Source organism: Pinus tabuliformis, chromosome 3_2, assembly GCF_031772625.1.
Source record: "Pinus tabuliformis cultivar Carrire ecotype Pingquan chromosome 3_2, CPIR1, whole genome shotgun sequence".
Classification (NCBI taxonomy): domain Eukaryota; kingdom Viridiplantae; phylum Streptophyta; class Pinopsida; order Pinales; family Pinaceae; genus Pinus; species Pinus tabuliformis.
Genome location: NC_142302.1, coordinates 816,619,077 through 816,691,165, shown reverse-complemented (window position 1 = coordinate 816,691,165; position 72,089 = coordinate 816,619,077). Strand labels below are relative to the sequence as shown.

Sequence of the window (72,089 nt, the reverse complement as noted above, 5' to 3'; positions counted from 1 at the left end):
TACATACCCTGTAACTGATGCTCTTGAAGCTCGAAGCACAACAAGATCCATCAGTATATAAAAAATTCACACAATTAACTTAGCAATATGTTTTCTCGACTGAAGTACGTTGAGAATCACTAGTTTAACTCTGTTCCTTCATTCATTAATTGAGTATACACTTTACAGAGAAAACTAAAAACAATGAAACAACCAAACCAATAAGTACTCTCCTCAATACAAAAATGAATCACCCCATTGATATGATCGGTTTCTTAATTAAATAAAACCAAGTGACTCAAGCAACACTTAATTAGAACGCACACTTGTGCGTAGCTGTTGTTGGGAAAAGTATCCAATACGGAATGCCCCTATCCCACTCTAAGAGGTGATAGTGCCTTAGCAACAAACAGGTAAACTTATTCAAGTATTCTTCTTTATGGAATGCAAGTGAGGAAGAAGGATCTAACTAACCTGTATCTTCCGCTAGTTTGTCGATCCAAATTACTCCTCTCTTCGGTAGCTCACAGCTTCTTGCTCCTTCACCGACCCAGCTTCACTGGATTCCTGCAAGATCACAAGAAAGAGAAACTACACAAAGATACAGATATACATTCATAAAAAGCTCAAGATTAGATTAAGCTAAACATGTAAGCATAACAAAACATCATTGGTATACAACATGTAGGAGAAACTCAAATAGTTTATTGATAAGATAATAAAGTCTGAGAGGAGATACAACCAAGTGAGTTCCAGCATCTACCTCCCAGCAAAGGAGTCCCTTCCTCTCCTCCAACAAAGCATAAATCACCCGATGTGCTAATGTCAATCTCAAACCAACAGCAATTCTCTGCAAAGTAAAAAATTCCAGCCTTCTGAACCTCTGGGTGAGAGATCCATATATAGATGTGAGCAGAGAGGATGAGTCAGCTCATGTTTTGACTTGTGGCTTCTCTCTATCATTTCTTGCTTCCACTTGGAGGTTGAGAACCTCTTACTCATCACTAGTCGAATTCATTGAGGCAAGTGTCATTAGAGAAGATTCTGGAAGCTTCCAGGGTCTTTCCACCTCGTTGAATGAACTTGCCATTTGTCATTTCCCGCTCAATGCACCCTGGTAGTGCTTCTACCTGCGTTGCAGTGCACCTAGCCAGTGTAATCTCTGCATTTCAGCGCAGACAGCTAGTGGAGCCTCTGAATTGATCCTGAATTGACTGTTTCTGAGTGGTTTTTGGTGGAGAACTTCTGGGAGAAGCTGTCATTGGTTGACCTTGTTCCTCTAGGGGTAGGAACAACTCATTTAGGGACTTTGGATCCCTTGGATTATGGACATTTCATGCTCAATGTTGTAAGGCACAAAAATGTCTATAACAGTTGCCCCCTAAAGTATGAGGTCGTTTATCGGGTGAAATGCTTTATTAGGAGGATCCGAAGTTCTTCCAATGCTGGGAGGAGACCTGTAATAAGATACAATACAATACATTATTTTTCATACTGCTTTCATGATCTAGCTGAGGCGCGCATTCCCATGCTCAGCTTTATAAATTCATTTTTCTGTACATAGAACAGACAATCGTCTGATGGTAGACTGATAATTTTGATGAAATTATCATCCTTTGGATAGGATGATTATCTGCTGCAATGGTGTACATGTCAATGTCTTTATCTTTCCTGAATATATATCGCAGCCTGGATGGATGAAACTAGATCTGGGGTCTTCAATCTCGTTCGATCTTCACTCTAAGTACAAGTCGATCCATGTGAGAAATGTTCTGAAGTCGAACATGGAAAGACATCGCTTGATTACCGGTCAATGAGGTAAACCGTTAACAAGCGCGAGAGGAATCACCGATAATGATAATGACCCTCAAGGTACCGCAGTACAATTCACGTGGTGTGAATAAAGGACTTGGCGTCGAACACCACGCAAAATCTTTCGGTCGAAGGTCATTGATGTATACATGTCGCCGGAAGTGAGAAACTTGCCATTGAGGCATGCAAGCTTCAAAGTACTGAAGGGGTTGTTCCTAGATCAACTTCTTGGGTAATGAGCTGATGTCGACAAGAAGCGATCCGCTAAAGGAGGGCCTTAATGTATCCCACATCAGTGACACGGAATGGAGCAAATGATTTTGATGGAGGTGAAAACGATCTGACGATATATGATTCAGGGTGGCGGTCATGAAAGGATGAAGGATGATGTATGGTAGTGGATGGGACACGGTTGACTTCTTTGGATGACTTCTCTTGAACATATCGGCGACACTTGTGTGATGGATTGGTAGCATTTACCCCAAAGATGGATGGTATTGGCGAGACCATGGTGATGTGACCGGTGAATGAAACAACCCAACCCGACTCAGGCACGGAGTGGAAGTGTCATGTTCAAGAGCGACTTGCTACCAATAAAGTTCTTTGAGTTTCTTCCCAATTTTTCCCCAGTCATTGCTGACCAGTACCTCTTTATTTTTTTCAAGCTTGAGGAGGATAACATATTCTTGTTCTATAATTTGCCCTTCGGGCAAACCCATCGCTATGTTTTAACGAGCCTAGCGATAGTGAAACTCGTTCTCGTCTAAAGACAAGTTTGTCGCTATTTAATGCTTTTAACGAGTCTAACGACAAAGATAACTCGGTCCTTTTCATTTTTAGAGAGTCTAAAAAGGTACGTAAAGTCAACTCCGAAAGTCCTTTTTCGTCATCTAATCCCTTAAGTCCGAAAAAGTATAAAACAATACAGAAGGGATGAGTTTTCGATAGTTTTAGCGAGCCGAACAAAACAAGCGCTCGATCTTTTTGTGCAATAATCCCTCAGGTCCAAAAAGATTAAAATCTAGAGGAGGGATAGCACTTCCGGTCGCTTTAACGAGCTGGAAGGCCAAAACTCGGCAATATTTTCATATTTTACGAGTCAGATGAAAAGAGCTTAAAGAAGACTCGTCTTTTGAGGAACGAGTGATAAAACGGGTTAGCAGATGATTCCAGGTAAGGGTTGGAATTTTCCAAGCACGGCAGTGTCACAAGGATGGCTAGTGAAATCACTCTTCGCAGCTGTTCCTCAAAATGGGTAAAAAATCGTATGGAGGTGAACGATCGGCCAATGGAAAAGTGGAGGTGACGGTGCAAACACGACCAAGGCTTTAATGGTTGATAATGTTACATTCACGGTGGTTATTTACCGGAAGATAGTTCATTTTTTAACGAGCTTAAACGCGGAAAAACACTGCTCAGATCTTATGTTTATTTTTTAACGAGCATGAACTATGTGCTAAAACTGCTCGATCTTATGTTTATTTTTTAACGAGCATGAACTATGCGCTAAAACTGCTCGATGCGGATTTATTTTTTAACGAGCTTGAACCCTATGGTAACATTGCTTATGATAAGTTTGCATGCCCCCAGCATAACAACGAAAATCGAGGTGCATGCCCCCCAAGCTTCATTTCATTCAACTCGGTGGTTGGAATGAAGGTTTACCTTTGAGATTTGGAAAGGGGATTGTTTCATATTTTAATGAGGTTGACACAATAAAAGAACTATCCTCATGACTCCTTGTTTCATTTTTTAACGAGGTTGACACGAGATAAGAACCGTCCTCAGTGTCCAAATCCATTAGATATAGAAGGTTTCATATTCCACTGTGGCCACTTCCGCCAGATTACTCGGAGGGGGTAGGGCAAAAGTACCCATTAAGGCAGGGTCTTTTAGGAGACCTACTCCGATATTTTGGAGCGAATGATTGCTTCCATGGATCATTGGAATGCTTCCCGTAACTTGTGAACTATTGGGGAGAAATGTTTGTTGGTCAACGATTGTAATTCCTCCTTGGAAGGGAAATGCAATCTTCCTGAAGTAGGTCGACACAACTGCGGCCATGGCATATATCCAGGGTCTTCCCAATAGGATGTTGTAATCAAGGTTTCCGTCGATTACTTCAACATCAATTTCCACTGTTTTCCCTCCTAGTTCAACTTTCAAGTTATTTAGAATACCATATGGGGTATATGTCCGTCCATCAAATGCTTTTAATGTCGTCGAAGATTGTGACAAGGTTGGAGATCCTAAAGTTTTCCAGCAACTCATCGACATAATGCATGTAGGTGCCCCCTCATCAATAATTGTTCGATGAACAGTTTTGTTGAGGGCTTTCACTTGAATAAGGAAAGCTAGTTGAGCTGGTAACTGAGGGTCATATCCTTTATGATTAAAGGCCACAAGATTGGAATCCATTGGGTCAATCCCACCTATTGCTGATAATAAAGCTTGCTCTTGGGAGAGGCAATTTTGTGGTACCTCAAGCGTCGACATAGCGGACGGCGATTGGGCCAGGTCCTCTATTATATTATAATTTTGTGCTATTTTTGCACGAGGATTAAATGTCGACTTGTGTACTACTCCCTTTGGCGACTTTATCATTTGTTCAGGAATGATGGGTGGCACAACTTTGGTCAAAGTTGTTGTCGAACTACTAGGTTTTTCATTAGCCTTGTTATTCGACACCTGTGGATTCCCGTAATCTTTATTCCTTGTCAAAGCATCATTTTGCTGCTTTGAGATAGACAACATAAGCACTTGGGATCGGGAAGCATTTTGATTAGCAACCAGTTTGGTACCCGGGCTTGGAAACGGATCAGTCAATACTGCTAAGGTTTTTGAACTCTTAAAGAGTTTCTTAACTTCAGCTATATGTGGACAATCTCTCGTCCAATGATCCTCATCGCATATATGACACCCCGCAGGGGGTTTCCTTTTTCTCCCTTTCTTTTTCTTCTTGCCCCCTGGTTGCTTCAGTTGTTTGCCCTTGTCGGTCGACATGGCATTTACTTCCGAGGCAAGAAGTTCCTCATTTGCATTTTGACTGGAAATCTTACGGGCCTTTTTAGATGTAGCCTTTGTCGATTTCATGTCTGTCGCGCCAATCACGCCATCGATGGCATGAGAGTCATTGTTTGATTTAGGAGGAGGAGGAATTGAGAATTCCGGTCTAGGGGCGTCAGGTATTTTGTCGTAGAGCGTGCCAGACTGAGTATAGACCAAGTCCAGATATTGCGCACGAGCGATGACTTGCTCTTCCGTTACGACTCCCCCTTTGCCACATCTTCCGTGATTGTAGGAAGTAAGGATTTGATAAACCATTCAGCTAATAGTTGATCGGGAACGTACGTTTTTACCATCCTACGACGACGTCGCCACTCATGTATATGATCAGATATGTGAGTGGCCGTTGTATGTTTGAAGTTGGTTAGGAGTTTCGTTCTCGTTTCATACCTTATCGGTAATTGAAAATGGGTTAAGAAAGTCGTGGCTAAGGTACTGAAGTTGTCGAATGAAGCTCTAGGCAATTCAATATACCATTTTTTTGCTGGACCAGTTAACGTCCTCTGAAAAAGGCGAAGCCTAATCGAATCATTGTTTAGGGTGTTTGATGAACACCACAGATGAAATGTCATCACATGATTCGACGGATCTTCACCTGGATTTCCATTAAATTTAGGAATATCTGACGGAATTTTATGCGGAATCGCTGGCCACCAAGGGGCATAAGCAATTGGATCATTCGTCAGCCGGTTTAGATCTGGTAATTCTAGAGTTGCTACAAAGGGCAACTATTGATTCAGGTTAGGCGAAGCATACCTAGGATAAGATGGAATCGCATGAGTAGTGGGTCTTTGCATACCAGCATAATGTATTTGATGCTGGCAACTTTGACAAGGTTGATGGGCATAACCATTATAATATGGTTGTTGATAACCGCTTTGGAAATGCGATTGCCCATTACTTACAAAGACTTGTTGCTCAGGTCCTTGATATGATTGCTGGAATGGGGGTGGTTGAGTTTGAACCAGCTCTGGTTGTTGAACCATTTGCTGTTGACCAATACTGGATGATTGACCAAGATGAGGAGTCACAGTACTTGTTTGATCCTGAGTCGCTCCAGATAAGGAGGCACTAACCTGAGGTTGTGATTGAGTCGTTGAGACAAGAGGCTGTTGTATCACAACCTGAGGCTGTTGGGGTTGACATACAACAGGTAGCGCTTGTACTTGCGACGCAGTCACCATAGCAGGTATAGTGGGAATATTCGACACGGGGTGGACTGGTTGCATTGAATATACAACCCTTGGTTGCTGAGGCAGTATTGGTACCCAACTGCTGGATGTAATTCCAGTTTGACCTGAAGTTTGTTGTAAACTCGCATATGGTTGTTCTCTGGGAGGGAACAATGAAAAGGCATACTGCCCTCCATATGGTGGATATCCAGTGCTTAAAGGGTAGATTGGCCTTTGAAGACACATTGGATCAATTTGTTGAGTTTCAACATAAGAAATACCAGATGATAATTCGGATGAAGAAATAGGAACTAACCATGTCGTCGAAGCAGTCCCTGATGGGACCCCAGCTTGTTGTTGATAACATGCCGGGACAGATGGTATACCATTGAACATCGTTGGAGTAGCAGTAGGAGGCTGTGCCACTGCTGTGTCGGATGACACAGTCCTAGATGTTGACGGTTGTTCAGACATATCTAGTCTATCCAAAAGATTTCTTAGCGATTCTACAAGAACTTGTGATGAAGGGAGACTAACTTCGAAGATCAACGAGGAAAAGGTGATGATTATTCCATTTAAAATAAATTTTAACGATGCTTAGACACAACTTGCTTTTTCAATTTTAAAGAGTCGAGAAAGAGCAAAAGATGACTCTAGTCTCCTTCGATGTTTTAACGAGCCCGAAGTGACAAATGCTCGGATGGACTTTTTCCGTTATAGAGTCTGAAAAAGGCCAAAAGGAACTGCTCTGGAGTTCTAGGTAGAGGGTGTGCCAAACTTTTCGCAAAACCACAGAATACTTTTTAAGGTACGGGCGGTCAATCTTCCTGAATGCTGTGTTCAGTGCATTGCGATCAGTAGGGCGGCCGACACAGCTTCCTAAGGATAAAGGTTTTATGCCTATAGGGGTCTCCCAATATATACTCGACGGTACGTGGGAGCACAATCCGTAATGGCGCTATCGTCCCTCAGGAGGAATCACCCAACCATCAGCGAGATCGACAGTCACCAGGTTTTACGACGCCGGAACAAGTCTCTAGCATAGACTTCTATGTTGTGCGTTAAGTTACAAAGCGTTGTTAAGTTCATTCAATTTATTTTAGGTTGATCTTTCTTAGAAGTTTGCCTTTTTGGATCACCACGAGATGTATGATACAATTCCTAAATGCAGTCTAAAGATGATAAGCAAGCTTTTATATCTTTTCAACAATGAAAATCCTAGCTACAAGGGGAAAAGGAAGATACAACTTTTCTCAAAGAGCATAGAGCACACTGTAATGCACTTTTCCCTAAATCAAAGCATGCAAACTATCAAAATGCAAATGCACAAATGCATGTATTTGTTTTCTCTTCCTTAATATTGATGCCTAAAAAGAAAGTTGTTGTACAAATTTGAATTTGATTTCAAGTGAAAACATAAACAAGTTCCTTTTTCAAAATCAAAAAGACGATTACGACACCTTATTATTTACTTGTTTCGACACTAGAAATACATAAATTCAAACCAAACGACAAAAGTAAAAGCTCAATCAACTGTGAACAACAAACAAACTCACTCCTAAGATCAAAACGACACTTATGACAGGTCTAGATCTAAGGGCGACATTATGACTAGTTTACCTTTGTAATGGGAAACTGCAAATGATGTAACAAATACACAAAGAACAAATACAGTTTCTTTATACAACTGAGGCGGAATTGAGGCAAAGAAAAGGGGTTTCAGATAGGTACACTGACTGATAACAAGCTGCAAAAAACAGAGATGAAACTGAGCAAAAGGAAGCAGGGAACCACAGCTGCACAAGGCAAAGACTGATCAACGCACTCCCAACACAGAGGTTTTGACATTCAGCACAGGTAGCCTTCACGGGACCTATGTTGAAATGCAGAACCTATTCACAGAGTCTGTGCTGAAGCAGAAATGAGAGTTGTTTCTGGGTTCTGGGTTACGGTTTGCAGTTAAATCAATAGTTTTTTGCCAGATCAAAGCTATCAATTAGGTACGATTAGGAGGATGATTTATAGGAGGACTAAGATCTATCACAAAGGGCTGTTAGAGCACTTGTGGATCACTTTGTTCAGATCATAAAAACAGGCCCAGTGAGTGGACTAGAGAGGCGGATCTCTACTTTGCACTTGAAAATGGCAAGTGCATTTCGATTCGGCACTCCTGAGTTTATGAGAAGAACAACAATAGAAACACAAATAAACTAACAAGATACTTTCCCCAGCGGAGTCGCCAATTTGTTGTTGCGAAAAGTATCCAATACGGAATGCCCCTATCCCACTCTAAGAGGTGATAGTGCCTTAGCAACAAACAGGTAAACTTATTCAAGTATTCTTCTTTATGGAATGCAAGTGAGGAAGAAGGATCTAACTAACTTGTATCTTCCGCTAGTTTGTCGATCCAAATTACTCCTCTCTTCGGTAGCTCACAGCTTCTTGCTCCTTCATCGGCCCAGCTTCACTGAATTCCTGCAAGATCACAAGAAAGAGAAACTACACAAAGATACAGATATACATTCATAAAAAGCTCAAGATCAGATTAAGCTAAACATGTAAGCATAAAAAAACATCATTGGTATACAACATGTAGGAGAAACTCAAATAGTTTATTGATAAGATAATAAAGTCTGAGAGGAGATACAACCAAGTGAGTTCCGATCCAGCATCTACCTCCCAGCAAAGGAGTCCCTTCCTCTCCTCCAACAAAGCATAAATCACCTGATGTGCTAATGTCAATCTCAAACCAACAGCAATTCTCTGCAAAGTACAAAATTCCAGCCTTTTGAACCTTTGGGTGAGAGATCCATATATAGATGTGAGCAGAGAGGATGAGTCAGCTCATGTTTTGACTTGTGGCTTCTCTCTGTCAGTTATTGCTTCCACTTGGAGGTTGAGAACCTCTTACTCATCACTAGTCGAATTCATTGAGGCAAGTGTCATTGGAGAAGATTCTGGAAGCTTCCAGGGTCTTTCCACCTCGTTGAATGAACTTGCCATTTGTCATTTCCCGCTCAGCGCACCCTGGTAGTGCTTCTACCTGCGTTGCAGTGCACCTAGCCAGTGTAATCTCTGCATTTCAGCGCAGACAGCTAGTGGAGCCTCTGAATTGATCCTGAATTGACTGTTTCTGAGTGGTTTTTGGTGGAGAACTTCTGGGAGAAGCTGTCATTGGTTGACCTTGTTCCTCTAGGGGTAGGAACAACTCATTTAGGGACTTTGGATCCCTTGTATTATGGACATTTCATGCTCAATGCTGTAAGGCACAAAAATGTCTATAACAGTAGCCTTGGCAGTCGCACCTGAACTCGCCCAAATTTATAATTATAATGCAAATAATTACACCGAAGGTGTCCCTATATGGAATTGGCTGGAAAATACTACTCTAGCAAATGAGAACCTTTAATTTTCGTCCTCCTAGCTAATAATAACCCTTCAAGACTTCATCCAAACCATTTTGAACACATGGCGATAGCGATGGATTCGGCTTCGCTGCAATGAATTTTCTCAGGTTCTTTTCATTAATGGCCACCAGCCACCGGCAAGGACAAGAATTTTTCGTTTGTCAGTGACCTAAACGAGACTTCCGCGTCTGTTAGTGGCCCGAAGCAAGCACGGTGAAAATGGTAGAGGTATTTCAACGGTGAAAATGGTAGAGGTATTTCAATCGCGCTGAAGCAAAGAGGGTTTCGATTGTTCACTAGGAGCAGCCTCGATCGCTAGGTGCAGCGCCCAAGACTGACAATGCCAAGTTAATTAATGGAGATAGCACATGTTTTTTCTTTAGCAATTCGAGCAACAACGATATGACTTTTTCTTCACTGTTTTGGTTTTTGGTGGTGCACAATGACCGCTTATTCTATTGGTGGATGACCGGAACCATGGACAACACGAAGCCCTCTTGGCTGTGATCAACAAGGCCTTCAGCAATGCAACCTCGGAGGCATTGAGATTCATCTCGAAGGAGGAAATTACCTCATCAATGAACCTCTGCACCGTCCAAGTGAGGGGACAAAATTCTCTGCACCGTCTTTGCATCTCCCGTCCCCAAATGCGCATGAATGCAGTGTAGTGTGGTGCCTATTTCAAGAATGATTGAATATCAAGACAAGAAAAGGGGAACAAAACCGGAATATAAAGAAATCAATTCCATGATGAAATTACTTTACTTCATTACTGGATATGAATGAAATAAATCACGAAAAACCCATGGTACTGGGAACTGTGTTATAATATGGATAGAAACAGAAGAATTTCAACTATCAAGGTGTGTTGGCTGAGGGGGTGTTGTCAAGGTGTTCTTATTGTGAGGGTGCATTCTTTTGGCGTGTCTTGCTTCTTTCATTCAGCGTTCTTCCATGGGGAACCTTGCTGATAAAATCAATAAGGACATGTTTATCGCCGCTTGGCTCCCTTAACCATGGCCACTACTAGCACCAGAATCAAGAAACAATTCAAAAGTTGCCTTGGATTCCCCATATGTGACCAATACATCATAGCAAACCAACATAGAGACACACTTACTGCTATTCTTCTCTACCAGTCATGCTTATGTAAAATTCCCAACAAACCTACATTGCAGAAAAAAATTGCCACGGAGAAAAAATTGTTGTCATGGAGAAGATTCAATTAGAAATGTTGCAACTGTATAACACCCTTACTTGAGAAGATATTTGGCTTCAACAGACATACCAATCTGATCAATTAAAAAAGATTTTGCATTAATATAAGATGTACTTTGAGGGAAGAGGAGGTGCAGACCTTACAAGCCACAACAAAAACATGGTTGCTCGAGTTACATTTGAACTCTGAACTAACCAAACTCAAATTCCAAAACAAGATCTTTTAAATGTAAAAAACTTATGATTCACTCTTGACATTCTTAAATTGTTCCACTGATGATGTCATCCAGAACAAGTATAAGAAATAGATGAAGAGAATGTACAACTTGATAGTGAGCTCGAGGAAAGCTATCATTCTCACATGTAATGTAGGCTAATCTTTCACCCATAGACATATTTGATGAATGATATTGCATACCTCTGTTAAAATGTTGTAAATACGCTTCTCAAAACTGTTCAACTCAACGAAATCTTTCATTTGATTGTTGCCCCTTGGAAATCAGAGACAACCACTACTGTTATTCGAGATACTCCTGAGCATTTACACTTGGTTTACAAATGGATTGCAGCAGATATAGCTACTTTGCTTGAGCATACCTGATTATCTATTTTCAAGACATACAACTAGAAACCTACTATAAAATCATTTTTTATTACTGATTAGGTATATTTTCAAAAGCAGGGGCACTTTGGGATCGACTGTTGACACTGCGACATTGTGAAGTACGTGATCTTGATTTTCTGGTAGATGTCAGAGAAAGACTTCTCCTCGAGAAGCATTCAGATTGTAATGACGTCTCATTAAGAATATGTTTACCAAACATATGCAATTTTAAACATGTACCATTCAAGTATCATGATTTAAACTGTGTTGCTTCCCTTTGTCAAGAGGCAAAACTACTGAATTTTTGTCATCAACCCCATTTTCATCTAAACTACCTACAACTTGTTGACCATCTGAATTCTCTGACCAATAGTCACCATCTTGTTCATCAAAAGGAGCCAAATCTTCATATCCTTCATCAGACCTTGCAGATTCCTCATCAACAGAGCCTTCTAGCTGAGACAACAAAATTAGATTTAAGAGTGAATTCAAGCATAGAACCCACCAACGACATACACGTAATTTTTGTGTGATAAATACAAGGAAACTACCAATGACAGAGAATGACTTTGGAATAAAATTGAATAACTATGCCAGGCCCAGCTTTGAGTTTTATATAGACAACTTGACAACATATATGCATAACATTTCCTACAAAAAGTTTGAAAAACAAGTACTTACATCTTCTTGCTTAATGCTTGAGTCACTGAGTTCATCCTCAGAATCAACAGCAGGCACTTCATCTGGTTCTTCATCACTGCTTGGTATTGGCAATTCTTTAGTGAGCTGCAACCACAGTAAAATATACTATATCAGATCGATATAAAGCTATAAAAAAACCAATATATCGCAAGCAAAGGATGATATCGCTTGATAAATTGATTCAAGCCTTTAAGAAGTTCGCTCAACAAGGAGAATAAAGGGCGCGTACCTACATCATATAAAATGCAGGATTTTCCATAATATGAACTCTTCCTTTTGAAGAATTCTTTTACTAGAGTTGTCTTACCTTCTCCACCTGACCCAACGACCCCCACGACTTGAGAACCTTTACTCTGCTGCTGCAATGAAACCTTTTTTTCCAAACCTCTTACTTTTCTATGCAAACCACACCAATATCTGGCCTTTTCGATGTTATAGCGAAGACTTGTTTTTTTAAGTTCTTCCAATATGTTCTCCCAGTGAGATTTGTCAAGCTTCCCACTGAGATCTCTCCCATAGCTTTCTAATTCAGAAGGAAAACCATTTAAGGCTATTACAAACTCATCTACAATATCTTCAAATTATGGGAGTGGATCGACCTGGTTGAAGGCATTACGGTAGAAAATCTCTTGGGATTGTTGCCAATTAAGGTTGGTCAGGTTATAAATTGATGACTGTTCAACTCTGAAGTCTGTAAGAACATCTTTGGACCGAGTTGTAATCAATATTAAGCTCTTGTGAGGGAGAAAATTTTGAACTGGCAAAAGTGCCTTTAACTGATGAACATCATCTACATTATCTAAAATTACAAAGGCAGAGTAATCATATGAGACAGCTCTATGCCTTGAGTAACGCTCTCTATTTGAATATTCATGTTTGTCAAGTCCTCAAGAAGCTTACTCTGCAAGAAATGTAAAGAGCTACCAGCTACAGTTTCACTCACATCAAATAGAAAGCAGGTTCTATCGAAAGATAAACTCTTCCTGTTGATGAGTTCCTTTGCTAGCGTTGTCTTTCCGACTCTGCTACCTAATTGTGTTCCTTTGATGAGTTCCTTTGCTACCTAATTGCGTCTCAGCAAAGCTCCGATCTGCTCCATGACAGGCACCAACGATAGTTGGGAGTTTGACTTCATGGAACATCGAATTTCCACGTGTTATGACAGTTGCCTCGTGGGGCCGCAGATATGGATCCACAAATACGAGAAAGAATATAATAAAGTGCAAACCAGGGCCCACTTAGACTCCCTTGCCAATAACACCCTTACGCTGATGACACTATGAGATGGACTGTTAGCCCGCCAGTTTATATTTAGCTTTTTTTTAGAGTAACGTTGCCAACTATCTCTACTAAGGTTCGACGTGTAGAGATTAAATCCCTGGAGTAGTTAGAAAGTAGATTCTATTCACAAATTCCCTAAGAACCAATATCGATAATTGCTATATCTAGCATTTCATGTCTTTTGGCATTATGATCAGGAACTAAGTAAATTATAGACATTTTAGCTATAGAGTTAATTGAATCTTCAAAATCTTGTAATCCCAATTCTTTCAACCATAAAGGTAATTGAATTTACATTCTAAAGTTGTTTTCTCAATATATATTGTTGTATAACCACATTGGTACTAGTTTGGTCTGGGACTTAACTATTGTTGGGTGGGAAGTAAGTTACAAGGAAGAGTTCATCCCCAAGGCCAAGTGTAAGGTCCTCGGGTGCACGGACGAACCGGGCACGGGCGCACGGTCGTGCACGGCGAGTTGGGCTACACGACCTGGGCGCGCGCGGGCAGAACATACATGCGAGTTCAGACTTGTGCGAAGGCGTTGGAGAACAATGCGAAGGCATGAAGGAGGACGAGCTAATGTTTATATGCGTTGGAACATGGCTTAAACGTTATGGAGGCTGACCTATGTTTGAGAGGAGTCAACGATATGTTTGGGCGCGTTTACAATGGCGTTTGGGGCGTTGGGTGAGTCGGCTGAGCAGCCAGACTTCACCCACGCTTGGGTATATATTATTGGAGCATTCGCTCTCATTCATCATCAAACAACTTCGCTCATCTTATGAGGAAAAGGTCGCAGAAAAGAGTGTGTGGTGCAGATTGAAAAGGAGAAGGCGCAGACTTAGAGATGTGCCCATTCTTGGGCAAGGCACACGGCACAAGTTTGGTTATCAGTTGAGAAGGGCGTGCACGGGTGTGTGGCGCCCGCATTGTGCGACGACTTGGTGTGGGTGTCTTGGCGACTCGGGTGAGCACCCGCCCATCGTGCAAGTGTGCACGAAGGTTTGTTGGCGTGTTGGGTTGTGAACGGAAGTGTATCTCGGGTAGAGGCGCCCGTGTGTGGCGACTTGGAGGCGCGCCCAAGTTGGGAAAACGACACGACCGTGAGACGAAGGTTGGAACCGGAGGTCGTAGAGTTGGGCAAGGGGTACTACGTGTTGTTCACACAATTTGGGAATTTGTCAAGGGTTGGAAAGTGGGACTGCGTGTGGGCAGGTGTACACGGTTTGGGCGTTCGCGACCAAACGAAGAGAGAACCGGCGAAGACGTGCGACGAGGTGAATGACGGGTTGGAGAGTCATGCAGTGACTGTGCGGAGGTGCCGACGAGCTGGGCAACTGAGTTTGCCGTAGTTGGAAATTTGGCTAAGTATAAATTTGGGGTTTCCCAAGGACTTAGCCTATACTTTGTAAAAGTGGAAAATTATACATATATTGATATTCGGGCAGACTCATATTGCAGGGAGTTGCCCCTCCCTTTATACTGTTGTGCATTTCTCTTGTATAATGCTGTTGATAATGAATGTGTATGGGTGTTCATTGGTATAAAGGTACATTAATAATACTTGGTAACGAAAATAAAACTAAGTATGGAATGTTAAGGCGTAGTCTACAATCGTAAGTATTGGTGAAAAGAAAATGATTGGTAGTGCCGCACCTCGCTATAAGCGGTTGAAAGACTACCGCAGGTGTAGGGGCGTGACAGGTGGTATCAGAGCTAGTGTCGGGGAGCTGGTGCTGGTGTTGAAGCGTTGACGCTGATACACACCTGCAGTTCGTGACAGGTGGTATCAGAGTTGGTGAACTGAATCAAGGAGCTGATTCTACGAAGACCGAAGACTTGACAGGAAGTTCAAGATTTGCAGGTAGCAGGTGGAATATCAGGGTGATTCAGGTGAATGGTCAAACAGGTTTAGCAGAGGTGAAGCTTAGTGCTTGGACCAAGCTAAACGACAAGACATGGCAGGTTTGGAAGAATGCGAAGGGAAGCTCTTGCTTACCTTATATAGGTTGAAGCGGATGAAAGAAGAGAATCCCCGGATTCGAGATAAGCTTGAAGTCTTGGAAAAGAATGTTGAAGACGAACTTCTTCAACTTGGTTGGGCAATGGAGCAAGATGAAGTTGCAAATTGTGCTGACAAGGAAGAGGAAGCTGTGATGATTGAAGATGTTGCAGACATGACAATGATGGAGGATGAACTTGAGATTGATCAAGTTGGACCAGGATCGTGCAGTTTGCAAACATGGATGGATGAGGATACTCATATGGAGGAACCTCATGATGATGATGTAAGTACTATTGATACTTTTGTTTCATTTAAGCATTTGGTAGATGGACCGTATGCAGGGAAGAGCAAAATCAGTTTGCTAATGTTAGGGAGAATCTTACCATGGATGTCTATGATGAAACCTTGTATGGAGAAGCAAGGATTGTTGATTGTTGCAGGACTTGTTGGGATTGTTTGTGACCTTGTGATAGAAGGTACAAAGGCCCGTGACAAAGGAGGAACATGATGATTGTTGCGGAGGATTGGGTCATGCTTTAGCCACATGGAGAATTGGCTAAGTGCCCGGCATGACTCATGGACAGATTGAAGGGCACACACTTGAGGTACGATAATACTTGGGTGGACTTCTCATGGCCGAGACCAAGAGATAGTCTTGGTGGAACCTTTAGTGGGGGAGCTATGATGGAGAGACTCATGTGATGATGATATGGTTGGGTGACCGAGTTCACTAGACCGAAGATTGCAGACTTGGATGAGGATGACCGATTGTTGTGATGGGTTTACTTGGTTGGACTACATGGGCAACTTGAGTCATGGACATCAGATTGGAGACATGGAGCATGACAGTCTTATGCAGGGACATTGTGCAAGAGCACTTGAAGAGGTGTCACTTATGGGAATCCAATGAGGAGTGCCAAGGCAGAGGTGTTGTGAACGTGAATTTGCTTATGTGACATGGAGATGTTTTACTTATGAGCCAATGGAGAGGTTGTGCACTTATGTACAACAAGGCCATGGACTTGGATGGAGTTGTGAGCAGACTATGGAGCATTCTTACTACATGGGGAGCTGAGGCATCTTGCAGAGACCTTTGGGCCAAGACTTGTATGCTTGTTGATATGTTGATTGGAGATGACTCATGGAGCTCATGATGACATGAGGTTGTGACTTCTGGAAACTTCATATATGGTGGACTTAGAGGATTTGATGTATTGAGGAGCTGAGGTTAGAGACTTTGATGCAGGATGGGGTGCATACTTTCAAGTACATGTATGGGAATGGCTTGAAAGAGTGACTTGATGTGGAGGATCGATATGAGACACTTTGGAGTGATGGAGTTATGATGATGATGATGCCTTGGTGGCAACACTTGGGCATTGATCTGAAAATGGAATTTACTTGTTTAAGGGTGCAAGGTATCCATTTCCCATAATTACAAATGTGAGCTATACACTCCAAGTGACCTCTAAAAATGTGAAAACTTATTATTTCTTATACAGAGATAGATTGTAGGGGCATTCACCGGACATGTCACCTCTAAAGAGAGGATGAGTTCCAAAGGCTACCTGGCCCTCTACAGGTTCTGCCTAAAGAAATAATGAAGCAAACACTTAGAATTCTTTGACATACACATTCTTGAAATTTGATGTCTTGCGGAATAAGACAAATAACTTTCTACAGTTGAATAGGTGATTATGTGTGTATGCAAGTTATGTATATTTGTTGTTTAATACTTTATATCAGTTTTGTTTAGCATATCATCTTCAGCAAATAAAGACATCAAAATGATAAATCAGTTCACCCCCTCCTAGGCTACATCTGCTGGACCAAGCCTCTCAAATTAGGCTTGTCCTCTTGTATTAAAAATGATACAAAGGCTAATACAAGAATATGAGTGTCTCGAAAGACAGATCTGATTGTAAATACAGAATCAGAAGATAGGAATTGGCTAAACATGCTCTTTCCCAAACAATAAACAATGTAATTGTACCTTATACAGTACTTTCCCCAATTGGCCCTAGTGGCCCTTTAAACTTGCCTGGAGAATTTCGAGGTGAAGATGACCTCAATTGGTTCTGAAACCTCTTCCATTAAACTCAGAAGGTCGAAAATAGCAGACATAGGCTTTTGAATCACCAAAAATGGATGAACATAGCCCCCAAACAGCTCAAGCACTGAAATGGACCTAGTGGCCCTGAAAGCTTCCCTGAAGCTAAACAGTGAAAAGAATGCCTCAACAAGAAAAACGAGCTATGGAAATGGATTCAGAATGCTGAAAACCTTCAGGAATGACCTTCGTTCCACATTCACTGGCTGCACAATTCCCAATGCAGCTCCTAAACTGATTTGGCCCTAGTGGCTCCTGGAACTTCCACGAAGCAAAAACACCTGCAAATGACCTCAGATGGCTGTGAAACCTATGCCAATGGCTTCAGAAGGTCGAAGATACCCAAAATCAAAAAAACAAAATCGTCCAAAACTGCCTTTCCTAGCCAAAGTTATGGCCATTTAAAGTTTCTCCACTCTACCCCTAGAAAAACTCCAGCTAACTGTAGTTGGAGGCCAGATAGGCCTGCCAAATATGGCGGGACCGCCCAAATTTGGCGCTCCGCCAACTTGACTGCAGCTATAAATGCGCATGTGACCAAAAATTCTGGCTGGCAGTTTGCATCGGATTGCGCGCCGACGGTTTAGGGGGATGAGCCCACGGTTATGGGCCGAGGGTCACATGAAATGGGGGCTGGCCCTTAGGGGCTGGGCCCCTTCGGGCCCCGCCCAACAATAAATCAAACTTTAAAAAAGGTTTATGCGGCTCATATAACAACAACCGTTTGTTTGGCCCAATGGTAAGGCGTATGGCTAATATCTCGAAGGTCGCGGGATCAAACCTCACCGGCACCAAAAGCTTTAACATGCGCCCATTGTTGCTGACGTCACCCCAGCCACGTGGCGGTCTCCGGGCTTGCCATGTGGCAGCCGTTGATTCGCTGTCCAAAAGGAATATTCCATGGAATATTTTTTTTATTTTTTTTTTTAAATTCAAAAATTAAGGGTTATTGGGCGATTTTGTTTTTGGCATAACTTTCTCATACAGCAACCGTTTTTCGAACCGTTTGCGGTGCCAAAATCAAGAAGACGAGCTCTATTCATTCGTTCAAGTTTGAACTTGTTCTGAGTACTTTCATTTTTTACCATTTTACGACACTTGGTCCTGAGCTCCTGATCACACCTCCCAAATGAGAAGGCTTTTGGTCCCCAAAAGCTTACTGAATCTCTGAACTGAACTATACAACACTTGAGGAATAGAAATATCCTCTTCCATTCAGCCAAAAGAGCATACTGATGCCAAAATTTCATGCCTTGCCAACGGTCGTCATGGCGACTTTTTGTTGCATACGCCAAGTACTCGTCGAATTCCGACCAAGTTTGTTCGCCAAACAAACTGAAAGTTTGCAGAAACCAGCAATGAAACTTGCTGATATATGAGCTGAAATATTCCCCTGAACATGTGGGCTTGCCAGCTGTCACGATGCCCATCCATGCACCTCCGCTCCAAAAGAAAAGCTGCCTCCCAAATGAAAAGGCTTTTACAAAGATGCAACACTTCATCATTTCTCCTCTTTACAATCTTGGAGATCAAATTAACTTTTTCCAAGTCAATATTACATTACAAGCATGGTTAAAAACAAAGTAATCAACCCTTCAAGCTAATCACACATACATGTTTAAAATACAAGGAAATCATCATGATCCCTGTTCTCATGCATATCATTCTCATGCATGCAGTTTATCCTTCAACTTTCTCTTAAGTACAATCATAAGTACAAGATCCTCGATCACATGTACATGTACTTTCAAAGTTGAAATGAATATAACTTTTGCTGTGATAGAGTGAGTCTCATACTCAGCTTTTCCATCCTGCAACTTGCATTCCCTTAACAAAGAAATGCATTCAATCAAAAGACATGCAACTTCAACTGGATAAGAATTCTAACCATTTCTTACCAATCCATTTCAAAGGCGCTTCCTTTAACTGCACATCAATATCAACATGTGTATCATCCTGACACATATCAATGATGGAAACTTCCTTCCCATTCTTGCCATACTCTTTATCCAATTTCTTCAATTTTCGTGGAAGCATTGTTGGATTCAGAGTCCAACACCTTTCAGCGGTATGTCCATGCTTATGGAAATAAGTGCAACACATGTTCATCTTCTTGACAGCATGATTTGCATTGTTCAATGGAACTTTGGCTTCTTGCCTCCTTTCCTTCAAAAGTTTCTTGTATGTTGCCATTCTTTTCCAACATCTAGAAACACTATGGTTAACCAAACCATAAAAAGAACATGCAATTCTTTTCCAATGCTTGTGTGGAAATTTTCCATGCTTTACATGATCAAAGGAAATATGATTGAAATCAGATTTATACCTTTCTCTTTCACCTTCATTACCTTCATGCGGAGGTGAATCAAATGAAGAAGAAGCTCCCTTTGGAACACTATCAGTCCCTTCAATGGTTTTAGAGCTTTCACAATTCTCTTGTTCAAGTGCATGCTTATGCACACTTTCTTCTTGCAAGGTATGTTTCAAACTATTGCATTCTTCAAGGATACAACCTTTACAACCTTGAGATATAGAACCTGAAATGAAACTCCTTCTAGGAACTGTTTCAATTGCCTTCATGGCTGCTTTGGAACTTTCTCCACAAGATTGTCCATAGCCAAGACCCAAATTCTTAGGCCTTACCTCAACCATTATTGGCTCAACTATTCCTTGTGCATGTTTGCCCAATCCTTTTCCTTCATATCCCATTTTGGACATCAACTTGGACCCTATGCCTCTGGTATGTTTCTCAAAAGAATCAACATAAACATTCTTATAATAATTTGAAGACAAACTAGAATTGTTTACCTCTTCTTCAAGCTGATACTTGGCTAAGGCTTCTTTGGCAACAAGGAGTTGTGTCTCCAACTCATGCATCCTTTCCAGCTTCATGTTTGCAATATGAAGTTGGCCTTCCATTTCCTGCAATTGGTCAGAAAGCAACTGCTTCTCTTCCCTCATAGAATTCAATTGCTCTTGAAGTCTAGAGCTCTTTCTTTCATCCTCATACATTTCTCTCACCATATTCATCATGATGAAAAATTCTTGTTTCAAGCCTTCATCAAAAAATCTTGTGAAGGAGGACGATTTCGAGAACTCGCTTATGGAAGTTGTCATTATAAAAATGAACAAAAGAGCTTCAGCAAACTCAAACAACAAGTAATTTGCAGAATAATAAAGCAGTCAATCTTCAACACTGCTTAAGACACCTTTCAAGCAATCAAGCAAACCTATGCTCTGATACCATCTGATCTGAAAATGGAATGTACTTGTTTAAGGGTGCAAGGTATCCATTTCCCATAATTGCAAATGTGAGCTATACACTCGAAGTGACCTCTAAAAATGTGAAAACTTATTATTTCTTATTCAAAGATAGACTGTAGGGGCATTCATCAGACATGTCACCTCTAAAGAGAGGATGAGTTCCAGAGGCTACCTGGCCCTCTACAGACTCTGCCTAAAGAAATAACGAAGTAAACACTTAGAAGTCTTTGACATACACATACTTGAAATTTGATGTCTTGCGGAATAAGACAAATAACTTTCTACAACTGAATAGGTGATTATGTGTGTATGCAAGTTATCTATATTTGTTGTTTAATACATTATATCAGTTTTGTTTAGCATATCATCTTCAGCAAATAAAGACATCAAAATGGTAAAGCAGTTCACCCCCTCCTGGGCTACATCTGCTGGACCAAGCCTCTCAAATTAGGCTTGTCCTCTTGTATTAAAAATGCTACAAAGGCTAATACAAGAATATGAGTGTCTCGAAAGACAGATCTGATTGTAAATACAAAATCAAAAGATAGGAATTAGCTAAACATGCTCTTTCCCAAACACTAAACAGTGTAATTGTACCTTATACAATATTTTCCTCAATTGGCCCTAGTGGCCCTTTAAACTTGCCTGGAGAATTTCGAGGTGAAGATGACCTCAATTGGTTCTGAAACCTCTTCCATTAAACTCAGAAGGTCGAAAATAACAGATATAGGCTTTTGAATCACCAAAAATGGATGAACATAGCCCCCAAACAGCTCAAGCACTGAAATGGCCCTGGTGGCCCTAAAAGCTTCCCTGAAGCTAAACAATGAAAAGAATGCCTCAACAGGAAAAACGAGCTATGGAAATGGATTCAGAATGCTGAAAACCTTCAGGAATGACCTTCGTTCCACATTCAATGGCTGCATAATTCCCAATGTAGCTCCTAAACTGATTTGGCCCTAGTGGCTCCTGGAACTTCCACGAAGCAAAAACACCTGAAAATGACCTCAGATGGTTGTGAAACCTATGCCAATGGCTTCAGAAGGTCGAAGAGACCCAAAATAAATAAAAAATCCGTCCAAAACTGCCTTTCCTAGCCAAATTTATGGCCATTTAAAGTTTCTCCAGTCTGCCCCTAGAAAAACTCCAGTTAACTGTAGTTGGAGGCCAGATAGGCCCGCCAAATATGGCGAGACCGCCCAAATTTGGCGCTCCACCAAAATTTCTGCCAACTTGACTGCAGTTATAAATGCACATGTGACCAAAAATTCCGACTGGCAGTTTGCATCGGATTGCGCGCCGGCAGTTTAGGGGGTTGAACCCACGGTTATGGGCCGAGGGTCACATGAAATGGGGGCTGGCCTTTAGGGGTTGGGCCCCTTCGGGCCCCGCCCAACACTAAATCAAACTTTAAATAAGGTTTATGCGGCTCATATAACAACAACCGCTTGTTTGGCCCAACGGTAAGGCGTATGGCTAATATCCCGGAGGTCGCGGGATCAAACCTCACCGCCACCAAAAGTTTTAACATGCGCCCATTGTTGCTGACGTCACCCCAGCCACGTGGCGGCCTCCGAGCTTGCCACGTGGCAACCGTTGATTCTCTGTCCAAAAAGAATATTCCATGGAATATTTTTTTTAAATTCAAAAATTAAGGGTTATTGGGCGACTTTGTTTTTGGCATAACTTTCTCATACGGCGACTGTTTTTCGAACCGTTTGTGGCGCCAGAATCAGGAAGATGAGCTCTATCCAGTCGTTCAAGTTCGAACCTATTCTAAGCACTTTCATTTTTGACCATTTTACGACACTTGGTCCTGAGCTCCTGATCAGGCATGGGTTGAACCGAGACTCAACTACCTTTTGACATGGGAGCTTACTGATCTATGATCATGGGCAGCACATGGATAGATGAGACAGGTGTATGCTTGTTTCTATGGCAAACTTGAGGGATGGCACATTGCAGATATGATGGAGGTTGCTTCATGGACCTGAATGTGGCACACCGAGAGTTGGAGATTGATGAGATGGTCTCTTCACATTGAGGAGATACACATGTAGATGATGTTGGGATAGATGTGGCTGATTTCATGTAGCACATTGACACCAAACATCATGGACAGTATGTTGCAGATGAGATGATGACTACTTCATGGACCTGAGCATGGCTTACACTTGTAGGGAAGTGGATTCTTGATCGAGTTGAGGATGTGGCAGGATGTTATGAGAGACGACTGATGGTGACATGAGGATGTGCATTCTCATGGTTTGGGCGTGACAGTTGGACTGATCACCCAACTAGTTCAAACATGGGGACTAGTAGTGTACAAAGATGTGTTAGCATTATGTTGGAGTATCATGGCAGCAGTTCACATGATGACACATGATGAAGTCGACACGAGAGGTTGCAGTGGGCATGTGGCTTGAGATGGAGGGACCAGCCTTCCATGATGGGAGCAGCATGTGGAGATTGTGACAGGGTGGTTGATGATCATGGATTGAGATGATCTCTGATGTATGACATACCGATGAGGTGTATACCTTGGTATGGTGATCTTGGTGACAGATGGTTGCCGAGGCGAGACATGGTGGAGACGATGGTTCTACATGTGATGTAGGGATATTTGCAGTATGTGGAGGAGTTGACATCATGGATATTGATGATCTTGGTGGATGGCTACCAGGATGATATGTTGTCGAGGGCGACAACGATTTCAGGTGGAGGAGGATGTAAGGTCCTCGGGTGCACGGATGAACCGGGCACGGGCACATGGGCGTGCATGGCGAGTTGGGCTGCACGACCCGGGCATGCGCGGGCAGAACATACATGCGAGTTCAGACTTGTGCGAAGGCATTGGAGAACAATGCGAAGGCATGAAGGAGGACGAGCTAATGTTTATATGCGTTGGAACATGGCTTAAAGGTTATGGAGGCCGACCTATGTTTGAGAGGACCCGACGATATGTTTGGGCGTGTTTACAATGGCGTTTGGGGCGTTGGGTGAGTCGGCTGGGCAGCCAGACTTCACCCACGCTTGGGTATATATTAGTGGAGCGTTCGCTCTCATTCATCATCAAACAACTTCACTCATCTTATGAGGAAAAGGGCGCAAAAAAGAGTGTGTGGTGCAGATTGAAAAGGAGAAGGCGCAGACTTAGAGATGCGCCCATTCTTGGGCAAGGTACGCGGCACAAGTTCGGTTATCAGTTGAGAAGGGCGTGCACGGGTGTGTGGCGCCCGCATTGTGCGACGACTTGGTGTGGGTGTCTTGGCGACTCGGGTGAGCGCCCGCCCATTGTGCAAGTGTGCACGGAGGCTTGTTGGCGTGTTGGGTTGTGAATGGAAGTGTGTCTCGGGTAGAAGTGCCCGTGTTTGGCGACTTGGAGGCGCGCCCAAGTTGGGCAAACGACACGACCGTGAGACGAAGGTTGGAACCGGAGGTCGTAGAGTTGGGCAGGCGGTACTACGTGCTGTTCACACAATTTGGGCATTTGTCAAGGGTTGACAAGTGGGACTGCGTGTGGGCAGGTGTACACGGTTTGGGCGTTTGCGACCAAATGAAGAGCGAACTGACGAAGACGTGCGACGAGGTGAACGACAGGTTGGAGAGTCGTGCAGCGACCGTGCGGAGGTGTTGACGAGCTGGGCAACCGAGTTTGCCGTAGTTGGAAATTTGGTTAAGTATAAATTTGGGGTTTCCCAAGGACTTAGCCTATACTTTGTAAAAGTGGAAAATTATACATATATTGATATTCGAGCAGACTCATACTGTTGTGCATTTCTCTTGTATAATGTTGTTGATAATGAATGTGTATGGGTGTTCATTGGTATAAAGGTACATTAATAATACTTGGTAACGAAAATAAAACTAAGTATGGAATGTTAAGGCGTAGTCTACAATCGTAAGTATTGGTGAAAAGAAAACGATTGGTAGTGGTGCACCTCGCTATAAGCGGTTGAAAGACTACCACAGGTGTAGGGGCGTGACACCAAGGGTTGTTACATTGTCATCATTCAAAAGGAGAAGAAAATGGTAGCTCATGAAGAAGTTGTTCGTAATTTCTTCAAAATTAGAGAGGCGGGACTTATGACTAGTAAAATCTCGCAGGAGGACTCATTGTGTGGCCTAGGAATGGGTAGCTAAGCTCTAGGACCTTGAAGGAGATCACTCTCGCACCTTGGCAGAAATCTGGCCCTAGCGGCACCTTGTGGCGGAAAAAAATTAAATAATGAGGCATGAAGAGGGCCTCATGGGACTTGCATTGGAAAGTTTGGCAGACCTTATGGGTATCCATTGAACAATGGGCTCTATTGGTGGTGAGATGGTCTTCCCAAATCTTTCCTCTAAATCTTATATTCCTTCTATGTATCTTTGCACCTTTAAAATTAATTGCTAATATTACTATCTCTGGAATCTAACAGCGCCCCGCTACACATTAATACATCCACTACAATGTTAACACAGTTACACATCACAAATTAAAACAACCATATTCCAATGCATGCTTCCGCTACGCCAGAGTGGAATATTAGCGGGTTTGAAGGACATTCGTAGAATCCAGTGCTGAGGTCTCTACAAAATATAAGTTCTGAGCCTCTGTCAATGCTTCTTCTTCTTCTGTAGAAACTTTTCTGGCATTCATAAGGTCGGTTTTGTTGTAACCACATTCATATCAGAATGCGTGTGCAGTTCATCGAGCCATCTAGAAATATTGTCGAATGTCTGGCGCCGACTAATGACAAGCGCTCCCACAGCTTCTCTGTAATATGCCGAGGTCATGGCCCTGAAGCGCTCCTGGTCGGCCGTGTCCAAGATCTGTGCTTTGATCTTTGCCATCGATTTCCATGGTCTGAGTCTGAAATTCCACTACGATCGTGGATTTGGAATTGGGATAGAACCCGTTCCGGGCATATCTTGCAAGTAGATTGGATTTTCCCACAGCAAAGTCGCCTATTAAAATGATTTTGAAGAGGTAATCTTCTGGTTGTTCTTCACCCGCGCATGAGTTCGTTCGCCTACCCATTCTATTTTTGCAGCAGAAAGAAAGTGCTGTCTTGGAGTTCCAATGTTTCTACGCGCATGCCATTATTGCGGCTCTAATCAGACTCGATATTCATGACGGTAGCATCTCTGGGGCCATGGGAAGCCTCAGCTCCACAGACAATAGATCTGCCCACAAAATAAAGATAAAACTTACTGACACAAACACTCTACACAACACAATCTATTTATAGGGATCAATTTTCTCTTTCTTTCTTTTTCTTCCACGCTTTTAAGAAATTAAGTTCATACCTACTTTGATACTAGGAAAAAAAAAATTGTGCATAAATTTATCCACAAATTAATTGTATTCATTCTCAAAAACTAAAATACAAACTATATCTATATCTATAATATTCCAAACAAAAAATAAATAGCCCTCATGAAATCCAACATATTCCAAACAAATTTTTTTCCAACAAAACTGACAGACTAAAACTAAAACTAATCTACTTGTGTATATTACTAATCTACTTATTTATTAATAGTAACAGTATTCCAAGTTTTTTGAAGTTACTAAATATTACATTTTGATAGGTTATGATCCTATGCAAAACCGTCCTCTCCCAACCATATACCTGATTTTAGATATGATGTCATTTGAATTTCAAGAATATTATACATGCTAGAATTAAATTGTGATAGTTTAACAGAATTGGAATAACGAGAGCATGTATTTCAAACTCGAACACACACTATACGTTCCTGTGTCAAAAATTAATTTCAGTCACAGTAAGAAATTGGGTTATATAATAAAGAACCGCCGCCCTCTGTTACACTAGCGAGGAAGTAAAGAGACGGTGATAGATCCACGAGATCCCTGAGATGAAACAGCACCGGAGGCAGTGGCATCTATGAACGCTGGTTGGGTAGGACGAACAGGAATCTCTAAATTGTTGGTTAACATGGACGCAACTTCAGACATGGCCGGCCGCAGCGCCGAAGAGCCTTGAGTGCACAAAAGTGCAATTGTGATCACTCTTAACACCTGCTCTCTTGGATACTGCTCCTTTAATGTGGGATCAACAATATCCAAAACTTGTTCATGTTCGAATTCATTCCAAACCTGTACCATAATCAAAATCTTTAGGTTTATACCTTCAATTTTATGCTGCAGCAAGTATTTTTAGCCAACTATTGAGACTAATAGTCAGAATTCAAGAATTTTCAGGGTGTCCTGACATATGTGTTTCTTCATAACAATTTAGTAAAGATAAAAAGATTAGAAAACAAGTATATTTAGAAGTCTATGTAGAAAAGATAAGGGTCACTATTATAAATTTCGGGGGATATTTTGAAGTTTGCGATCACTCCTATTCATCATATTCTAAAATCTTTTAGAAATTTACAATCAGGGAAAAAAACTATTCTGCTTGAAGCTCCTATGTTATAGAAAATGAAACTGATTATGGTAAAGAGAGTTTAGTTCTTTCATGTGGAATGTTGATCTCCTTATTAGCATATTATTCTTCTCCCTCCAAGCAATTTCAAGCCAAGTGGATATAATCCAGATGGTTCGTCCGGTACTCTGGCAGAGATTCCATTGGCGGGTGAGTCGGTGATTATCATTATGCGTAAAACACACTTGTCACGTACAAATATTAATAAGCTGCTTAGTTAAACAACCCAAATGACCAATATGAATTACCACTTTATCATTATGCGTATTTGTAGATCTTATACTTTAGTTTGCAAAAATATGAATTACCAATTTGTCATAAATTTTATAATCATTTCAATCACCCTTAAAGTTAATGGTAACTTTTAGAATCTGTGCAAATCTATATATATTTTTTGAATTTTCTTTATGAAAATATGATTTCAAATTAAATATAACTCTTTTTTATAAATTTTATGAATATTAATAATATGTATACTTTATTATTATATAAATATGATAAAATATTAGTAATTTTAGTTTTTATTAATTATAAATTCGAGACTGAATTCAAACGTATATTAAAAATTGATCTCAAATAATAATATACACAATATACATATAAATATATAAAGAATTGATCTCAGAGAATAATGTACACGATGTACATATAAATACATAAAGAAACTGTTGATTCAGTTACCTTGTTTTCTTGAACTCTAATAACCACTCACTATAACATAAATTAACCCAACCTTAATCTTGAGAATTAGCTATGAGATTTGACGTTCAAATCTTCTTTAAGAACCATGAAAATAAATTGTGACGTATCAAGAAATTCGAAATTCAAATCCCCTTTGAAAATAACCTTTTGGAAAGTTGACATTTGCCGAAAACTTTAGTAAAATGGATTATAACTACTTTCCCTAAACATAACAAATAGCAATTACTCCTTAATTGAGATATAAAATTATAACTTATCTTAATCCCATTTTGATTGTAGATATTATAGTATTGCAATTACTATTTGAATTATCCCCTAGGGCTCATATAGTTTAAAAGGCATTATTTGTATTGATAAAATATAAAAGATTCAGAGAGTAACCATTTAATAAAAAAAAAAAAAATATTGGTTTTATGAATAAATATGTAATTTATAATTTTTTTTATGTGTTTTTCTAATGTATTTAATAATTAAGAAATACATTTTTTAATTAAATTTTTAATAATTTACGCAGAAAAATCTCATAAAATAAATTTTTTATTAATTTAAATTAAAATAAATAAATAAAATATATACAATTTTATATATTTTAATAATTAAAATGTTGGCTAAAGTAAATCGCTATCCATTAATAAAATGTATAAATTATAACTATTATTATTAACTAACTTTCTTCAAATCATTTTAAAAAATTAATTGCATATTTTATCTTTCAAAATTATTAAAAAATCAACTCAATTTTATCTCAAACTTAAACATAAAAATTTTAATAATATAATCAACTTTATTAATTAATAATAAAATAGGAAACAAGCAATACTTGAAAATTAAAAAACCTAATGTATCTTTACACCTTTTCTAAAATATCTTATTAAAAGCATTTATATTTCAAATTACTTGAATCACAAATATAAATAAATTATTAAAAAAAAACTTTAAAACAAACCTTACACCCAACCAGAAATGTAAGACTTCATTTAAAGAAGTAATAATTTGCTAAATCGACTAGTTCATATGATGTCCAGTAATTTAAATACTATTTATATTAAATATGGTGATTCTTAGTTTAACACATTTATAACTTAAAGAAGTAATAATAAACAGTGATAATTTGCTAGATCAAGTAATCCATATGATGTCCAGTAATTTAAATACTATTTATATTAAATATGGTGATTCTTATTTTGATACATGTATAATTCTTTATACAGGATGTCTTTGTTTGAGTTGTTATGAACGAAAAAAAAAACAATTAATACAAAATTATTACCTCTTAAACTTTTCCCTGAAGTTGAAATTTGTTATTGTTAAACATTTTTTTTAATAAATATTCATTAAATTTACTTTAATTATTGAATTTAAATATAAAGATAGAAGCTATCATAATTACAATTACAATTTTATTTTAAATATTAAGAAATTATAATTATTTTTTATTTTAAATATATAATTTTTTTATATAGTTGAGAAATTATTTCTATATTAAAATTATTTTTTTTTAATCTTTTTATATTAATATTTTAATTATAATATATTAAAATTTAACTATATTTTTTTATAGTTTTGGTTGAGTATATGATTTATGTATTAGAATTTGCATAAATTTGAGAAGTTGAATAGTTAAGTTTTAATTTTGATAAAAAATGTGGTAAGTGTTGTAGCATTTTTTGGTTTTCATAAGTTAAAATAAATTAACTCAAAAAATGAAAATATTTTCCAAAAAAATGTTAAGCTAGGATATGGACAAAAAGAATACTGAATAAAAATGTCAGGAAATATTTTGATATATATGTCCATATCAAAGAAAATGTTAGAATAGGTGCCCTAAAAAATGAAGGCAAAAATAAAATGTTAGTTTAGAGAGAAAAGCAAAAAACAATAAACTCTGAAAGTGTTGCAAATCTAAATGCCACTACTTTTACTCTAATTCACTTTTGAAAATAATGGTTGTGTTCAGTTTGTTTAGATGTCACACTAGTTTATTTAATCCAATTATACAGTTTAATCATAAGTAAGGTATAGAGGTAGATTATTCATGAAAAGAAATATCGGGTTGCTAGCTTAAATGCAGTCTCAAAAATAAGTAAAAAATGTTAGGATAAGTAAAGGGTAGGTAGAAGAAAGGTTGCAAAAATACAAGGTTGTTAAAGCATAAGCACATTTATCATGCTTGATCCAATGTTTCAGTGTGCAGGAGCAGTTATGAAAGTGAAAAGATGTTCACTAGCTGATTTGATTAACTTCCCCTCATTTCATTTCACCCCCCCACTACATACTTACTAATTTCCCATTATCCCATCATTTCTTATGAAAATACCATTTTCCCTTCATTTTCACCCTTGCCCTTTGGTTTCACACATTTTCTTAGCAAATTACCCTCCAAACTCATTCCCCTACCCAAAAACCCCTTTTCCCTAGTGTAAAACCCTTTCCCCTTTGAACAAATACCCTTTCCCCTCATTTTAACATTTTTTCCTTAATTTTAACCCTTTTCCCTAGACATTTCCCTTTGAAAATCATCCCCCACATTACATAATTAACTCTACCATACACCTAAAAAACCCATAAAATCCCTATATTTTAAGTTTTATATCTCCCCCGCATTACTTAACAAACCTCCGCTATATTCACATTTTCCTGATATATAAAACCTTTTAACCCACCCCCTTGGTGCGGTTAACAAACCCTACCGCATTTAACCCTGGTCCCACTCCATAAACCCGTTCATTATATTTTTAACCCGCTTTATTCATTAATTAATTACAAATCCATTGTAATTATCCCCCGGGCCTCGCTAATCTCCGCCCGATTTCCCTTCATGCATTTCCACCGCGTGACAGCTGTTAGATCTTACACCCCCAGATCTGACGGCGCGCATCCATATCGCATTGATTTTTTTTCCAAGCTTTCCCACCCCAAGAGCACATGAGATTCGTGGTTTTTCTCGGGCCCCTTTCGGTTATGTGCCAGTTTTATGTGAACTCGTGTGCTCTCATGGAAAAACCGCCTGACTGCCAAAAGCGGTGCGATGAACCTTAATACCGCCTCCCCGCGTGGGCCGAAACCATCCACTGTTCATTATGAAATTCCGCGCCAATTCTAGTCGTTACCCATTAAAACGCCAAAGACCCTCATTTTCACTCTTTTCGCTCGTTTTTCACTGAAAGCTACCTAAGCCTTCCTACGCTGCCCTGAGCATCTGCAACCCAATTTCACCGCTGTTTACCTCCCGAACACGCTCCAAACTCCGTCCACAGACTTTCCTGTTCCCTGAAACCATTATCACCTCCCTGCCAACCTGTGTTTTTATTAATAAATTGTTTTATTTTGCAGGTGATTAGAAGGCCAAAAGCTTGGATAAACAGTTTTGATACTAGTTCCAAAACCTGTTTACTCCAAGATTCACAAAGAAATCTACTCAAAAGGCTTTATTCAGAAGGAAAAGACAATTATACACAGAGCAGAAGAAATCATTTACACAGAGGCAGTAACTGTTAAAACAGAGATAAATCAGCAACAACATATCACATTTTCACATGAAGTCAAACAGGTCTTTAGTGAAATTCACTTTTACTAAAGACATAAATGCAGGATAAGAGTAAAAGATACCAGATGATGTGATTTACTGTGACTGGTAAAAGTAAAAGCAGGTGACAGAGCATTCATGGTAAAAGACTAAACAGAGGAGACAGATAAAGAAATACAAGTCAAAGTGTATCAGATGAAAGGTCATCAGTAAATATGACATCCAGCGTGAAAATCGAACAACATTCAGCTTTTGGAGGAACAGTCAGCCAGCTTCAACAATTTTCAGTTTTTTCAACGATAGTCACCAACAACGCAACATCAAAATAGTGCCAGATCAACTAGCAGTCTTTATTTTGATTTTATAATAATCTATTTTTGTAAAAACAGTTTAGGATATTTTCTTAGTTCTACTGTTGTATAAATAACTCTCTTCACGAGTTATTAAGGGTTGCACCCTTGAAGAAGCATTTCTAAACATTTGATGTACTTGACTTTTCTGGATCATTAATACAAAGCAAAGGATTCTGAATTCTGTTTTACACAGTTTGTGTTTCCTGTAAGTTTTTCTAGTATTACTCATTATGTTTTTCTTCATATTCTTATGTCTTACAGAGATAACTAGGTAGGAATAATTGGGTTTCAATCTATTCCTATAAGCTTCTGAAGTGATAATCTATAAAGAGAATGAATTAATGGACTGTTTGTTTAATTAATTCCCTTTGAATCAATAAATCATCAATAAACTTAAGCATATTCTCGTAAACCTTCTGAACATAGTTTAAATGTTTTCATACTTATGATTATTTAATTTTCAATTTGAAAACTGTGATAATCATATTATTTCTTTGTTTCTGCTCGCCACCATACAAGCTATATCACTGTGTGAAATTTTATAGCAGCCCTTTGCTTTGATATTAATATTATTCACAAGGTTAGGCATTATAGTGTTACATCTGTTTCATACATTGGTCCTCCAAATTAAAACAAAACCCCCAAAACAATTATCTTAGATGCTCTAGCATGATAGCTGACCATTATCATCTCAGAGATACAACATCAATCTGGCGCCGTTGTCAGGGATTCGAATTTCATTAAGTTTTCCTGGGGCAACGATATTCATTCTATTCCTTTAAGGTGATTAAAGGTCTAGAAAGGTTAAAATCCTTCACCTAGCGACTCCACTAGCCCAAATTGGCACCTTTTAAGCACACCAGATCTCATTCAAAATCTGACTTAGTTAATCCTCTATCAGATCCTGAAAAAATTCTGAGAAAAGCCAATTCTAAAAGGAGACATCAACCATCTTCTTCTTCCTCTTCAGCCTTGCAGTCTGAAGATTTAGTATCATTTGATCCTTTTAGTAATATTCCATCCGATCCTGATTGGACACAAATACCTCCTAGGGTTTCTGAACTATTAGATAGGGGAGTTGATTTAGATTTAGCTTTCCTCATTCATTCTTTTGAAACGCATCAAGAACCCCCACTACCACCAGGATCACCTAAAACTGAGTCTGACTTGGGTGTTCATTTACCTGAATACAAACCCACAGATTTCATATCCCCTACCACTTATTCATTTCCTTCCACTTCTAAACAACTTGAAGCTTCTACTTCTGAACAACCTGAAGAGACCCTCTCTATATATTCAAATCCACTCTTTGAAACAAAAGAGGATATTTATTCACGGGTCCCAAAGTTAGTTCTTAAGACTCCTTTAAAGTTATTCAGGAGATCTCCTCCTTCTTCACCTCCACATAGTCACACACCCCCTCAATCACCTTCTTCTACCCCTTCTTCTTCTTCTTCTTCATCCACACAAACACCTCATACACCACCTTCTACTATGGCATTCCGACCTATTGTACAGGCTAGAAATGAAACTTTAGTCTCACCTGCTAACCTCGATGCATTTCCAGTTGGGTACTTGAAATACCTTCCCAGGTATAATGGAGAAACTAGTCCCTTAGCTGAGGACCATCTTCAAACTTTTCTAGACTTTGCAGACAACATGAATATCGAACAAGAAAATGTTTACATGAGATTGTTTGTACAGTCACTTGAAGGAAATGTAAGAATCCGGTTTAGGCAGTTACCTGTAAATTCCATTAGAAATTGGGAAGAGCTTACAAACATATTTAAAAATCAATGGGGTGTAAAGAAAGATCCTCTTTACTTTCTGACTGATTTTGAAGAACTTAAAAGAAACTTTGGTGAACCTATATCAGATTTTATCAAAAGGTTAAATAAACTTTATCATAAGATGCCCCCTGGTTGTAAACACCCTGTAGCGGCAACTAAGTCTAGGTTTTCTAAAGCCTTTGACAATGATTTTGTTGTAATGCTAAGAGAGAGAACTTCAAGAACTCTTGAAGATATGCAAACAAATGCTATAGAGGTGGAAGCAAATAGGGATGCTTCAACTTCCTTGAAAGCTAAAGAGGAAAAGGCCCAAAGAAAACTCAAATCTATTCAAGAGGCCTCTAGTTCCTCTAGTTCTTCTAGGACTAAAACAGAAGATTCTAAAATAGATGAAATAACTTCTCTCTTAGAAATCTATCTAATAGAATTTCCAAGAGTGAGACTCAACCTAGGACAATTAAAAAAACAGTTACTAGACCCCAAAATCAAAATCAAGGTCAGTATAAAAGGAATCCACAATTACAAATTCTTCAGAGACCTAGTAATGATCACCAGGTTCCCACCCCTTTACTGATCTTCTAGGACTAAAACAGAAGATTCTAAAATAGATGAAATAACTTCTCTTCTTAGAAATCTATCTAATAGAATTTCCAAGAGTGAGACTCAACCTAGGACAATTAAAAAAACAGTTACTAGACCCCAAAATCAAAATCAAGGTCAGTATAAAAGGAATCCACAATTACAAATTCTTCAGAGACCTAGTAATGATCACCAGGTTCCCACTCCTTTACTGAAAATACTATGACTATTACTGAAGATATCAATAACATGGATACTTCTTCTAATCAAACAGTTATTATTCCTCTCTCACAACAAAATTAGGTTCAAGAAGATCAAGAATCCTCACAGGTTTCTAAATACCATGCCTTCTTTGAATTTTTAATTGCAGATTTGAACAAGAGATATGATCTTAGGCCTAGACCCAGCCCTGGAAGACCTCCTAAGGAAACTCCAATAATTGAACCTCATACCAAAGCTGCTGAAACTCAAACAATTGTTATTCGACCATTAAATCAATCAACTGATACTGCTCAAAATGATAAAAATGCTTTGATTACATTTAATGTTGAAAAAGAGTTGGAAAGAGTTAAAATCCCAATTCCACTTTCAGAACTTTCCAAAAACCCTGGGTATAAAAATCAAGTCTCCAAATGGATACAAAACAGCTCGGTTGATGCTGAAAGTGATATCATTAGTCTGCAAGATGAAAAACTAGCAGTTGTCTTTGGTCCTAGCTCAGATATGATAGATGAAATAGTGCAGCCTTTCTATGTAACTCTTAAGACAAATGATTCCATGTTATATAATTGTATGCTTCATTCTGGAGAATCACATAACCTCATGCCAAAACTATCATGGACCATTTGAAACTTGACATAACTAGATCCTATCATGACTTGTACACCTTTGATTCTAAAAGGGTGCCTTGCTTAGAATTGATTAAGGATTTAGTAGTCACCCTTGTCCAAATTCCAGTGAAAAGTGTAGTGCTTGATATAGTTGTCACAGATATTCCTCCCAAATTTGGAATGCTCCTTTCTAGGTCTTTCTGTGCCAAATTAGGGGGAACTCTTGAGATGGATATGTCTTATGCCACTATTCCAGTTTATGGGGGAGAACATCTAAGGTTATATAGAGAGAGGTAAGATTTGTGCACACTGTTTGCAAAACAGACCAGCCAAGGAACCATACCATTTATGCAGTTGATGAGGATTTTGGTTGCTTTCAACTCTCTTCAAACCAAATACATGAAACTCAAGTTAAAATAGAAGATGTAATTGAAAGTCCTGTACCAAATCAAACTGATGTATGGAAACTATTTTTTGATGGTTCTTGTACAAAAGATGGAGTAGGAGCTGGGGTAGTTTTAATTTCACCAGAAAAAGAAAATATCACCCAATCATGCAAACTCGACTTTGAAGTTACAAATAATGTGGTTGAATATGAAGCTTTCCTTTTGGGACTGCAATTAGCCAAAAGCTTAAAGGTTCAAAACTTAAGTGTTTTTACTGATTCAGAACTTATTGTCAAACAAGTGAGAAATATTTTCCAGACTAAGCATCCTAGACTTAGGTCTTATCGAAATGAAGTTTGGGATTTAGTCGAAAACTTCTTTGATGCTTTTAATTTGACTTATATTCCAAGAAATCAGAATATTCATGCAGATGCCTTAGCTATTTCTGCTAGTTCATTTAAAATTCCTGATCAGACCAATGTACTCTATCAAATACAAGTCAAGTACAGACCATCCATCCCAGACAATCTAAAACATTGGCAGATATTTGAAGATGATGAACATTTGAAATCTTTCTGCAGGTTATAGATGAATTTTCATTTCTACAAATTGATGAAGATAGAACAGAAATAAATGAAAATACAAATGGAAATGATACTTCAAATTTCAATTCAAAAATTGCTGATCATGACATTATTCAATTGTCTAACAATTTTATTCCCAAAGGCCTCATTCCTTTAGAAAAATTGTTTGATCAAAATGATGTCCTTCGAAACCCTCAGTCCATTTCTTCACAAGATGACATAGAAGAAATTAATATTGGAACAAATGATGATATTAAAAACATCAAAATTTGTGCATCTCTAGATCCTGAGATCAAAGCTCAATATCTTAAGTTACTTCAAAATTATAAGGATGTTTTTGCATGGACCTATGCTGATCTAAAAACCTATGATACTTCATTAATACAACATAAGATTCCTTTAAATCCAGAAGCAATTCCTTATCAACAGAAACTTAGGAGGATCAATCCAGCTCTTCTACCAACTATAGAGAAGGAAATTAAAAAAATGCAAGATGCCCAGATCATTCTCCCTCGTAGATATTCTAATTGGGTTGCAAATTTAGTTCCTGTTAGAAAGAAGAATGGAGAAATCAGACTCTGTGTGGACTTTAGAAATTTGAACAAAGCATCATTAAAGGATAACTATCCTTTGCCCAAAATGGATTAGTTACTTCAAATGGTTTCAGGAGCACAAAGACTTTCTATGCTTGATGGTTTTTCAGGCTATAATCAGGTAAATGTTGATTCAGTAGACAGAGAGAAGACAACCTTTACTACACCCTGGGGTACATTCATGTATGCTAGAATTCCATTTGGCTTATCCAATGCTGGAGCAACATTTTAGAGAGCTATGGACGTAGCTTTTGTGGGTCAGGTAAATAAATTTGTGGTCATTTATCTTGATGAAATAACTATTTTTTCTAAATCTGATTAGAAACATCTAAAGCACTTGATGAATGTTTTTGACAGGTGTAGAAAATTTAGAATATCATTGAATCCTAAAATTCTCTATTTTCTATCAAAGAAGGAAAACTGTTGGGCCATACAATTTCAAAAAAGGGAGTGGTGATTGATCCCAAGCATGTATCTTCCATTAAAACATTGACCTTACCTAGAAACAACAAGGAGATTCAAGCTTTTCTAGGCAAGATTAATTTTTTAAGGAGATTCATCCCAAATTATGTTGAGATTGTAAAAGATATAACTAACATGCTTCAAAAATATCATGAAGTTAAATGGACTGTCTCTTCCAGGCATGCATTTGATCAGATCAAGAAATCTATCTCTGAAGCTCCCACCTTGGCCAACCCTGATTACACTAAACCATTTAGTATCTTTTCCTTTGCCTCAGAAACAACCCTTATTGTTGTTCTACTACAAAAGAATGAAGATTCCCATGACCAACCCATAGCCTTTTTCAGTAAGGTTATGAGATATGTTGAGCTTAAGTATGACATAATTGAGAAGCAAGCCTATGCCCTTATTCAAGCCCTGAAATCATTCAGGATGTATGTCCTACATTCTCCTATTACTGCTTATGTTCCTAACAGTGCTGTGAAAATCGTTTTAACTCAACCAGACACTGATGGAAAGAGAGGTAGATGGATCACTCAAATACTGGAGTTTGATCTAACTATCAAAACTACAAAGCTAGTAAAAGGCCAAGGATTAGCTAAGCTTCTAGCTGAATCCAACTGTAAAGTGCTTGAAATCAATTATGTTTTAGAGATACAAGGGAAGAATCCACAAGAACCTTCTCAAGCTTTAGATAAGAAGAATACACAAGAACTTTTTGTCCTTGCAGAAGGGGAGAATCCGCAAGAACCTTCCCTTCAACATGAAGAAAAGAATCGACAAGAACCTTCCCTTCAACCTGAAGAAAAGAATCCATAAGAACCTTTACCTTCAGATCAGATCCGCCCTTTATACATTGATGACAAATTTCTGTTGTTAGATTGGTACCAAGACATTGTAAATTTCTTGATCCATTTTGAATGTCCAGCATCATTCTCCAAAAGCCAATGTAAAACTCTCAAACTAAAAGCAATCAAGTACTGTATCATAAATGCAAATTTGTACTGGAAAGACCCACTAAATATTTTGTTATTATGTTTAACAAAATCAGAAACTGAAGGAATCATTGACCAGTTTCATACAGGATTTTGTGGAGGACATTATGCTTGGAGAGCAACAACATATAAGATATTAAGGGGAGGATTTTATTGGCCAACATTGTTCTTACAAGTAGGAGCAAAGGTCAGAGGTTGTGTTCTTTGTCAAATGTTTGCTGGTAAACAAAAAGTAGCAACTCTTCCACTAGTTCTATCAATAGTCTCATAACATTTTCTCCAATGGGGATTACATTTTGTTGGAGAGATTCATCCCACTTCAAGTAATCAACATAGATGGATCCTCACTGAAATAGACTACTTCACTAAATGGGTGGAAGCAATTCCAGTGAGAAATGCTACTGATTTAGTGGTAATCAAATTTATTGAAGAGAACATCTTATCTAGATTTGGTTGCCCAACTCAATTTGTCACTGATAATAAAACAACTTTTTCTAGTGTTAAAATGATTGAGTTTTGCCAAAAATATCAGATTTTGTTACATCATTCAACTCCATATTACCCACAAGGTAATGACCTTGCAGAATCCTCAAATAAAAGTTTGGTAAAGTTAATCAAAAAGACTCTAGCAGATCATAAAAAGAGCTGGGACTCTCATTTAATTTATGCAATATGGGCAAACAAAATTAATCCAAAGATATCTACTGGAAAATCTCCTTTCCAGTTAGTTTATGGGAAAGATGTAATCTTCCCTACCAATTTGGCCTTCCCTGTTTTAAAATTCCTACAGGATTCAACAAATGAACTTGATGATTTTTCAAGGAGAATAAATCAGATTATTGAACTAAATGAAAACAGAGATGAAGTTCAATACAAATTGAAAAAGTATCAGAATAAGATGAAGAGCCTGTTTGACAGAAGAGCCAAGGAAAGGGACTTCAAGGAAGGTGATCTAGTTCTAAGATGGGATTCCAGGAGAGAAGAAAAGGGAAAACATGGCAAGTTTGACAACCTGTGGTTTGGACCTTTAGCAATTTCTGAAGTGAAAGGAAACAACACTTTTGTGCTACAAAATCTTGAGGGGCTATATTCCACTTATCCTGTAAATGGAAGGTTTCTCAAACATTACATTCAGTACTGAGAAGTTGAAGTAGATTTCATTACTACCATTGTAAAAACTCCGATTTCTTTTACTTTTCAAGCTGTCAGTGTGATTTTTTACAGCAAAAGACTCCATAGACCGAGGAGAAGGCACATGGATCTGCAGGTTCTCTGCATTCTATAGGAGAAAGCAGTCCCTAGATGGAGCCGATGTTGTAGCATTTTTTGGTTTTGGTAAGTTAAAATAAATTAGTCCAAAAAATGAAAATATTTTTCAAAAAAATGTTAAGCTAGGATATGGACAAAAAGAATACTGAATAAAAATGTTAGGAAATATTTTGATAAATATGTCCATATCAAAGAAAATGTTAGAATAGATGCCCTAAAAAATAAAGGAAAAAATAAAATGTTAGGTTAAAGAAAAAAGCAAAAAACAATAAACTCTGAAAGTGTTGCAAATCTAAATGCCACTACTTTTACTCTAATTCACTTTTGAAAATAATAGTTGTGTGCAGTTTGTTTAGATGCCACACTAGTTTATTTAATCCAATTATACAATTTAATCATAATTGGATTTGTTTTAAATTGATTGTCATAGGTAGAAAATAAAATTGGCTCAACAGTTTAATCTGAGCCAATGGAGAGAATAAGGTATAGAGGTAGATTATTCATGAAAAGAAATATTGGGTTGCTAGCTTAAATGCACTCTGAAAAATAAGTAAAAAATGTTAGGATAAGTAAAAGGAAGGTAGAAGAAAGGTTGCAAAAGTACAAGGTTGTTAAAGCATAAGTACATTTATCATGCTTGATCCAATGTTTCAGTGTGCAGGAGTAGTTATGAAAGTGAAAAGATGTTCACTAGCTGATTTGATTAACTTCCCCTCATTTCATTTCACCCCCCCCACTACATACTTACTAATTTCTCATTATCTCATCATTTCTTATGAAAATACCCTTTTCCCTTCATTTTCACCCTTTTCCTTTGGTTTCAAACATTTTCCTAGCAAATTACCCTACAAATTCATTCCCCTACCCAAAAACCCCTTTTCCCTAGTGTGAAACCCTTTCCCCTTTGAAAAAATACCCTTTCCCCTCATTTTAACCTTTTTTCCTTAATTTTAACCCTTTTCCCTTTGAAAATCATCCCCCGCATTACTTAATTAACTCCGCCATACGCCTAAAAAAAACATAAAACCCCTATATTCTAAGTTTTGTGTCCCCCCCGCATTACTTAACAAACCTCCATTATATTCACATTTTCCCAATATATAAAACCTTTTAACCCACCCCCTTGGTGTGGTTAACAAACCCCGCCGCATTTAACCCTGGTCCCACTCCATAAACCCATTCATTATATTTTTAACCCACTTTATTCATTAATTAATTACAAATCCATTGTAATTATCCCCCGGGCCCCACTAATCTCTGCCCGATTTCCCTTCGTGCATTTCCACTGTGCGACAGCCGTTAGATCTTGCACCCCTAGATCTGACGATGCACATCCATATCGCGTTGATTTCTTTCCGAGCTTTACCCACCCGAGAGCACGCGAGATTCGTGGTTTTGCTCAGGCCCTTTTCAGTTACGTGGCAGCTTTACGTGAACTCGCGTGCTCTCATGGAAAAACAGCCCGAGAGCACCCGTGATTCGTGGTTTTTCTCGGGCCCCTTTCAGTTACGTGGCAACTTTACATGAACTCGCGTGCTCTCATGGAAAAATCGCCTGACTGCCAAAAGCGGTGCGATGAACCTTAATACTGCCTCCCCGCGTGGGCCGAAACCATCCACTGTTCATTATGAAATTCTGCGCCAATTCTAGTCGTTACCCATTAAAATGCCAAAGACCCTCGTTTTCACTCTTTTCGCTCATTTTTTCACTGAAAGTTGCCTAAGCCTTCCTGCGCCACCTTGAGCATCTGCAACCCAATTTCACCATTGTTTACCTCCCGAACATGCTCCGGACTCCGTCCATAGACTTTCCTGTTCCCTGAAACCATTATCACCTCCCTGCCAACCTGTGTTTTTATTAATAAATTGTTTTATTTTGCAAGTGATTAGAAGGCCAAAAGCTTGGATAAACAGTTTTGATACTAGTTCCAAAACCTATTTACTCCAAGATTTGCAAAGAAATCTACTCAAAAGGCTTTATTCAGAAGGAAAAGACAATTATACACAGAGCATAAAAAATCATTTACATAGAGGCAATAACTATTAAAACAAAGATAAATGAACAGCAACATATCACATTTTCACATGAAGTCAAACAGGTCTTTAGTGAAATTCACTTTTACTAAAGACATAAATGTAGGATAAGAGTAAAAGATACCAGATGATGTGATTTACTGTGACTGGTAAAAGTAAAAGCAGGTGACAAAGCATTCATGGTAAAAGACTAAACAGAGGAGACAGATAAAGAAATACAAGTAAAATTGTATCAGATGAAAGGGCTTCAGTAAATATGACATCCAGCGTTAAAATCGAACAACAGTTAGCTTTTGGAGGAATAGTCAGCTAGCTTCAACAATTTTCAGTTTTTTCAACGATAGTCACCAACAGCGCAGCATCAAAATAGTGCCAAATCAACTAGTAGTCTTTATTTTGATTTTATAATAATCTATTTTTGTAAAAACAGTTTAGGATATTTTCTTAGTTCTACTGTTGTATAAATAACTCTCTTCACGAGTTATTAAGGGTTGCACCCTTGAAGAAGCATTTCTAAACATTTGATGTACTTGACTTTTTTGGATCATTAATACAAAGCAAAGGATTCTGAATTCTGTTTTACACAATTTGTGTTTCCTGTAAGTTTTTCCAGTATTACTCATTATGTTTTTCTTCATATTCTTATGTCTTACAGAGATAACTAGGTAGGAATAATTGGGTTTCAATCTATTCCTATAAGCTTCTGAAGTGATAATCTATAAAGAGAATGAATTAATGGACTGTTTGTTTAATTAATTCCCTCTGAATCAATAAATCATTAGCATCTTTTGTAAGCTTAAGCATATTCTCTTAAACCTTCTGAACATAGTTTAAAGGTTTTCATACTTATGATTATTTAATTTTCAATTTGAAAACTGTGATAATCATATTATTTCTCTGTTTCTTCTCGCCACCATACAAGCTATATCACTGTGTGAAATTTTATAGCAGCCCTCTGCTTTGATATTAATATTATTCACAAGGTTAGGCATTACAATGTTACATCTATTTCATACATTGGTCCTCCAAATTAAAACAAAACCCCCAAAACAATTATCTTAGATGCTCTGGCATGATAGCTGACCATTATCATCTCAGAGATAAAACAATAGGCATCACCTTTACTCTAGTCAATAAAGATAAGGACCTACAACCACTGAATTAATTCAGGTAGACTCTCCTTCTAGATAACATAATGAGACAAGTTTGCATTTTTATTGTAGTTTTTTACTTTAAATGTTGGCAATATACAACGTTAATCTTTTGAGACTATGCTACTGGTTTGGTTTCCCATCTTCTGCAAATTAATATAAAGTGATTTTCTAACCGTACAAAATATACATATACATTTTACCTAGAGTTTGAGTAGCGCGTTTGTTATTCTCCTTGTCCATATTCAATTCCCACAAATAACATGCTGGTAGTGTAATGAGACTAAAAAAATAGACTTCCCTAGGGATAGATGTCCACTTTAGTGTGTCTCACAATACTTTCTATGTTGCTAAGTGACAATTTATTGATTATCTAACTTATAAATCCCAAATATCAACCAAATTACTATAACAAGTAATTTTGTATATGTAATTCATAATTTTATTTTATATTATTATTCTAAAATATTTAATTATATATTTTAGTTTTAAATTTAAAACCTTAATATATTTTGTATTGAATTTAGGTATTGTAGTGGAAAGCAATTAGGGTTGAATTAACAAAGTCTGCAGTTTCAATTTAGCAAATTAGGGAGGGTTTGTCACTTTGAATAATGCACATCCCCATAAGGTCAAAGATAAAGTTACTAAGAAGGAAGAAGAACCCAAGAGAGAACATGTTATGATTAAGCTGAGACTTCATAAGGATTTCATTGCAGGATCATATACGAAGCATTCAAGAACACCTAGTTTTTTTGTAAAGCTAAGAAAAGATAGAGAAACAAATTACTAAAATTGAGAGAGTATAAAGTAGATGGCTATAATAGATATCCTCATCCAATTTACTCTCTCCCATATTTATCAAAAGATGAATGTAAAACTTACAAATGCCTCCATCATTTCAATATATAACTAAATGTGACATGCATGTTCCTCCCAATTCAACAACAAATTTGTAAACACCCTCTTCTTACTTGCTCCATTTAGTTATAAGGGAATACAATACATTCCTTAAGCTACAAAACTTGGAACCATTAGGTGAGATTAAATACAAATGGTGTATTTAAAGCCTTTCCAAAGAGAAGAGTCATCTTCTGCAATTAAATACATAGGCCTAACAACTAGGTTTTCATGACTATTGAAAGTCGGCATTATTCCTTATTATTATGAATCTATGTGTAACCAAGTGAGTTAATTTAAATATGGGGATGTGGGTGATACATAAATAACTTACAAGGAGATGTAGAAAACATGAAACCTCGAATAAACCATATGTAGTGCTAGTTTTGAAAAACAATTGGACAATAATGAATGGGGCCTTAGAAAAATATGAAAATGTAATTAGACTTTCAACAACAACAACAACTCTACTAAATACAAAGTGCAACACATAATAATGTAAATTTTCTAATAATTCGACACTCCATTCTCGTAAAAAAAAACCTTGTTTCATAATATCTCTCATCAATATGATATTCTATTAACATTTCATAAATGACTACAAATTATTAAAATAATGATCCTTCAACTATAAATTTAATTTGAGTTAATGGGCGCTTAGCTGGAATGGTAGGGATGGTGGTTTGTCATCCCATCCACCTGGGTTCAAGTCGCTTAGCTAGAACGGTAGGGATGGTGGTTTTCCATCCCATCCACTTGTGTTCAAGTCCATAGAGACATGGCTCATCATAGTAAGGCTAGAAGGATAGTCTAGGATCTTGGCTCTAGTTCCAGTGGTCTCCGGATGTCTAAGTTCTAAGTTGAACTATGAATATATGATATATGTGTCTCGCAAGTTGTTGCCTATAACAAATACCCATATATACTATTTCATCTTCATTAACAATGACTCAAGGACCAAGAATTTTTTTTTATAGATCTCATCCCTATGAGCAATAGAGGACTTTGTGGCAAAAAGGACTCGCATACGCAAAAAAGCCCATGAACTGAAATTGCTAGTAGAGAAGAGGGTAAGAGCAGAAGTACCTAAGTACCTCCCGCCCACCTTTCATACCCCATAGTATCCCATATATGCTATTTGAGCTTCATTAACAATGACTCAATGATCAAGAAACATTTTCTATAGTTCTCACCCCGATGACCAACAAAGGACTTTGTGGCAAAAAGGACTTGCATATGCAGAACCGAAATCGCCAGTTGAGAAGAGGGTAAGAGCAGAAGTACCTCCCCCCACCTTACAAGGCGTTGGGATCGAAACGTTGTGGTCTAACCAACTTTCAAATTTGCTTAAAATATTATGGAAATCTCAACAAGTTTTTAATAAAATTCGGCAATTTGGCAGGATTTTTTGTAAATTCAGGTTAGAGTTATCAAACTTCAAAATTTTGGGGTTTCAGAGGTTTTATGGTGTTGAATCCATTTCCACCCTCAAAACACAATTCAAAAACACAATTCAGATACTCCTACTGCGAGATTTTTTGAATTTTTTTAAGGTGTTTAAGAGGTTTTTATGGTGTTAAAGCCATTTCCACCCTCAAAACACAATTCAAATACTCCTCCCGTGAGATTTTTTGAATTTTTTTTCCCAACCTTTTTTGGTTGTCGAGGCAAATTTGCTGCCAATACTAATAGAAACTAAAACAGAAACTAGAAAAATGTGTGATATATTGAGAGATGTTAGATCTAAGACTTTTATCCTTATCTTGTCCTGAGGATGAACCACATTAGTTGGTTTGAAAAGTCAACCCAATCCTTGCAATGTAATTAATTCAGAGGATTATTCTCTAAATCTTGAAAAATAACAAACACCTTTCATTTCTTTTTATTCAATTTATCCTCAAAAAAACTAAGAACACCAATAAATTTAAAATTTAAAATTGATCCAGTGATAAAAAGAATAGGGGAGGGTCGCCAATACATGTGCGCCCTCCCCGCCACGTCAGTTTACCACGCGTCAACCCACATGGCTCCGGTACGACACCTGTCCACCGTGGAGCTGGCCGTGTGGGCTATCACCTCGCGTCTTAAAAATCGTCCTTCGCGCCATTTGAAAGGTTGTTCTGGGCTCATTTCTGCGATGTTCCATTTTCCCTTTGTCTTTCTGCTCGGGGCCGGTTGTTGGGCGAAGCCCCCCGCCGAAGATGGCGCGGGACGACCCTATAACCTGCGCGCATGGTGGTTAGAACGTGTGTTGGGGGAATGCTGTGTTCGGTTGACAGGGTTTGTATTGTTGCGCGCAGAGTCGTTTATTCGTGTGCTGGTGCGAAGGTTTGATGGAGTTTCAGGGTTTCTGGCTGGGACAGCGGTTCTGCTTTTCTTGTGCTTTTCCGCCTGGATTTCTTGGTCGTTCTGGAATGCAAGTTGTTTAACATGGAATGTCGGTTGTTTAGCATTTCTCTGGTGGTGGTATTATTCGGCGATTTTGTTGTTTGGGGAGGAGTCGGTCGCCATTCTACTGAGCTTGAGGTAACATAGGATTTTTCTGTTTTTCTCTGCTGTTTTTGTTGTTTTTCTGATCTCTAATGGCTTTTTTCTTCCTGTTGCAGGTGTGGAAAAGGACGTTGCAGGTGTGGAGAAGGTCTGGCGAGCTGTGGGGAAGGTGGCGAGCTGTGGGGAAGGTGGGGGAGGTCGGCGACCATCCATGGCCTGTAACCGGTAGGATTTTTAATCCTACCAGCTTTACTCTGTGTTTTTCAACACAAGCATCTCTAACAGGATATTTTGTGAACTTTCTATGGCATTTTATGGCATTATTTTGAGCATTTTTTTGAGGGTTTAGGGTTTTAGGCATTCTATGGCATTTTTGTTGTTTTAGGGTTTAGGGTTTTAGGCATTCTATGGCATTCTGTTTTTGTTGTTTTGTTGTTTTAGCCCTCAAAACGCTCTGTAGCTGCTCTCCCCTGACTTGCATAGCCGGCCCCGAGTAGAAAGACAAAGGGAAAATGGAACATCGCAGAAATGAGCCCAGACCAACTTTCGAAACTCTCTGTAGCTGCTCTCAATTGCCTTGTTACTGTGTTTGCTTTATAGATAAAAACGCTGCATTTTTATTGTCCCTGCTATTGTATCTTTTTCATTTGGCATATGAGGGTTTCTCTTTTCTTTCATAGAGTTCTGAGTGCTCTGCTTCGTGCTATTGTTTGTTTTATATTCGACTGCTCGGAGGGGAAGGCTCTTCTAAAGCCTCACTAAACCCTTACGAAGCTTCTTCGCAGACTTGCTACTCAGGTTGCTCTCTGGGCTACAGTGTTGTAGTTATGTATTTCTAGCCAAGAGCCTGGTAATTTCCTTGTCGGTAAATTATTGGTATTTTTAATCTCCTTTCTAGAAGTGAGACTTGTCAAGCGGCCTCGGCCTTTGTAGACATTCTGTATAAGTTATATGTTACGACCTTAATCACAGTTATACTGCTAATTTATTTATGGTTTCTTGAAGTCATAACTGTTATCTTGTTTCCTTCTATGAAAGTCTTATTCCGAATTTTACACACAAGTTGCATTCTCTATTATTTAAATTGACTTATAAGCATTTCTCTGGATACTGTTTGAACGCTACTATTCTTGATTTACTCATTGTAGAATATTATGATTTCCTTATGCTGTAAAACCTTGCATAGTGCTAAGTTATTAAGATCGTTTTCACTTGTGACGGTGCATCTCTATTTGAAGGTTATTTTGTTTTTACAGCTGATGAGTTTATAAGTTAAGAAATGGGTAGGGTTTACTGTTTTATGAACAAAGCTTCTACTCTTTTATTTCCTTTTAATATCGCTCAGCTTTTACTAGCAAACTTTATAGGATTAAATCCTTGTCAGGGTTTTGTTAGAGTTTTGTCAGGGTTCTGTTAGAGTTTCCTTGTCAGGGTTTTGTTAGAGTTGAAATGCCCGATAATGCATGCAGAGAGATTGACCGTTCTTCATGAAGAAATAGGTTCGATATCTGCTTGAGTTGGAGTGTTGGTGTTTTCAACCTGTAACTCCAGTGTCTCTCAGTAGTTATGTCTTCGGTCAGGTCTTGAGTGGGCATATCAATTTGGAACAATTTCTGTTTTTTACACCTATGACCTGGAGCATATTTTTCATCACAATTATAGGAGAGTCCATTTCTTTGGTGGTCTGCCATTTGTGTTGGAGACAACCTTTGTACTTCGAAGGGATGTGTAGGAATTGTGCTAAGTTGGAATATTTGATTCTGCAAACAGATTTCTATGCACTTTTGAAACTTTTCTTCCTAGTTGCTTGGGGAACAGGGATATAAGGAGTGGAGAGCTATCGGGAGAGGAGAATGTGTTGATAATAGTGATATATTTGTAGGGTGCTGGTGTCCATTGTAGCTGTTGAATTGTCTAGATTGTGTACCTCTGAATGTAAATTTCTTGTAATATGTGAAAAGAATATTGAATCAAAACCCTCCTTGACCCGTATATAGCACATGACCTACTGAAATTTTAAATTAATGGAGTCGGTATAATCTCTATTCCAAAAAACATAATTATTGTTGCTTAGTTGCCATGCATTAGATATTGTGAACACTCTTATCAAGAGCCAATTCAATCCCTTTAAGAATGGCATGTGCTTCTGCTTGATTGTTGATCTTTCCTAAGGTTCATTCAAATTTTAAACTTTATTTATCTCCAGCGTTGATGACAAGACCCACAATTGCAGTTACCCTGGATTTCCTTTCGGTACACCGATTTCCTTTGAATCTCTCTTATTTTTGCAATGCCTAGTTTTGTGCAGGGAAGTTTAAATTACAGGAAAGCTTAACATGCTGTAGATTTTGAGCTCTGAAGCAATTTTGTGGGATTTTTGTATACCTACTGCTTTGGAATTTCCTTCTTACATGTATTAGAGGCAATTCATAATTTTTCTGTACCGTAATACACTGTTATAGATCAATATTAACTCCAGAACTCATAAGTGTAAAAAGGGATCTAAAGAAACAGAGACATGATTCTCTTGATGCTTAAAAGATCCCATCTTAAGATGGGTCTACGCTGGTTTATATTTTGTAGATTTATAAATTATTGTAATTTTATTTTTATTTAGTTTTTATAATAATTTAGCTATTTTTAATTTTCCATTTTTACTCCAATTCTTTTTTCCCCCTCTAAGAAGGCTGTTGTAACTTTGCGTCAATTATAACAATTCATTAGTTAACCAAACAATTTTCATATGTGAATCACTCATATTGTCAAACAATTGATCTACTCATGAAGGAAAATGAAAAAGGTGAATAGGTGCTTAGAAAAGAATTAATGACTAAGCCACAATTCGTCATATAGCTGATTAGGTTACTGTGCACCCAAATTTCTCTATCTTTTGGAAAGTTGATGTAACAAGATGGAACAATATGATTCTCATAGTTGTTCATCAACTGATTTGATTAATTTAGATACTTCCATCATTTTTACTGACACATATAAAAACACATGCTCTCTATAAGTTGGGCATACTCCACGGTGGACAGGTGTCGTACCGGAGCCATGTGGGTTGACGCGTGGTAAACTGACGTGGCGGGGAGGGCGCACATGTATTGGCGACCCTCCCCTAGGTGATTGATAAAAATCATAACTATGTTCTTTATTGTATTTCTAGTTTCCAGCAATGTAAAGTTCTTATTCATTCTAATTCAATCAATAACATGCTAAGTATAGAGTTCATTACTACTAGTGCCTCGTACATTAGAAGCGAGCAGGAGGTGTTTCTAATTATGAGTGTAGACTTCTATTCAGTGTTAAGTGATTGTAAACTTGCCCAGCACTGTCATCACATTATAACGGTCCACTTATTGGAGCCATAAGTGAGTTTATAGCTTTGTACAGTGCGCACAGAATAACTTATAGAAATAGTTTTATCATAATTAATATTTTACAGAAAGACATATTCCATTGAAAATTTCTTATCAACGCACAGTTAGGTTGCCACAAGAAATCACTACTAGGTTGTAAGCCAAAATGTTGCTGTGCCAAGAAAAAGATACAATCCATCCAAAATCCACATCATAATGTGGTTAGAACCGAAAACATATGACACCCCTATTCTTTATGGCCCTGAGAATCTTGAGTGCCAAAACTCCCCGAGTTACCTTCTTCAGCCAGGTAGGTTGGCCTACCAGTCAAGGGCTGATTAGGAAATGGTTGATTGTTGCCATATGATTGATTCCAATTTGCAGCTTCCAACCATGGAGGTATTGAGTACCCATACCTCACATTTGCACTACTGACCCCTGCATTAAGTGGAGGTGTGTAATGAGCATACAGAGAATTGACACCAGCTCTGGTAGGAACAAGGCAAGTGGGTAAACCCTCGGTTCGATAGTGGGGCACTTGAATGTTTATGAGATCTTGGAATAATGGTGTATTATCTGCAATGGAGTCCAATGAGTTTGAAATAATCCTAGTTTCATCAGCTATTCTTGTATCGTTGATCATCCCTTGTTCCTTTTCAAGCATTTGGTGTGCCTTTCGTTTTTCCTTTTCCTGTCTTGCCATTTGCTTTTGTCGGTCCTTAACTTGCCTTGCTTTATCTCTTTCAATCCTTTCTTCTACTCGCTGTTGTGCTGCAACAATCCTTGCTTCCTTCTTCTCCTTGACCATATCCTTCTTTTTCTGTTTTAATTCTTGCATTTCAAGTTTCTTTTTTTCTGACTCAACTAACAGGTTTATATACTCCTCTGAGGTGAGTAGCTGTGAGCTTCGGCCCAGACGAAGACTACCCGGTGCACCTTGCTTTTTTCTCATTGATACTCTCTCTACTGGTAGCTTTAGGAACTGTCCAAGTGTCTTATCCACCCCTCCCACCTGCATGTCATTGCTTGGTACTTCCCTTTCAGTATCTGTTGGAACTGATTGAACCATATCATTATCTTCATTTGATGCCTCATTATGTCCTTCATCTTCTTCCATTGATCTATTGTCCACAAAAAAATGAACAATTTCACTGTTCAATTCTGCTGGTTGTGAGGGCATGTTCATGCTTTCTTCATTGGTTGCTGAGACACTATGTGCATTCATATTGATCATTGCTTCTGCTAGCCATGAAGGTGGGGTTACTTGGCTTGGCAATGTCAATTGGTCATTGTCAACTGCATGTTCAACAATATCATTAGCAATATCAGCAACAGGAATTTGATGTTCTTGAGTTGGTGGAATAATATCCATGTTACTAGGAATTTGTTCATTGTTATATTGTGTTTCACATACAGTTTCATCATCTTCAGCATATAACTGTCCTTGAGACAGGGAAATCATATTACCAGCTGCAACAACATCATCTTGGTCATCTACTTCTTGCACTTCAACACATGTTTGGACATTCCCTTCTTCCTGACCATCCACATGAAACGCTTGGCTACAACCAGTATCATGCATAAGAGCATCATAGTTCAGTGGCCAGATTCCTGTCCTCCTAAAGCCAGCCTTGATATTTGATGGTGTCAAAGCCCTTTTAAAATCTTTACTTGCAACCTCTGCTAGCTCAAACCTTTTCACCTCAACCCCTGGATTCTTTGCCATCCATGCAGCACGCTCCGACCTGAAATAGTTCTTGAAAGGGCCAAACACACTAACATCAAGGGGTTGCAGCCTATGAGTGGTATGAGCGGGCAATGTCAACAGGTCGATGCCTAAATTGTTTGCTTCCTCAATTGTTTGTACAGCCATGTGGCTCCCATGGCCATCTAATATCAAAAGGTGTCTGTTATTAGGCGAGACGCCACCTGGTACCGATGCAGCAAAGTGAAAAAGCCAACTTAGAAACAGTTCTTTAGTCATCCATGCATGGGGATGTACAGCCATGCATGCACCTGGTTCACAGTTCTGTATATAGTTTTTCAGTTGATTTTTACCTTTGAATAGATAAAATCCTGGGATTGAAGTACCAATTGCATTAACACAACATAAAATAGTTATCCACTCCCTGCTCTTGGGCAAAATCTTTGGCACATTTCGGCTCCCTCTCTTGGCAATTACCCGCATGCCACAATTCCTCCCTGCCTGTAAACCTGTTTCATCATAGTTCCATATATGGTCTGCTCCATAAGAATGTTTATCATAAGCACTAGAAAGTGTGTCATAGAATTTTTGCACAACTGCAGGGCGCAAATTTAATGCTCTGTCTCTGTCAAGGCCCTCAGCAGTACGCAATACAAGTTCTGGATGCCTTTTTTTAAACCCAAACCACCATGATTTACCAGGAAACCCATCTTTGAATGGGTTTGGCCTCCCTTGACAGATTTGAGCAACTGTTGATTTGAGTTGTATCAACTCTAGCCCATGTCCCAGTTGGGCCATCTCTTTACACCACTCAACCACCTCGGCCTCCTCATCCTCAGTCATAACTGTAAGAGGCCCTCTACGTTTTGTATGAGTCAGTCCATTTATCCAATAATGTATTGACGAGGGAGGAATACCATGTTTTTTTGCAGATGCCCGAACTGAGTATCCATTAAACTCTATGTCGTCAATTGCAACTAACATTTGTTCTTTTGTCCATCCTCTTATAGCACTGATCTTTTTAGTTGAGCTTTCCCCTTGGACTGTTGTTGATGGTGGTTCTGTGGCTGATGGTGTGTTAACATCAGCGGCTGTCACATGGTCATCTTCAACAATGTTCCCTGGTGCATTGCTGGCATCGACATCAGCTGGCCTGTCATCATCAGACGATGTGCATCGCAGCTGCGCACCCCTTGTCACTCTCCTGCCACTTCTCCTTGTACGAGCAGAGTAACTTCCTTTTGCCATAGATGCAACAACCTGTAAAATTATTGCATGCATTTAGACATTAGAATATATGTTAAATTATGCTTTATTACTTCTGCAAAAATTACTTTTCCTCTATTACAGGAAATTATCAACATGTATGTTGCATTTAGACATTTGAATATATGTCAAATTATGCGTTATTAATTCTGCAAAAATACTTTACCTCTATTACAGGAAATTGTCAACATGTATGTCACTGTTTTCATAATGAGAGCAAATGTTTCACTTTCATAGGGCAGTGTCAGGATATGCGTATACATTAGGATACAGAGCTTGTTACATTAGGATATGCGTATACAGTGGCTACAGTCTATCCATATGTATTACCTTAGGATATGCGTGTAGAGTGAGAACCCCGGGATATTATGTTGTATATTGATTAACTTGTCACCTTTGTATCTTATCTAAGCTTATGAAAAGCTTTGCAATTAGAACACAGTAGTTACACATGACTCTTTCTAACCATGCTTGTTTACCTAATCACTTGCTTGTCTCATTCTCATTACACTCGGCATAAGTAATAGCACAGATATTTTACAAGTAACATCATCTAAAGGTTGAACTATTAGTGCTAACCTAAGAAATACATGTATAGATATGATAAAGTACCTGTATCACAGGTTGGTTATGTCCCTAATAGACTGGATTTAGCTTTAATATACATATAACATATGTAACTATACAGAGCTTTGTTCTAGCTCACTCATAGATAAGGGTGAACTGAAACCATGCTCAGATACTAATACGAGCTTTTTAGTGTATAGAGCTTACTAGTGATAAGATGAATGAGATGTATTCAATAGCTTCAATTCCTGTAAGCTAAGGTTCAATTCCTGTAAGCTAAACAAGCTATGACTACAGTACTAACACGACATACGTAGCCTCTGTGATATGTAAGCTGTAATCACTATCACATTTGATTCTATGGTCTCCTAGGTGTCATAGACAATTGGTTTTACTTCAGTTTAATTGAGTTTCATTGCAGTCATTTAATTTTTATATTTTTTCATATAATTTATTTACTTATTTTGAATATTGTGAAGAACAATCTCTGCTCCAAGATTTCTCTCCATTATCTGTGACTTAATTTACAGTGCTGAATTATGTAAATCCCCATTCCTTTGGTCCAACTTTTACAACTCCGTATGGCTCGGGCTCTCCATACCCTAAGGTCTCGAGCTCAACAAGGTGAAAAGATATGAAGGCCAATAAGACTGTCATCTGCTATGTTACTTATAATTGTGTTTTCTCATTATCTAAAATCTTACAGTCATCTAATCCAATAAAGAGAAATGGTCATCTGCTCGGGCTTCCATTCTAAGAAACCATTCCCCAGTTCTATGGTCCATTCATCAGTAGTATAAATTCACTTATTTGCAGTCTTTCGACTCAATATCAAAATGTTTGCTTTCTCAATAGCTTCATGCTTCTGAAAATATGTGAAAAATATGTGAAAAATTACTAAGTTTATCAGAGTCATTAAAGTTACAATTCGTTTTTGTTCTATGTTTTAACTCATCCATGTTCACTCGGATCTTGTCACTTCTGAATTGCCCAAAATCGGATGGTTCACACTAGGAGTACAGTTTGACATCGGCTGGCATTCTTTCTTTTACAATAACCTTTCCTTCTTTCTGACAGGAGGTCTTATAATAATATAGTTGTCGACCAGTAAAGTAAGTCAAGCAAGCCAGTTCGGTAGCTGTCCAACGGGCAAAGGCTTCTTTCTTTAGAGTGCTGCCCGCCCCCTTCTTCATTCATTCATTTAGGCCCGACTAGGAGTGGATCCAGGGAACCTGGCTCGGGAACAGCTTCTTACTAGTAGGGGCTAATCACAGTAAGAGAGTCCAATCTCTGAAATAGAGCTTAGTCTCTCCCCATCGTAGTATACTAGTAAAAGGTGTAGATTATGACTTGATCCAATAGAGTCAGAACACCTTTATATCTAAAAGAAACGGTGCTCGATGAAACGATCCAGATTCCACACTATGCTGTGGGCTGGGGGGAGAGCTGCTCTGCGAAGCTAGGGGTTCAGTGTTCTTATGGAGGAACCATAGAACCCAAGCCATAATAATCGCTCAATTCCTGTAAGCTAAGGTTCAAGGTTCAATTCCTGTTAGGTAAACAAGCTATCGCTCAATTCCTGTAAGCTAAGGTTCAAGGTTCAATTCCTGTAAGCTAAGGTTCAAGGTTCAATTCCTGTTAGGTAAACAAGCTATGACTACAGTACTAGCACGACATACGTAACATTTGGACATACGTAACATTTGTGATATGTAAGTTGTAATCCCTATGAAGTTGATGATCGAATAATTCGTGTAAGCTAACCTTCAATTCCTGTAAGGTAAGCAACCTGTGACGTTGATTAGATGGATACGACTGTATTCGATAGCTTAACTGTATAAGTTAGAACACATACATAAACTCTGTATAAAAAAGGTTAACTGTAACTGTATAGGTTAACTGTCACCACCCTATGGACAGAACTGTAATGTAAGAAATCTGATAAATGAATGGAAAGAACTGTAATGTAAGAAATCTGATAAATGAAAACAATGAAAACAGAACTGTAAGAAGAATGAGTTGTAATTCATATAACTGACTTGAATATATTGGCTACTGTTTTGTGATGTTGTCTTCAAGTTTGCTGAATAGTTTGAAAGCATAAGATGCAACTTCAACAGTGGGTGGACTTCTTTTATAGTTTTGGGGACTTGATTTTAATTGGTGGACATGGATGCACATGGATTGCAATGGCTTCATTTTGAATGTGTGGTATGGATTTAATTTGCTGTGATCTAATGGTTGGGAATTGTTTATTTGTTGATCCATGTGCTTTGATCTGTTTTAATGAGAAATAGAGTGAGTTGGGTGTCATTTATTGCAGTTATTGGGTCTGGGTGTCATTTATTGAACAAAGTGGATTTAATTGTTATTGGGTTGGGTGTCATTTATTGAACAAATTGGATTTAATTGTTATTGGGTTGGGTGTCATTTATTGAACATAGGGTGTTTAGTTGTTGAACAACACAGCAGTTATGGCTGACATACATTCCTTTTGTTATGTGCAGGTAGGCATATTTATTTGGGATGCAAAGTTGCAGTTCTGATGAGTGGGGGTTGAAGTGACTGCTGTTTTGTACTTCTGGAATAGACCAGTTTGGAAGCCTTTATGGCTCTAGCTGTTTTCTACTTGGGTCAATATGTTTTGCAATATTAAGTAGTAAAATACTATTTATGGACAGTTGTGGGCCCAGTCAATATATGGGTGATTTTTGGACATAATTTAAAACTTATTTATACATAATGTTATTTATTTCTGTTTAAATTTTGGTTGCAAAAGTCTTAATCACTGGTGGTTTGGTGGGACCAGTATTATATCAACTACTGGTCCCTGCACAATATTAGGAATCTCTCCCCTATTTCACATTTTACGCCTTGTAAAATTATATCCTCACTCACGCTTAATCTTACTTAACTTTTTTAAATTAATATTTTTAATCCAAAAATAAAATTCCATATTTTTTAATCAGATGAGGACCCTAATTCACCTCGACCTTTCCTTCATCCAACTCGGGGGTTTGCTAATTGTAAAAGGGGGTTTGCTGATTATTAAATCATAGGGGTTTTACTCTTTGAAATTTAGCTTCAATCGCGGAGCAACATACGGCACAAGCGGCTCAGTAGCCACGCGGAGTAGGGGGAATTTTGGGCTTTCTAGGTGCTGGGGATATGCGGGCGGTATGGAAGGAAACTGATGGGCAAGCCACGAAGAGCAAGGGAAAGGAAGGATGGTTTCTTTCTTTCGTTGATTTTTGAAGAAAATATGGTTGGCTTTTGGGGGTTTTCTCTATAGATCGAATTTTAATGGCGCTGGCCATGGAGAGTTTCATGCCAGTAAAGGGAGCAATGGGGGCCAGTTCATGTAGACAAAGTGACTCTGGAAGCTTGGACGTGGAGTGTCCGCCGGACCTCAGATAGAACATACAATGATCTTCTTAAATCTCTTTAACCTTAGAAGCAATGTTCTGCCTTATCAGAATCCTGTATTATCCTGTAGTAGAAGCAAAGGTTTCATCGTTATGAATGCAAGTAAAAAATTAGGCTTTCATCGTTATGAAATGTATGAGAAAGTCAGTATTGATATCAAAAATTTGGAGCTGAATTTGGAGCTGCCAGGAATGTTGGGAAGGTGAATCACAGTGCAATCTCCGGATTTCAGAAAAATGGCAAAGCTTAGGCTAATCTCCAATTATTTTCAGGGAGGATTTTGCCGTAAATCAGGTCAATGAAATTTCAGTACTTCCCATCTGCAATTTCATCATTTCAACCAACCAAGAGGTTGCCAATCATCGGCTCTGAATCAGTAGGGACAGGTCCGAACCGTGCAGAATTTTCAGAAATCCTGTAAGGTTCCGACCTAACCCTCACGCTTCCGCGAGGTTACCGGCTGTGGCAACCTGTTGAGCAGGTAATTTTTGCCATAGTCCTCGTAAAGATCCGCAGTGATAGATATACGCACATTTTGTTATTGTGTTACATATGTTAATAATTTTTGTCTTTCTAGGCGTCTTCTTAGAGTTGGCATGATAGAATGACACTTCTAAACATGCTTAGATAAACTACCCGTTATTTATTTCAACAATTTGAGGAATCTTTGTCCCTTCATAACTGTACAGTGACTCATGGCCTTTGTTTTAAAGTTGGAATGCTTATTAGCAGATAAAGATCCAAGCTTTCAAGGTGGATTCTGTTTGTTGGTTTGGTTCAGGGGATTTGAATTATTTGTCATAGTTTTTTTGGGATAAGTTATGTTGAATGAACAAATCTGCAATATTTATAGTTTTTGTCTAAGTTTCTCTGTAACAGATCTAATGCAAAGAGTTGCAATTGTTTTAACAGATCTATTATAGGGTGGAAGTGCTTTTGACATAGTGTTTTTATGCTGAATGAAGAGTCAGCAACATTTATTGCTTTTGTCAAAGTTTCTGTATAGAAGTTATAGTGTAAAGAGTTGTAACAATTTTAACAACTCCGTTATGTTAGCAAGGATTACTATAATGTCTACAGAAGCTATTGATGCCACTTGAATGCATGCAGAGGTAACTGCCGATTTCAGATTCTCAACTTTACATTTCTGGGTGGCATGAATGCATATTTTTGGCACTCGAAAGGATTAGATAGTGTTTAAATTTTTTTCTGTTTGAAAAAAAAGGAAAGAGATTGAAGAGCTTTCCATCCTCTAAAACTCTGTGACTGGTTTTAGTTTGTGGGAGCTCTGTTTTTACTTGTTCTAATTCCACTGTACACTGTTTTTACTTGTTCTTCTAATTCCAATGTGCATCTGTCTATCTGCTAAAGAGTAACTATGTTTATAACATGTCATAACTATGTTTATAACATGTCATGGCTGGAGTTAATTAATGTATCTGATATGCTTTTCTTTTACCAAGTGGCAAGTCATGGTCAAATTCTTTTACCAAGTGGCAAGTCATGGTTAAATTATTGAAACGTTGTCAGTTAATTCAGCGGAGAAACCATCAGATTGAAATCTGTGTAGTATTCTGTCAAGTTCATCGGCTTGAATAATATCATATACAAATTTGGAATAAGTTTGCCTATGTATTGCACCTGGAACCCGGTCACTGTATCCTGATAGAAACCAGGGAACAATATTGAGTAAGCTTGGGCTCACTAAATCTTAACATAGGCAAAACAGGCTACGCTTGGATATAACTTCCCCAAGCCACTAAATCCTATGGTATGATCAAACTAGAAATAAAACATACACATTGAGGCCTTAGAGATAGAGGGGAATGTGGGCTTCTACCTAGGTTCATCTTCTTGTGCAACGAAATGGGGGGCTGGGAGTTCTCTCCAATGAGGTGGAGCATGCTCTTAGCTCCGGACGGCTAGAAGTAATAAGTGGCATTTGTGGTTGAGTTGGGGCAGCGCTTCCTCAATGCTATTCAATGAGGGATGGGGTATTGCTTCTAAGGAAGAAGTGGTACATGTCGTTGAGTTGTGATAACGCTTCTTCCATGCCTTTCAATGCAGGATTGTTTTTCTCTAGGTAAAATCCATATGATAAGCTAATATTTCCTTGGTATGTCAGTATAGATCTAGGGTCAAAGACTACATGATGGTTCTGCTTCTTGAAAACCCTGTATTCAGGGAGATGTAAGCGGAATCTTCATCTATTTGTATCTTTAGTGGCATCTCTGCGTGCATGAATTTTTTCCAGTTTACCCAGCTTGTGAATTGTAGCGGTCTTATGCCAGCCCTGTGCTATATATTGAGCCTCCACATTTCTACCTCTGGTTTGAGTTCCTCTGGGGTGGTTCATTGATGGCCCTTGCATGAAGGGGTTTTTCCTTTGCCTATGTGCCTAGGTGGTGTTGGATTGACTTCTCTACCTTTTTCCTTCCCCTGTTGTTTCGTTGTCTCTGCTTGCTCTTTCTTCTTCGTGGGGATGCTTTGCTGCATAGTCTAGAACAGGCAATCTGTAATCCATTGTTCCTTAGCATTTGGAGCTCCTTTGTCTGGTTCTCTGTCTACCCCTCCTGAAATTGCTATGCTCCGAGCCGCTTTCAGTCGACGTCAACCGCCTACACCATTCACCTCCAGGCCTTAACAAGCCAATCTCAAGGTATTTAAGAGTAAGAAGTGGTATTTGTAGTTGAGCTGGGACAGCACTTCTTCTATGCTATTCAATGAGGGATGGGGGATTGTTTTTGAAGCACGAAGTGGTACTTCTTGTTGAGTTATGGTAACGCTTCCTCTATGTCATTCAATGAAGGATTGTTTTCGTCTAAGGTCGAATCTATAGGATAGGCTAATATTTCCTTCGTATGCCAGTATAGATCTAGTCTCAAAGACTACCTGGTGGTCCTGCTTCCTCAAAATATTTGTATCTTCTAGTGACAGCTGTGCGTGCATGAATTTCCTCCAGTTTACCTGCCTTGTGAATTGCGGTGGCCTTATGTCAGCCCTTGAAGCCTTGTGCTATTTCTACCTCTGGTTTGAGTTCCTCTGGGGGTGGTTCATTTATGGCCCTTGCATGAGGGTGTTTTTCCTTTGCCTATGTGCCTAGGCGGTGTTGGGTTGACATCTCTACCCTTTTCTTTTCCCTGGTGTTTCGTTGGCTCTGCTTCCTCTGTCTTTTTCGTCGGTTGCTTCACTGCATAAGCTAGAACAGGTACCCTGTAATCCATTGTTCCCCTAACATTTACAACTCTTTTGTCTGGTTCTCTGTCTACACCTCCAGATATTGCTATGCTCTGCTACCCATCACATATATAAAAGGCAATGGGAGAGGCCATTTTATGCTAAGTCGGAATCATCATGAGGAGGATGCTGGGCTGGAGTTGGATGTCTATAAACCCCGTGACCATGGACGTAGCGTCATGCCTTAACAAGTACTTGTTCCAAAAATCCCAAACCCCTTCGCCTTCTCATATGGAGCTTTAATTAACGAGGGGCGAGTGGTGAATGCCCATCTCTCTAACAAGCTGAACCATTAACAAGCTACATGTATTGGTACATTCTCTACTGCTCGGTGGCTGGTTCCCACGGCAACCAACTAGTGGTGTGAAATGTAACAATGCGGTTAATCAACTTTCATGGTTGTAATTAATTAATGTTATTGATATCGGTGCGATTGTCTAAATGAGGCCCTTTATTTATTTCATACGAATTGTCATAAAACAATGGATAGCGTAGCCAAACCATATGTGGAGAGATGAGCCTAACCCTTTTACTTGACCAAGTAAAATGCAATATTGCTTGTAGTTGATTTGCAAGATGACTAAGGGAGACGGTTTCAAGTACGAGAACGTTGGAAGAGTCGACACATGCTCCCTGCATTTCAATATTCAATGATTTGCAAGATGACTAAGGGAGACGGTTTCAAGTACGAGAACGTTGGAAGAGTCGACACATGCTCCCTGCATTTCAATATCCAATGGTCTCACAGGCATTTGCAATTCTATACTCTGTACTCTGGTAAGCTTTGTCCTATAAGTGTACCCATATTTTTTATTTGATAATACAATATTTTATAGCAAATCACTGCTTAGTGTTTATCTATGACTGGAGCCTTTGATTCTAAAGCCCATAACCTGGATATTTAAATGTGGTCAGAGTTTAAACGAATGCATTTTTCATTTTTAGTTGGTAAGTTTGGATGGAATACAAAATAACTTCTAGCAAGTCTCCTATATTCGAGCATAGAGAACAAATTAGACGTAATACGCCTATGTTAGAATAGGAAGATCTATTTCAGGGTGCTAATTTTGGATGTTGTAATTACACCACTTCAAATATCATTAAGATTACTATTCGGAAGCATCTGAGATGAGATTGACATAGTCTAACTTATTAATCAATTTACGTGGTCTTTAACTCAGTGATAAACATCGCATAATGCATTTGCACGAGAAAGGAGGTGGAATGGATTATCTGGTTCAAGTCTTACAATTTAAATCGTGTAACACATGCTTTAAGTTTTTCTCGCACTAAGAATTTGAACAATGAATTTTTTTCTAACAAACTTCTCTTCTTGCCAAGGATAAGAAATAGATTGAAAGTAAATTAGAGATACACTGGTCTCACTTACTGATCATTTGGTTTTTAAGCAGTTATAACCTTGTCATAAAGCATTGGTAAAAAATGATGCAGAAGACTAAAACTTATTTTCGCTTCTAGAATTTCAACAATGAAAAATTCGTTTTCTTTGAGTAGTAGGTTCGGACTTTTCCTTATTTCGATGATATATTGTGATGGTAAAATATCATTTCATATTTTTCAAACAAAAATAATGAACAGCTCTGCCTCATCAACCTTTATATATATATATATATATTATAGGCCATAGTTTAGTTTTGAAGGTGCAGAAGATAGAAATATTGTAATTAAATATGTATATTTTGGAATTGGAAGAAAGGTTTCAAATTTAATGGTGTGTATGTACTTAATAGTTATCATCCCTTTTAATCTCCATCTTTCAATTTTAAAGTTACTGGGAAATTAACAACATGAATAGTTCTCCTACCTAAATTGTGTGCACTCATTTGCAGAAATTTTACATAAATTTTGGTTGCAGAAATTGTACATAAATTTTGGTGGAGGCTAACCTTGATAAATCTGTATAATTACTTTTTTATTCTTACTTAAATTTATTATTTTTACTTCTATTTAAAATTATGCAATTCACTGTAACTTAAAATAACTCATGAAAATTCATATTTATTGATGTTTCATACATTATTTTTTTAGTAATATTAAATATATGATAATGAGTTTTACATGTAAAAAGCAAAGATGTAGAGTTTAAAATTGGTATTTTTTAGATTATTGAAGCAATTATATTGAGTCAACTAATGAATGGAATTACAGGGAAACATGTAAGATGGAAAGAGTGGGCTCTTGAAATTGGGTATTTGAGATTAGTGAAGTGATTAATGGCTTTTAGTATTTACATAGTGCAGGTGAAAAGTAAATCACTGGTGTTTGAAATTGGGTATTTGAGATTGTTGAAATGGTTATAAGCAACTGAAAAATAAATAGCTGGTAAGTGAAGTTGGGCATTTGAGATTATTGAAATGATTGTAACAATTAATGAGTTTTACATAGTACAGGTGAAAAAAGTAAATAGCTGATATTTGAAATTGGGTATTTGAGATTATTGAAGTGATTATAAGCAGGATAAAAGTTCGTGTATCTTTCTTCATACAGAGATATTAAGTTTTGATCAATTTCAAATAGATTTATGTTTTAAATTATATTGATTAGAGTGAATATATTTATATTAATAACTTCAAGTTATTTTTTTCCCTGTTGTGTATCTTGATTTGTGTGTAAAGCAAATACCCGGATTTATTGAAGTTAATAACTTCAAGTTATTTTTTTCCCTGTTGTGTATCTTGATTTGTGTGTAAAGCAAATACCCGGATTTATTGAAGTGATTATACCCAGAGGATAAAAGTTTCGAGTATCATGCAAGCATGTTCAAGTATCATGCAAGCAGAGTATCATGCAAGCATCTTCCGCACTGGGATGTGAAGGTTCGAAGCTTTTAAAAATAAAGATTAAAGTTTTCAATCGACTGAAACTCCCAGTTTCTGTGTATCTTGTATACTTTGATTTCTGTGTGAAAAGCAAATAGCTGACAGTTGAAATTAGGTACTTGAGATTACTGTTGATTTCTGTGTGAAAAGCAAAGAGCTGATGCTTTAAATTGGGTATTTGAGTTTACTAAAATGATGATAGGTGAAATTAATATTTACTCCTCTTGAGATATTAAGGTTTGGTAAATTATAAATAGATTTAGATTTTTAAAATGTAAATTAACGTTCTGAATATAAGAAACCATTGAGTTTGTGTTTTCTTAGATTTCTATCATTAAAAGGAAAAATTAAAATATTTTTATAACGAAGATAAACTTATATGGTAATTACGTTTTTATTTATTTATAATTAAATTAAAAGAATAAATCAAGAGAATTCTAATTCTCTTCATCTTTACCATATGCCTGAAATCTACCGAAAATGAGATGACTTCCGTGAATGGTTTCACCCAAATAGAGATTAAGTCTACGCTAGAAATCGGGGTAGGTTTTGAGTTGGAGGCAGGATTTAAACAACCAGACACCTCGATGTTTTTATTATTAATATAATTAGTTGATACCAAATATAACAGTAAAAGATCCCTACCTACCTCATTAGAATTTATCGTTATATAAGTATCAAGTGGACAATTCTTTAAAACAGAAACGCACCCGTTCCAGAAGAGGCTGCAGAGGGGCCTCCAGTCTTGCGTCCCGGCACTTTCTCCCGCTTACGATCTCAAGAACCACGATCCCATAACTATAAACGTCAGCTTTTTCACTTAATTGCCCATGGACGGCATACTCGGGCGCAATGTAGCCTCTGCATTATACCAATTTTTCAAATGCTACAAACTCATTCCTGGATTCAAAACCTCAAGGATATCTTCTGAAAAGAGTTATTAAATACAATAGATAACTTACATTGTTCCTCCTACTTTGGTAGAAACATGGGTTTCGCCTTCTGGGAAGAGTCTAGCCAATCCAAAATCTGCTATTTTAGGATAAAATCTATCATCGACTAGTATATTTGCACATTTGATATCTCTGTGTATGATGCGAACGTTGGAATCCTCGTGGAGATATGCAAGGCCTCTAGCTGTGCCCACTATAATGTTTAAACGGGTTTCCCAACTCAAAGTAGTTTCTATTTCTCCTGTAGGCCGCGAACAATAAGATTTCAAAGCCTCAATACATGTTATGATGTATACGATATATGTAAACAGCATGAATGGTGAAAATAATAGAATTCATGAGAGCAACCGACCGAACAAATGCTTGTCAAGACTGTTATTTGACATAAATTCATAAACCAGCAAGCGTTCGTGCCCTCGTGTGCAACATCCTAGTAAACGAACAAGATTACGGTGACGGACGCTGCTGATGAGCTTCACTTCCTTCAGAAATAGGAATTCCTCAGCAGCTTGAGTAGTGTGCCTTCCATTCAGTTTCTTAACAGCAACATCCCTCCCATCCGGAAGTCTTCCCTGCTCATCATCAAACTCTTTACAATTAATCGGTAAACAATCCGAATAATTGAGAAAACGCATCAAATCCATGTTCAATATCATACCTTGTAAACTTCACCGAATCCTCCTTTGCCAAGCATGTTGTTTCTGTCAAAGTTCCCAGTCGAATCTCTGAGAACCTTGTAATTGAAAAAAATTTGCCCGAAATTTCCCCTTGCAACTAAATTTTCATCTGCGCAGAGTATCAAAACAACAATTTTCTCATAACGGTTGGATACGACCGAGTTAATTAGCACAGCGGGATGCAGCATGGAAGCATTTATTCAATCATATATAATCACCTGCTCGAGAACAGCTCTTGGAATGCCTATTCCGTTGCCAGAACACCAAGCACAGCACCGCAATTAGAGCCGTTCCCCCAACGCTTCCTAGCAATACAGGCACTAATTTCGATGTTTTCTTTTTCGTCGATGCTGCAGTTGAAACGAAAACAGAAGAATCAACAAACATACATGTTATAGGATAATGAAACAGCAAATAGTTGCCGCAAATCTAAAAGTTTTTTTACATGAAGTCTGCATATTGGTGAAAAACGAATAATTTGAGTAGCGCATGGTACAGCCCGCCTCGAGGGCTCGACCTTCACGGTGGGGTATACAGCCGAGTAATTTATTTCGAGCTTCTTTAAAACATCTTTGGCAATTACTACTCATAACGGACGGCCAACACTGAGCGAGACCATATAAGGAGCCATTAATGGAGCCAACGGCATAACTGTTATTTGTTGATGCGTTGGTTATGAGTTGCGTGGCCAACAGGTGGGCTCTTTCAGAGAACGTCTGTGGATCCGTGTCATTTGTGGAGGAACAGTAGCTGTTAGAAAACCCAGCCCCCAAGCCCTCACCATAAAAACTAGAATTTTCATAGCGGAGGAAACAACCGTCCAGAAGAATCCGAGCACCGTTAGATATGGGACAGTGGGCTTTTATTTTTGTTGCTGCTTCTGTGAAACATTCTATGCACTGGGGGACGGTTAAATACTTTTGACAGACTGCGAGACCATAGACAGGATCCGTTGATACCACGAAAGAGTCTTCAGTTGAAATTGCGAAACTGTCTGAGGATAAAGTTGAGCGGAGTGATGCGAAAACAGCATTCAGATTTTTCCGAAACTCTGTAACATTAACATACCTATGAGTTTGTATGTTCTTGCACCCTGCGCCGGCCACTGGATACTTGGCATCGTCGGCTGCTAGGGCTACTGTAATAATGATCATCACCACCATAGTGACCAGCAATGACAAGGGGGCAACTTCCGCCATCAGTGCTATCAATACCACCATGAACGCAATGGCGGCGTATCTCCGAACAAAGTTGTTTATTGAAGTGCGGGATGAGAGTATGGATGCAAATCAAACGAAGTATTCTAACCAAACCAAATATGGAATGAACGAGGACAACACGAAAATAGAATCCTTCACGGTGACGCAACTTCGGTCAATCTCGGACTCTACCTTTATGGTAAAAGTTTTTTATTTTATTCATTCGCTGTGTAGGACATCGTGCAGCATAGTGAGGTCGATGGGTGACACGTCGGTGTTTCGAATAAATTTAGACACTTGATACTTCGGTCAATCTCGGACTCAACCTTTATGGTAAAAGTTTTTTATTTTATTCATTCACTGTGTAGGACATCGTGCAGCACAGTGAGGTCGATGGGTGACACGTCGGTGTTTCGAATAAATTTAGACCCTTGATGTTAAAAATATATTAAATTTTCCATTGTGTAGACATTTACATTTAAAAATTATATATTATGGGTGACACCGTCGGTGTTTCGAATAAATTTAGACACTTGATATTAAAAATATATTAAATTTTCCATTGTGTAGACTCTTACAACTAAAAAAAATATTTTTTCTTCAGTGCAGTTGACGGATTTTTTATTTATTATAATTAGAGACAGCAACGCCAAAATGGTAGAATTTGTTGGCAGTATGAGTGTTTGAATCAGTATTATCAAAAAAAATTTAGGTATCTAAAAACTTGAAGTTTGGTGGGAATGGATTTAGCACTATCAAATTTTTTTTGGAGGTATCTAAAATTTTGAAGCTTGACCACTGTAACATAAATTTACAAAAAATTCTATTCGATTTTATCAAAATTGTGCTGAAATTTCAATGATTTTCCAGGGAAATTTAAAGCCTAATTAGAATAAGACCATAATAATAAAAATTGAACTAATTAACTTAAAAAAATTATTTAATAATTATTCAAATATTTTATTGCTATGCCTTCTTTTTGGGAAGAACGCTCCTAGAGTGTTAACTGTCTTCTTATGCTCCATTTGATGTGATGTTAGACTATTGAAATATTTGCAACCATTAGATTACAAATCTTATCATAACTACTTTCAGGGTTGAATTAAAAATCTTATTAGCTTTGTTAAGTTTTTTGAACAGGTTTGTGGTTTGTTTTTTCTCAATTTCTCATTTGACTTTTTTTTGGACAAACCTTTTGCTTTCAGAAATTCAAATGTTTTCTGCAAGCTATTATTTCTGCGAGCACTGACATATGAGTTATCTTGACTATGGAAACATAAAATGTTTCAAAATGGAAATAAGGTTTACCAAATTTCAGAAAATAGAATGTCCATATATGTGTGTCTTATTGTTCTGTAAATGTATCTTTTTTATTTTCCAAGTTGTAACATTCATGGGCCAATGTTTACAATTATCACTGTTGTGATTCTTTTTATTCACGTGGATTTCTTGTTATGGAATTAAAAAGATCAGAACTCATTGTGGTTACACTTCTTGTTATGGAATTAAAAAGATCAAAACTCACTGTGGTTACATTTCTTGTCATGGAATTAAAAAGATCAAAACTCACTTTTGTTACACGCATACCTTGAAAATTTTCCTATGCATATTTAAATTTTGTGTTTGGGTTTCATGACTTGAATGTCTATCCTTCCGTATTAACATTCTTGATTGTATGCCTTCCTTCAATAACAGAAACTCTACCAATAGATGCCCATGAGCAGCCTTTTAAAGCAACTTTTGGGTTTGAACTAATCTTCTTGACAAGCCACTGAATTTATACGTTTTGGTTTCATGACTTGAATCTTCTGGACAAGCTACTTAATTTATAATGTTTTCGTTTCATGACTTGAATGTTTGTCATTCCGTATTAACATTCTTGATTGTATGCCTTCCTTCAATAACAAAAATTCTACCAATATGACTTGAATCTTCTGGACAAGCTACTTAATTTATAACATTTTCCTTTCATGACTTGAATGTTTGTCATTCTGTGCTAACATTCTTGATTGTATGCCTTCCTTAAATAACAAAAACTCTACCAATATGCTCTGAATATGCCCATGAGCAGAGCCTTTTAAAGCAGCTTTTGGGTTTGAACGAATCTTCTGGACAAGCCATTGAATTTACGACAACCTATCCCGCGGGGATAAGTGCAAGAGATGCCTAGCTTCTTTGTGGACTCTAGATGATGATGAAGAAGATGATACATCTTATTCTTCAGATAACTATACACAATGTAATTATACAAAATTGAGTGATGAAAACATTTTACAAGTTAAGTTAGTTGAGTTATGAATGTGCTTCTTTCAACCAATTTTTTCCTTATTTAAACATATTTTGAAATATATAAATCAATTCATCTTTGAAATTTTTCTCGATAGTTCAAGTTAGTTTAGAATTACATTTACCTTATTTACAAATTCTATTTAAATTTTAAATTAAAAATAAATAAAAATAAAAATCCATGAATCAAACTAATGAGCAAAAAAATCCAATATCTATTAAATTTTGAAATAAAATAGTTATTTTTATAAGAAGATTAATCTTTCTCTCAATAGAAATGGTTACATCATCTATACTCATGTTTATTTTGAAATGAGGCTTCCTAAGTTTTAATTTAATCATTAATAATTACTAGGTTGATGGTATGGATTTAACATAATATTCTTAGTAATATTCATTAATAAAAAATTGAGATTCTACAAAATAGCTATGCTCTTTTTGAAATTTTTAATTAAATTGATTAATTAAAAAATATTGTACAAATAAGTATCATATGAAATGATAACCTTAACATGTAAATAGACTATGTTGCAATACTATGTGTCAATACCATGGTTTGCTAACACTGCATGCCCAAAAATCCATAATTCATATTCATATGGCACATATTAATATGGCATTTTTTAATTAATCAATTTAATTAAAAGGAAAAAAACAACATACTTGCTTTCTCAAAATAAATTTTAACCTTTAGTTCATTTACATTACTAAAAGAATATTAATAAAAATTAAATTACTACGGTGAACCTAATAATTAATAATTATTGATAATTCCAAAATAACCATTCATAAAATACAATAATATTTATTATAAAATAACATAAAAGTAAACCAAACTAAAATACCAAATAAATAAACCATTTGAAGTACACTTGTGGAGTTACGAAACAAAAAACAATCAGAAGGACGCTTGTGGAAAATCAATGTGACAAACTGGACATGAAGGTGGGACCACCAAACTGTTTTCCTTGCCATAACATGGGAACATGCCCTAGGAGAAGTGGCGTCCACCGATACACATTTGAATGTCCTTTTTTGGGTCAAACAATGTCGTGGTAATTGAGGGTTACTTGGCCCCACGAACCTGTCAATCACAAAGTGGAAAATTGAAACCCCAACACATTAAATATTATATTACAAGCAAACTTGCATGACTTGTTTATTTAAAGATCTGCATACTCTCGGTTATGCCTTCTTGTATATGTGCAAGTTAATATTCATATTTCTTTTCATTTCTCAATGGTTTCTCCATGGTATGAGAAAGTGATTGAAATTTGAAAGTATAATATATCTAGTATTGTTGTCTGTGCTTGTTTGCTTTTGTCATATATTCATATAATAATGAGGATTAGCTGCAATGATTTTCGAGTCTTGTGAAAGGGTTGAAGCGAATTATGTGTTCTCTGACCCTGGCTTCACTAGATAAGGAGAATGGAGTCGCACGAGAATGCCACTATTTTCTTAACCAAGTTTTATGGATGCGTTTGTTTAACCAAGGCCCCCGAGCAATTGAGGCCTGGAAAAGTAACGTTTGCATGAATTTATCTTAATGTAAACTTGGGTATTTTTCCCTAATTCGAATACACCTATCTAGCATGGAGTTCGAGGTCATATAAGTATAATGGCTTGAGATTGACAAATCCATTTAAACTAGGACCTGATTTTAAGCGCCAAACTACATAGCTATGTTTACAAAACCTTTTTAATGTGAGTTTCACTTGTATCTCTTGATTGTGTATTCATGTTTTGCATATAATGATACATCGACCAATTTAGTGCCCATCTCTTAATTTCATACACATCTCTTGAATTTCCAAAATGCATAGCAAACCATGGGCCTGTCAGAATGATTATGTTCAATTGACTCCCTGCATTATATAACTTGGGTATATTTTTGTGTCACAATTTTTATAAATCTCACCAATTTATTAAGGGGCAAGGATCAAGAAATATCGTTAAATTGGAAAACAATTTTTATTTTTTAAATGTTAATCATTATACCTCTTCCTTCAAATAAGGTCCCTCTCATTCATTCGCAAATCGAAGAGAAATAGACGTGAAAATCCATAAAAGTAGTTTGAGTAGTGGGTGGTGTAGATATATTCAAGTCTCTTTTATTCGATGCTTGTTGCAAGATGGTTAATCTGATATATGGATCACTCGGCCTTTTTTTTTCTTCTGGGAACTGGACAGAATGCCATGCGGCGGTAGACAACATCTTGGGGATCATTCCCTACTTCTATGAAAGGCGATATAGTGTCTCCAAATCCTATATTTTTGTTGCCAATGAAAGGGATGGCCAATAGTGAGCAGCACAAAGAAATGAAGGGTAGAGGTAGAGGCAGATTCAAGGGCTTCAAGCATGAAAAACCTAAGCATAAGGAATGGGAAAGTGCACCGATTAGAAATCATTATGGTTCAAGCAGTAGATATAATGACCAGGACAATGTAAAAGAGACATTACAGGATTTAGGAAATGGTAACTTTAATGGGGAGTATGTAGAGATATATTCGACGTCTCTATTGGGGCAGGAAAAGAAGCAACATATATATATTTTTTTTCAATACTTTTAAATTATGATCAAATCACTTGTTGGTGAAGTCCAATGGAGAAGTCCAACGGATGAGTCCATCCAGTGCAGGAAAGCCAACACCTATACGAATTGAACAAAACACACACATCGCTAAGCCCCTCCAAGCTTATCGGACGGAAAACAATGGTCTTGAGAACAAGTTTCCATATTTCCTTCTATAGCAGACCATGGAAAATTAGAGGTAGAAAACTTAGATGTTTGGTGTCTTTAGCACTTGTAGCATAAGCTACTCTTCTGGTAGAATAAGGTCCACTTATCTCCCGAAGAGTATAGCAAGAATAAGTCCACCTTTCAATTGGACAATATAGCAAGAAATTCCCATTTATTTTTTCATTTCTTGTTGTGGATAGGATCCTCTTTTACTATGTCTCTTCCTGGCTACCTAGATGGGCATAGTTTTGACTATTGGACTATATGTTGCGGTTGTGTTTGTGGGCCAAGTCTGGTGCACTTGAGGCTTGCCAATGGTGCCTTGGGATGCGTAGAGAGATGTGCCTTGATGGATGGGTGGGATAATGAACTTCGAATCGAAAGCCAATCCTAATGTATACCTTCCTTGTCCTCCTTATTAAACAATGCAATTATAAACTCTTTTATTTCTTCCCCTCAAATCAATATTCTCAGTTCGCAAGAAATTTCTGTTTATTTTTTCATTTCTTTTTGTGGATAGGATCCTCTTTTACTACGTCTCTTCCTGGCTACCTAGATGGGAATAGTTTTGAATATTGGACTATATGTTGCGATTGTGTTTGTGGGCCAAGTATGGTGCACTCGAGGCTTGCCAATGGTGCCTTGGGATGAGTAGAGAGATGTGCCTTGATGGATGGGTGGGATAATCATCTTCGAATCGAAATCCAATCCTAATGTACACCTTCCTTGTCCTCTCAAATCACTATTCTTAGTTCGAAGGCAGAATACAAATATGTGACGTGCATTACTTACGAGCATGTCGCTATAAGCTTTCTCAACACCTTGCGAGCCTCAAAGCCTTGGGCCAACAAAGGATCCAACTCCTAAAAGGTTGATGAAGCTATTGGAAAATGTTACAACAAAAGGTTATTCCGAGTGATACTTTGAGTTAATTTTTTTGCACCCCAATTAACTCTACCTGTCGTGGCGGAAAAGGTCGTTTGTGCGGACACAACTGACCTCCCTAGGAGTCTATCAAGGGTTTTCCTCTACTTTGACAAAGCTCACCCACTTCCAAGTAGAATCAAGCAAAGACAATCTCTCCTCACAAGGCTCTAAATGGGAGTCCTAATTCCTGCAGCGTTTACCCAAAGAAAATGTATAGCTCTAACCTCTCCTCCCTCTGGCTCAATGTCTTTATTTATAGTGCTGTAAAGAGGTTATTCAGGTCCACTATCAATGGGATAATCCCCCTCTTTGGGTGGGATAGCTCCCTTATTGATGGGATAAGTTCCCCTTTAATAGAGATACATGAACCAACTGGAGGCGCATCCATTTCATCAAACCGACCTCTAGAAGGTTCTAGAAGTAACCACAAGTAACTTTTTTAAGATGAAACTCGTGCATTTTGCCTTTTACAGAAGGACGCACCTGTCCCTTAACATACAGAGCGTCCATGGACGCAGCTTTTGTGAACATGGTAAGCGTCCCCGCAGGTAAGGCTAGAGAGAACCTGCGACCCCAGAGATAAACACATTTTTTACAAGACTTTCTCTCTTCTTTGAGTTTGAGATGGATAGCAGAGGCATAAGACTTGCCTAAGAGGGTAGCATGACTGTTGATTTGAGCCATACTAACTGTAAGTGGTCATGGTGACATTTTTTAGTGTAACACTACCTTACCTTCCTACTATCTGCAATTACTACCTACTATTATGTCCAAATAAACACCAGTCGAGTCACAGTGACAAAGTATTGTGAGTCTCGCTACTCTCCTGTCTCTACCTATCCTCACGCTAGAAACTTCAATGGAATTGCAGTGCCTGGATGACTCAATCTAATTCCATGCATGACGATAATATGTAACTATTTTCATGCATGCATTGCATTTGCAAATTTAAAGCTAAAACAAAAATCATGATAAGCTTATTAGAATGATTTTTCACATTCTTAAAATGACAAGCATATTAAATTGAAATTGATAATTTGAACATTCTTTCAAAAAATTGACTTCCAGATAACGGTTTCAAAAATAATGTGTCCAAAAACATTGTACTTCCAACAAAAATCCTGCAACCTCCATATTCTTTCTACATAATTTTCATATCAGCTATACTAAAAAAACAAGAACATGGCAGACACCAAGG

The 72,089-nt window shown here is 37.9% G+C and overlaps 1 protein-coding gene across 2 annotated transcripts; it reads right to left on the bottom strand.

The window, feature by feature from the left end:
• Positions 1–26,317: 26,317 nt before the first annotated feature.
• Positions 26,318–65,094, bottom strand: LOC149183139 (cold-responsive protein kinase 1-like). 2 transcript variants are annotated; one of them, XM_089417050.1, is made up of 7 exons: positions 64,181–65,094; positions 63,954–64,085; positions 63,717–63,844; positions 63,411–63,630; positions 63,068–63,299; positions 62,816–62,966; positions 26,318–26,728 (listed from the first exon to the last, which is right to left on the bottom strand). In XM_089417050.1, the coding sequence occupies exons 1-7, from the start codon at positions 64,953–64,955 to the stop codon at positions 26,441–26,443; spliced, it is 1,926 nt and encodes a 641-aa protein (XP_089273176.1). In that variant the 5' UTR covers positions 64,956–65,094; the 3' UTR covers positions 26,318–26,440. The 2 variants fall into 2 exon arrangements, with proteins under 2 accessions (XP_089273176.1, XP_089273177.1); XM_089417051.1 differs by having other exon boundaries at positions 64,804–65,092.
• Between the last annotated feature and the right edge of the window lie 6,995 nt (positions 65,095–72,089).

Excerpts from the sequence above, each read along its gene's own strand:
- LOC149183139 (XM_089417050.1), bottom strand. The coding sequence starts at position 64,955 with ATGGTGGTATTGATAGCACTGATGGCGGAAGTTGCCCCCTTGTCATTG. Across the intron at positions 63,631-63,716 it reads GATTCGGTGAAGTTTACAAG|GGAAGACTTCCGGATGGGAG; the intron begins GTATGATATTGA and ends GATGATGAGCAG. Across the intron at positions 62,967-63,067 it reads ACCAAAGTAGGAGGAACAAT|AGGCTACATTGCGCCCGAGT; the intron begins GTAAGTTATCTA and ends GGTATAATGCAG.